General features: G+C 46.2%; 2 protein-coding genes, 2 long non-coding RNA genes and 2 other non-coding genes across 6 annotated transcripts; 1 reads left to right on the top strand and 5 right to left on the bottom strand.

The window, feature by feature from the left end:
- Positions 1 to 34,693: 34,693 nt before the first annotated feature.
- Positions 34,694 to 42,150, bottom strand: LOC137850089 (uncharacterized). The gene is made up of 3 exons (XR_011092252.1): positions 40,706 to 42,150; positions 40,000 to 40,147; positions 34,694 to 36,701 (listed from the first exon to the last, which is right to left on the bottom strand). It is a non-coding gene; the product is annotated as an uncharacterized lncRNA (long non-coding RNA).
- A 10,410-nt stretch (positions 42,151 to 52,560) lies between these two features.
- On the bottom strand, positions 52,561 to 54,350 carry RASL11A (RAS like family 11 member A). Its single transcript, XM_068672109.1, has 3 exons — positions 54,183 to 54,350; positions 53,932 to 54,068; positions 52,561 to 53,484 (listed from the first exon to the last, which is right to left on the bottom strand). Exons 1-3 carry the CDS (start codon positions 54,301 to 54,303, stop codon positions 53,032 to 53,034), a joined length of 711 nt encoding a protein of 236 aa, XP_068528210.1. The 5' UTR covers positions 54,304 to 54,350; the 3' UTR covers positions 52,561 to 53,031.
- A 4,308-nt stretch (positions 54,351 to 58,658) lies between these two features.
- RPL21 (ribosomal protein L21) lies at positions 58,659 to 63,289 on the bottom strand. Its single transcript, XM_068672121.1, has 6 exons — positions 63,148 to 63,289; positions 62,056 to 62,134; positions 61,410 to 61,471; positions 60,388 to 60,500; positions 59,587 to 59,737; positions 58,659 to 58,797 (listed from the first exon to the last, which is right to left on the bottom strand). Exons 2-6 carry the CDS (start codon positions 62,120 to 62,122, stop codon positions 58,708 to 58,710), a joined length of 483 nt encoding a protein of 160 aa, XP_068528222.1. The 5' UTR covers positions 62,123 to 62,134; positions 63,148 to 63,289; the 3' UTR covers positions 58,659 to 58,707.
- On the bottom strand, positions 60,195 to 60,328 carry LOC137850380 (small nucleolar RNA SNORA27). The gene has a single exon (XR_011092523.1). It is a non-coding gene; the product is annotated as a small nucleolar RNA SNORA27 (small nucleolar RNA).
- LOC137850365 (small nucleolar RNA SNORD102) lies at positions 60,714 to 60,789 on the bottom strand. Its single transcript, XR_011092510.1, has one exon. It is a non-coding gene; the product is annotated as a small nucleolar RNA SNORD102 (small nucleolar RNA).
- Positions 63,290 to 63,423: 134 nt separating the features above from the next.
- Positions 63,424 to 65,076, top strand: LOC137851208 (uncharacterized). The gene is made up of 2 exons (XR_011093059.1): positions 63,424 to 63,694; positions 63,785 to 65,076. It is a non-coding gene; the product is annotated as an uncharacterized lncRNA (long non-coding RNA).
- The last annotated feature ends 4,115 nt before the right edge of the window (positions 65,077 to 69,191 follow it).

The following is a 69,191-nucleotide window of genomic DNA, read 5'->3' as shown; positions in this document are numbered from 1 at the left end:
TGTCACCCACTGAGCCATGTCCCCAAGCACCACGTCCAACCTCTCCTTGAACACCCCCAGGGACGGTGACTCCACCACCTCCCTGGGCAACCCGTCCCAGTGCCTGACTGCTCTTTCTGAGCAGAAATGTCTCCTCATTGCCAACCTGAACCTCCCCTGGCACAACCTGAGTCCTATCACTAGTTGAGGGAAGCTGCTGGGCAGAGCAAACAGTCCCTGCCCAAATCCCCACGGCCCTGAGGGACTTCTCTGAGCCTGGTCACCTGCCGCAGGATTGAGCAGAGGGCTGAATCTAGCAGTCAGACCCTCACAAAGCAATGGCAAGAAATGCAGCTTAATTTCACCTTGTTTTTGGAAGGGAGGTTTGTCTGAAAACATCTCAGTTTTTAACAAGTACTAGCCCAAACACTCGGAAGTAAAAGCTGACACCTTTTTTTTTTTTTTTTTTTTTTTTTTTTGTCTCAGGTTTACAATGAAAAAATTGAAATCTAAAAAAAAGTTACAAACCTTCCTTTTTGAGACTTTGCCTGTTAAAACATGCTGTTACTTCAGTCTAACACACACGAAGAAATAGCATGCAAGGAAGAAAATGTCTACTTTGGAAAATGTCACTACTGGCTACACTGAAAGCAAATATTCGTCACGTTGTGGGTGGCTTTTTTGTTTGTTTGTTTGCTTTTGTTTGTTTGTTTTTGTTGTTGTTTTCCTATATAATACTTTACAGCATTTTGTGAGCAATACATATACATGTACATTAGGCTTTGAAACACAGACCTTGGCCAGCTCTTTCTGGGGGGGCTGGTCACCCCAGTTAGAGATTTCAGCAGAGTCCTCTGGGAATTTTCATCCACTTTTGGATATATGTAAAGAGAAAGACGCCAGTCCTGGGGGATTTTCACTGTGTTATGTTGTTTATGTTTTCTGAGGTGACTACACAGGGAGGATTTTGAAGAGTCCTTCAGAAGAGCTGGAAAGAGCAGTGGGTTCCCACTGAGTTTTGATGTCACGTGTCGGAGAGATCTTCTACAGTTCCCAGCTTTGGAGACTTCTAGTAGGTAAAAACGTGCAGTGGAGAAAAGAACATCTGAAGATGCAAATTTCCAACACGAGGACCACTTTCCCACTGATAAATGTTAATAATCTGCAAACTGAAAAGAGGCAAAACCAACCAAAGAAAGAAAAACAAACAGAATTGAGGTAGTTCTTCCCCTCAAGAAAAAAACATCACACAACTCCCCTTCCCACACACACACACATCCAGAGGGTAGTAATCCCTCAGACTGATTAAAACTATCCCTCTAAGCCATCGCAATCTAGCCAGAATTAAGCAGCAATCTCAGAAAGACTGCACGTGGGGCTGGGGATATATTTGTTTTCCTCCAAAGTGAAATGCCTTCAGAGTGAATGCCATTCTGCAGTAGTCAAAGTCATACTGACTTTATGTCTGACAAGAGTCACTTCTCTTTATGTTGAACCATTGAAGTCCAAAGATTTTATGTTTCTTTATGAAAATTGCACAGAAATTGTTTCACTGTGTATTAAAACGATAGATATTTTAAATGTGCTTGCAGAGTAGCTCTGGAATTGCAGGAATGATTCCCCCACATGAGGAAAAAAAAAAATATTTAAAAAAAAGGTTTTCTGCTTTCCAGGGTAAGTGGACAAATGGCATTGAGTAGCTCAACAAAGCTGGCAAAGCTGGCAGGAGACTTTCTTCAGGTTGTGGAGAAGTTTCTCAGTTACGCAGCGTGACCTGTATTTGCAGCTAATGGTGCTAGAAGTTCATGGAAAACCAGAAGAAATGTTTCCTCCTACATAATTGTTCAGCTCATCTACTGCGTATTGCAGGACAAGGTGTCACAGATAATTCATTACTTGGCTGCAAATGGAAGAAGTTTTCATTCGTTTTTCCTGATTAGCTACAAGGTTTCAGGACAATTCTCCTTTTTGGCAGTAGTGGTAATGCGTAGGAATGTTGAGGCACATGCCCTCAGGATGATTTCCAGAGTTTTCAGCTGAATGGACGTCAAAATTATCCAGATGTTGGTGCTCCTGGAAGACATTTAGTGTGAATGCCTTGAATGCCTTGTTGGAACTGTTGTGTCCTTCAAGGCTGACAGATGGGGAGGTGATGAAGAGACTTCCGATGAAGCCCTTCTCTTTACATCTTTCCCTCAGTGTGTTCATGAAGTCTGAACACAAAAGCAGATTTTGATTACTCAAAACACAAACAAAAGAAGACTAAAATGTTAAAAATGATCAAGAGAAAGCCCCTGAAAGCTGGTTGCTATCCCTCTTGGGGTGAACGTGGATGAGAAGAGCCAGGGGTTGTTCACATCGAGCAGCATCAGCCCGGCCACGCTGGAAGTGCCTCCTGCATCCACTATATTGCTTTAATCTTCTCTGTCCTTTTCCCCTGCTCCAGCCTATTTCTTCCTCACAACATCACTTTTATTCTCTCCCCCATCAGAGCCTGGGCTCTTCCTCTCTCCCTAAATTAAAGCTTATCCCACAGCTAAGGGAGAGCAGATGCAGTAGGTGTGAATTACGCAACCTGGATGCCAGAGGTAAAGTGCAGCTGGAATAATGTGCCCTTGATCTCCCTGTTTACAGAATTATAGCTGGCTTTTACTGGGGCTGATGTCCTCAGGAGCCCTTTCTGGGGATTTCTGGACGCCACAAAAACATGCTAGGAAGAGGATGGAGTTAATCAGCTGGGCTTTCCTGCTGCTATATTCAGCCTAGCAAGCTGACTCCGACAGATGTTTCTGCTTTTAGGCCATGAGGAACTTTATTGACTGTCTTTCCCTGTGCTCAAGAAGCATGTAAAGCTATCGAAGACTTGCTTTCTGTAAGAGCATTGTCTTGTCACTTGATGCTTTTCCTATTTCTGGCCCAGCAGATTTTAATGAATTTCTCAATGGACTGATCCCCCAGCAGAAGAAACAGAGGAAATCCTCATTGCCTGATTTTCTCTCCTGTCTGCAGAGGGCACAGGCTGCAGACGACAGCGAAGTTGCAGGGCAGAGCTGTGTGAAGCAGAGTTCGGAGCCCCCTGTTCCCAGCCAACCTCCCATCGGCTTCCCTTGATGATTTTATGTGGTGAGGAGTTGGACCTTGAACAAAATTTCTTGCACAGCCATTAGACAAGATCAGACACGGCCAGGTTAAACCAAAATGGACCAGATTTTCTTCTCTATTGAACTTCTGTGCTCCCCTGATGTGAGCAGAGTTGCTCCTGGACGACACCAAGAAGGAGCTGCCTGCCCAAAGGACATCTCAGGGGTATTGGTCTTTCCTGGCTCACAGCACGGCTGATTTTCAGAAGGGACACAATGCCCCAAATCACGCCTGTCCTCAAGATGCTACCTTTTTTTAATCAGTCACAATTATTTGTGCTCACAACGCAGGCCTCTCGAGGCATCAGGTTGCATGGGTCAATAAGGAAGGCGGTTATCTGCCCAACCAAAATTGCAGGTGCAAAATTACGCCTGCAGCTACCTGCAGCCATAAAAACCAGGCATCCTCCGAAGGCTGGTTACAACAGAAGTTGCCACACAGCAGCGGTGGGAGTCCTTCCTCCCCTGGCCGAGCCCTCGGGGCATTTCCCCGGCACGTAGTCTGTTTACTTGGAAGAAGAAGAAACTCAATTTCCCCCATCCTCTACGGGACGGCTATTTTAGTGGACCATAACGTTATTGTAATAATTGCTGCTTCACCAGACAGAATTATTAGTCTGCCGGGAACGTGTCACGCATCAACGCTCATCTCAAATGCCTGTTAATTATCTAAATAAGCAAATTTGCTTCCTTTCCCACCTTGGTCACTAGTTCCATGTATCGTTCGTGCAGCAGAGGCTGTGATCTTGCAAAGAGCCCTGCCAGCAGCTGTCATTACCAGGGCTGTCTCATCGAAGCTGCCGATGTGAGGAAGGACTCGTTCCCCAGGGCCTGATGGAAATCCTTTTGAAATCAGTAGAGAGTTGCTCGCAGTCTTTAACAGGTTTGGATTACATCCTCAGATAGTAACTTTTTCCGGGCAGGAATTTTGCTTCAAACATCTCTTGAATACACTTGAGAGATCTGTCAACTGATAAAATACCCAGCCTTAAGCCAATACAGCCCGTGGAGCCCCTGAATATGTTGTATTTTCTTTCAAGACATAGTTTTTTCTCCTTAGAAAAGCAATAATCTCATGTTACTTCTTGCCCAGAATTGGACTTGCAGTAGCTTTTTAGTTGCATGGAGACATCCAAATCCAAAAACACTTTTACTCTGAGTGTTTGAGGTTTCAGACATCCCCAGGGCTTCGGTGTGTGCCCTCTGCCTCTTGTACAGCAAAGGTTTGCCTTCCACCCGCCTCCCTGCACTCCCCCTGTGCACAAGCGTCCCCTCCACAAGCATCCTCTCCTCCCTCTCCTCCCATGCCAGTGGCACACAAGGAAGTCATGGTCCCACCAGCTGGAGTCACCTTGTCTTGTGCTGGGAGCTAGTCCACCTTTGCACAAAAGACAAAGAAAAGGCAGCTCCTGACTTTCCACCGGTCTGCACCTGAGTTAAACATCCACCAGACATCCAAATTCCCCCCCTTTTTGCTTCAAATCCACACAAGTCCAAGTGCTGCTGGAGGAAAACCCAGACCTTGTCCCCAGGAGGACTGTTTCATGCAAATCTCAAAATGAAATTTCTCACAAGTGCTCATTTTATTCGGGGACGTTAGCAGGAACACAATGAAAACTGTCATCCCAGCCCAGGTGAATTTTCCCACCCACTGGAGATTTGCCTTCCCATGGTGTGGCATGGGACCCCACAAGCGGCTGATTTGGGGATGGAAAAGGAAAACCGTGTGTGTTTAGTGAAAGCAGATAGAGCCATCTAGTGACAAGAGAAACGCATTCTTCATTTCACAGAGCGCAAAGCTTCCACAAGCCCCCAAAGGCCAATGTTCACCACCAGCAGGCCGGAGGGCCCCTTGCCCGTGGGTGCATCTCATGGGGTTCACGCAGACGGAGTTTTGTCTGGTTCCCAGCAGCCTGTGGACAGCAAAGGTTTGGGGAGCTGGGAGCAGGGATGGCAGTGCCAAGAAAAAAGGTTGCTCTGGGTCATCAACAAGGTTTGGGTTTGGGCCCAAGAGTGTGGGGTGCCAGGCTTGGCCAGAGCTTGGCCTCAGCTGCAGAGCATCCTGATGGGGCAGATGGGGCTCTTGTATTTCCTGGGAGAGTTTCCCCAAACTGATTTTGAGCTGCTTGAGCCACACAAGGAAAAAAACAGGACAGTGGAGATGCTGTTTTTATAAAATTTTATTAAATTTTTAAAAGGTTCTTTTCAGGCAAATATTTGAGATTGGACTGATCACTGCCTCTGATCAAAATAAAAAACAAAATGAAACACTTTCATAACTTTCTATCACTAACATATTGAAAAATTTGGGTTTCTTGACAGGGAAATTTTGCTTTTTTCTTCTTCCTTTTCCTTCTTTGTCCAGCAAAGTCCCCCCCTCCTCTGAAGCAGCCACACAACTCAGTTCATTTATCAGCCCAGCTAACTGCATTACTGCACTTCCCAGCCAATTAAGATCCAAAGCCTGATGTTTTACAGTAAACTCCCCAAACGATGGGATAATGAGGTTACTGAGGAGGTTTTGCTCCTCAGGTAGTGTCCATAGGCTTTGTGGTTTATAAAGGGGGAGATAAAGTAGCCAGCGTGGCTTTCATGTGAGCCTTCCCGAGCACCCTCCAGGCCTCGTATTGCTTCTGGGAAGGAAGGGATTCTCCTGGAGCATGGAGGTGAGACCGTTTGCCCTAGGGCAGAGAGGGACCAGAGTCAGCCCTGTCCCTATCTGTGCTGCCGAGACCATTCGGGGTCCTTAGGCTATATTCACGCTGCTCAGTGCAGCTGTGTCCCTATCACAGAGCCCTCAAGCCTCGGTCTCCTCCTCACCCCAAGAGGTTTCCCCATGGCCGAAGGACAGGACTGTGCAGGGGCGATGTTGTGGGGTTGGTGCCACCACATCAGGGCTGCAGTGAGCGGGCTGACCTGCCAGTCTGGGGCAGAAATTCCAGCTTCAAGGTTTGGTTTGTCTTGGGGTGGAACCAAACCCAAGGCTGTCTGCGTCACAAACCGCCCCAAAGCAAAACAATTTGTCTGGGGTCAAGCTTACATGTTTGGCTTTGCCTCTGCTTTCTGCTTTACTTCTGAAAATAAGAGGCCAAAAGGTTCCTTTTCTTGCTCCCACGGACAGGTTTTGTTTCTACCAGATGACACAGCTCTTTGAACATATTTAACCAGTTCTACCCACTAACTTGTTCATACCTGCAGTCTCAGCCAGGAACTCAGCACCAGCATCCCAGGCATTTTGCACATCCTTAATTAAGGCAAGGTGAAAGGAGTGTGTGTAATGAGCTGCTAGGGTGAAGGGTGTGGAAGGAGAATAAGGACAATGCAGCCATCAAAGGAACAAAAACGCTTTTAATTGAAAAGAAAAAATCCCTTCTGATGAAGGTGACTCCCTGCAACACTTACCTGGTTAGGGTTGAGACTCTCCCACGTAGCTTTGTTCATTTTGGTATTAATTCCTCTTTCCAAATCCTCTTGGCTCCATTTAGCCAGTTGTGGCTGAAAATGTGCCCCGTGTTTTGTGCCTGCTCATGAATCCACATGCTAAAATCTGGGGCAAGAGGCTGTGCTGTTTCTTGTAGGGTTTCTAGTCTTTTCCTGGACTGCTGTAAGTACAGCCCAAACATCTTAACGGTGCCCAGTTCTCGTTTACCCTCTCATCTGAAGGAGCTACTCTGGTCACGGTTAATTGGGGATGAACCTGGGAACAACATGTTGGTTAACTCAAGCAGCTTTAATCAGATTGGAGTCAGCTCCAAAACCCGCAGCTGGCTCACAGCGCTGGCCGGGACAGCACGTGGCGTGGCCAGATCCAGCCCTTAATTTAGAGGCCCGACTCCTAAAATGTGTTTGAACAGAAAGCTTCTGTGAAGACCTGCTCCACCAGACCCTCCGAGAGCTGGAAGCTGCCCAAGCATCCGCTGCGCTTTCTGCAAAGGACTCCAAGCAAAACACCTTCCTGGGCAGGACCTGGCGAGCTGCGTGCTGCCATCAGTCCAGGGACACGCTGTAGGCAGGAGAGATTGCAGCAATAAGCTAACAAAACTCAGGGAGCTCAGTTTGGGTGTGCTTCCTCCCCGTGTCCTTATGAATCAGCCGATTACGAATTGGTTTAGAGGATGACAACTGCACATTTGTCATCCTCTGAAAGCGCCGTGCCGCTGTGCTGTGCACACAGACGCGATGTGGCTGCTGACAATCACCCCCAAACCACCCGTCCATGGAGCTCGGGTTGTGCTGTTTCTGTATTTTGGGAAGCTGGCTCGCCAGCAGCTTCCAGCTCTACCTAGCACTTGGAGCAGTCTCTCTAAACAGACCTCCGGGCCTCTAATTAGGCAGATGAAAGAGCGAGGAGCCCAGCACAAACACCTTTGTTCAGGAGTTCTGCTGGCTGAGTCATCTGTTTTCAGGGGAGAAAATGATGATGAATTGATTCCTCAGCTCTGGCTCTCTGACCATCCCACAGAGCCCAGCAAAGTCCTACCAGGACAGGACAATTTAAGCAGCAGGAGCCCTGCAGGCTTTAACAGGGGACTCTCAACGCACACCCCTTCCCCCACACAACTTCTGAAGCTCCTAGGTGGTTTCACTGGGGTTTTATGACAACAACGAGGGAAAAACAGCTTTGGGAGCTAACATTGCCCAGCAAGACACAGCCTGCAGCATGTTTTTTATGGCCAAGGACTCACGGCGTTCCTGGCTTCATTTCCTAAATGCTTGCAGCAGTCCCCGTGGTGGCCGGGCTGTCCCCGCCGACGTGTGCTGCGGCGGCGGGACGGGGCTCAGACGTGACGAAGCAAATGGCTGTGGAAACAGAGAAGTTGAAGAGGAATTTGAAGAAATGACACGAGTTAAAGCAGGCATAAGATGGGTTAGGCAACAACTGAGGGCTTGTTCTTCCAACCAGCGTCATCGGGGCTCATCCACGGTGCCTGGGCAGGGCAGGGGTGGCTTTGAGCGGGTGGTGGCAAGGGGACCCCCGATGCACAGCTGGGAGCATAGGCAGGGGCAGAGAAAATCTGTGGCCTTATTGCTTCCAGCGTGCAAAAATCACCTTCTGTAGACGCATGGAAAGCTGCTGTAACTAATATCACCAGCGTCGAGTTTCCTGGGCTGGCAGTGAGGATTTTTTCCTTGTCAGCATGTGGTTTATAGTGTAACACTCCTGCTCACATCAAAAGAAGGAAATATATAAATGCATTCTCTAAGAAAGGGATTTGTTCATAAAAGTCAGTGAGATTGGTACAGGACCTAAGGTCAGGATCTAGCCTGCAGAGCGTGTGGTGGGAGTGATTTGATCATGAAAATGCAGTATTTTGGAGGGCAAGGTAAGTCCCTACAGTTTGGGGAATAATGCACAAACCTCAGAACCCAGAGACACGTTCCACAGCTTGCTTTCTCTTTTGTCCCCAGCCTTTGCTAAACTTGGCTGTTCCTCGGTCATTTTAGCCCAGATTTTCCTACCAAGTGAGGTTTGGTTTTTGAAGACATGCTGTGTAGCCCACGAGGTTTTCACCTTGCTGTATGAAAGCACAAGGCAAGCAGCAGCTTGTACTTTCATTAGTAATTATTTACCAGAGGAAAAAAAAGCTTCCTCATCGAGGAACATGTTATTTTCTTTGTGGACAGGAGATGATACCTCCAGGGCTGGGGACTCCACCACTTCCCTGGGCAGCCCGTTCCAAGGCTTGCCCACCCTGCCTGTGAAGAAATTATCCCCAATATCCAACCTGAACCTCCCCTGGTGCAACTTGAGGCCATTTCCTCACATCCTATATCTTGTCACCTGAGAAAAGAGCCCCACACCAGGATGAAACCCTCCCTATTCCACCACGCTGCACAACCACAGGCCAGAAATACTTGCCTTTGAGCTCAAAGAGAGGTGCAGAGGCTCCTTGGCTATCTCCTGCTGCCCATCTTTCCCTTTCCTTCTGTGTGGTAGGAACAGCAGCGTTTCCCCACAGGCATCACAGCAAAACAACTACTTTTTGCATAGTGTTTTTGGTGTCAGAGCTCTGGGAAATGGCCTTGCTTCTGTCACGGGAGCACAGAGGGCCCACAGTTGGTGGCTTCGTCTTGAGCTTTAGATGCTGTACAAAGCCACAATCCCATTTCATCAGTGGGGATACAAATTTCCTCCTGTACCTCTTGTCACAGCCCAGGAGCTAACAGGAGGGAGTGAAAACAGCCGTCCCTGGGCAGAGGCCTCACGGAGCCAAGCATCCTCTGGCTGCCACGAGCACAGCACGGAAATTTGCCATCTTCCTTCTCATCTCTTACCTGTAATTACACCAGCTTTGCTCCCTGGTCATCTGCTCTCTTCAGCCAGGAATCCAGCAGCCAATCTGGCCCTGCCACTTATTTGTTTGCACAGTCAGGAGCACTTTTTGTCTGCTCTTTTGGAAAGATGTAAACTGCAGGCAATAGAGGTGGTGACTTAACACTGATAATGTGCCTCGCTTGGGGAAAAAAAAGTATCTGTAGTTGCTTTAAGTGTTAAGCATATGGGAACGACAGTAAACATGCTCTGGAAGGCTCAGGGAACTCTAAAGGACACCGGTGTTGCCTGTGGGGAAGGCAGTAAGAGATTCCCCTCCACGTCGTACATTTAGAAATGCCCATCTCTAACATGTTTAAGAAGATATAAAGTTGTAGTGTCCTATATGGTCACTAAATTGTCTTCAGTAAGCGACTGTGTATTTGACTTTGGCACCTTTCTAGCGGTGTAAAAAGCGTTTGTAAGGAACCATAAAAAGTCATTACATATGCAGAACAATTGAACCTCCTCAGCATCTGTGGTAGGAAACACATCTGTCTTCTGTCCGCCTCTTCCCTAAATGCCTCCCTGAATCAACTTTTATGGGAGGGCCGTAAATATCCCCTTCTATTTGAATCCAGGAGTTAACAATACCCCCTGTGACCATAAACACAAGATGGTTCATTCAGGAAAGAGGTGCACTCAAGTAAGCAGAGATCTTTGTGACAGTTGCTGCCAGTATGGTCCACAGGCACCGCTAATCACATTAGCGCGAGAGCACGGAGGTGGCCAGCAGACAGCAAAATAAAGAGGGGGAGAAAAGCAAGACTAATCTCGTTAAAAGGGAAGCAAAGATAGACGCTACTCTTACACAGAAGCTTATAACGTCCCCGCTTTCCCAGGGCTGGCATCACCTGGATGCTCTCCGGGACGCGGTCTTCACCATCTCGCTGGTGTTTGCAGAGGGATGCTTTTTCTTACGGCCCTTTGCCACCACTGTTCTCTTGGTTTCTGCACAGGCGACCTCAAATCCTTCCTGAAGGAGGGGTTTGCTTGCCTCCAGATGACCTTAAAAGCAGTGGGAACGTTTTTAAGCCCCTGCACGTGATCCTTTCCCAACAGAGGAAGACCTACAATTGATTACAGATGAAACAAGCACCTAATGTACAACATCAATGTTCCCTCCAGGGAGGCAATATTTGATGTTTGAGTGTGCCTGCTCCCTAAATTAAGTTTTTCACTCTATGCTGTGTGAGGAAAATGCCCAGATCTCAGACAAGACACACATCTGTGGCACTTTTCTGACTTGGGGAGTGCCAAAGCACCCATAAAGCTGGGAGCTGATTAGCCAAGCAGTCACATCATGCACACTAGCAAACCCCACAGTGTCACCCCACAGTGACAGCCCTTTCCATGCCCTAGCCAGGATGCACAACCTCACCATCCTTTGCCTCAAGAAGGATTTGGGCAGTTTCCAAACCGGTGAGCTTCCAGTTCAGCTGGGTGAGATGTGATGTTGGGGGAAAAACTTTTGTCCGCTTCTGGGGGGAACTAGTTTTAGTGCCTCCCTTACCCCCCAGGGTTTAATGTTGGAAGGGGAAACAGTGCCTTGTTATCTGAAAGGAGCCTCAGCCTGGCTTTATGCCCACGGTTGTTTGATCAGTATCATCCTACGGTGAAGAGGATGGAAAAACAAAGCGCTTGCGTCAGTGGGTCAGCTGCCCGCCGCCGCGTATGCCGGGCAATTAATCAACCCAGGGCGAGGGAGGGAGGGAAGATCTGGCGGACAGGAGAAATCCCTGATGGAAAATGTCCCTCGGGGTTACATTAGGTAGCGGGGCCTGCGTAGGGAAAGTGAAGATGAATTCATTCTGCAGTGGTGGTTGGAAAGAGCACGGGAAAGGCGTGGATGGACCCAGCATTTCCGAGCTGCTGGGAGCTGCCTGCAGGACATGAACAAGGAGCTGCCAAAGCAAAAGGGATGGAGGGGAGAGGGGCCAAGGGAGGAAACACCTTGTTTTTATTCTCATGGATGTGTGTCTGGCCCTCGGTCACAATTCGCTCATCTCTTCGGCTAAGCCAACATATTGATCTTTCTCTCGGGCTCTGACCCTTCCATGCCTTCTCTGTTTGCAGAGTTATCGGCAGCATTCCTGCCTTCTCGCCGCTGCTCGGGGACAGCAAACAGTTCAGATAAAATTGATCCGGTGGATACAAGGCAAGACGTAATGAAGGAACCCAGGGCACGAGGCCATTCGCAGCCTCCCTGCCCTCACGTAAGCTGGCTGAGGGGGGTACAGCATTACCTGGCTCAGGAGGCAGGCTGTCCTAGTGGGCAACGCCAAATGGCTCTGAGCAACACTCACAAAATGCAAACTGGGATGTTAATATGGTCATCATCATCGTTGTTTTTATGTGCTGAACTGGAGAAACCCTAATGCCACCTCTCTCCACAAGTGTTACATACCTGGTAGGTTTTGAAGGGTGGAGAAATCATGCAGACCACCCAGTCTCACCTGTGTGGTACCAGCCAGAGCCTGGGAGCCACAGTTTCATCTTCAGGCCATGGTTTTGTGCAGGTGGACAAGTGTCTGAAAGAGGAACAAGAGTCTTCTTGGTGTTTGTCAAGACCTCCTGGTGTCAAGACCACCAGGTTTGCAAGGGCTACTCAGAACAAATGCCCTCTTTTGGGGAGATGCGCTGTACCTTCTCCATTTATAACCACAGATAGGGTCAAGCACACAGTGGTTATATGGAAGTAACTACTTGTAGGGCTACAAATCCCATACCCAAGGTGTGTGAGAGACGTGCTGTGCTCAGAGTGGGCAGTGGGGAGTTTAGGAGAGGGAGAAAAAAAAAAACAGTGCATCCCATGGATTGTAGGCAACATCCTCATCTCCTTACAAATGGCTGAACCTGTTAAAACAGGGAAACTTTACAAACTGACAAACACAAAATAATAATAATAATAATAATAATAATAATAACAACAACAATAATAATAATAATAATAATATAACAATAAAAAAGGCCCTTGAACTCATGTTTTGGCCATTCTTGGTGACAGTAGCTTCAAGCATCATTAAGTGAGAGCTCCATTTCCAGCAGCTGCAGACAACTACTTGCTCTCAGGGTCTGAATCAGCAAAGCCACTCGAGCAGCACGCAGCCTGGCAGGGCTGGCGGGGAAGCTGCTGGCTGGGATGAAGTCAGCTGGAGCAGCTCGAGGGCTCTTTGCTTGCTGGTTGGCCTGTGCAAGCTCATCTGGCTGACTTTCCCTGCTGAAAGGAATAAAATGCATCTAAAGAGGTTGGTTGTGTAGGAGTATTTGCTTCTCATTAATTCTCAGTGATTTCTCTATGCCTTCTTATTGTACAATGACTATTTTCTGCAGCAGCCTGCATGAGAGGAAGGCTGTTTTCTAAGGTGTTTCCCTGGGAGAGAAATTCTGCTGATGGCAGACTTCTAAGGGAAGGCCAGAGCAGTTTGAAAGGGGCTTGGTGGGTCCAAACGGACTTTGTGCACCCCACCCACAGCAACCTCCAGCAGTGGAGCATCTTTGGAGCCCTGCTGCTCAACATTTGGGAGCACCTTCACTGGGGGGAGTGGGGAGAGGCAAGGGCAGTGCTTCTGGCTGATGTGGGGATGGAAGCCACTGGATAGAGGAGCCAATGCTTCAGCAGTTCTGAGGACAAGGAAGAGTCAGGCAATTATGAAATGCAATTCTCTTGACCGACTTTAAAAAAACAAAACAAAACAATGACCAACCCAGGCACTGAGGTTCTTGGGGCAATGAGACCTGTGTTGGCGTTCCTTGTGCCAGGCACTTTCTCTAGCCAAAAATTTGTACTTCTCTCCCTTTTCATGCTTTTCTAGGGCTTCTGATATTTCTCTTTGCTTCTTTGGTTGTATCAGTATACACACCTCCAACGAAGTAAAAAATTCTGTGTATTTGCAATCAGAGCTAGTAAAAATCCTCTACTTACATAGCTTGGTTCCTGAGCAACTTCTCAATATATACATGTATATGCATGTTTCCAAAGGTGGCTCCTGCTGTTTCAGCTTGTCCTACTCTACCGTACTGAAAGAAAAAAAAAAAAAGTTTTGTATTTAGTGTCCTTATCAACAAGGCAGCTCAGAGCCAGGGCGGTTTGGATGGGCCACAGTGGCTGGTGGGCAGAAGAGATGCTGTGCTGCACCCCGGCACTAGCAAAGGCAACGCCACAGTTTCGTGGGGCAGTGAATCATGCAGGCTGTGCTGATTTCCTTCCTTGCATGACACACGGCGGTCTGCTTTTGGCATTGCAAATACATCTGAGAAAAAGAAAAAGGAAGGATCAATACATTTCACGAAACTGTTCCGCTCTGAATCATGTGGCATTTCCCAAATTGGCTATGGCACGTCGCTGAGTAATTTAGACTGTGATCTTCCTGCAGTCTTCCAAAACAGTAATCAAAATCTGAGGTTTAATTCACTACGTTTAATTTATTGCTGGTTTTGAGCCTATGTTTACCAATGCTAATTAGTTGTCTGAAAGCAAATTACTTGCATGAAAGACATGTTACTTTTCAGACCCTAGCATGCCTTGGGCAAGTGACTTGTGTTTTTATGGTCCTGCTGATGAATCATGCATCTGGCACAGTAAAGCAGGGACAAAGCCATAGCATTTCACCATGGGGCCAGCTCCTGGGGCTGCCTGGTGCCCTCACTCCCCACAGAAGCCCTCTGATGTTGTGTACAAGATGCTCTGACCATTTGGGAATGTCCTAATTCTGTAGTATCTAGAAGGAAGAGCCTAATTTCAAACTAAAGTGGAAATCTATGAGCTGGCATGCACTTGCATAGCTAGTAAAGATTCGAAAAACCTGTGCACATCGAGCACATCACTACCAAGGCTCAAGTAAAGGTGAGAAAAGCTAGAGTAAGGATAGTAGAAGGGTAAAGAGATACTTGAAGTGTTTTAAATCACAAAGAAAAGCATGATGAGGAAAAAAGGAGATTTATATCTTTCCAGTTAAGAGTGATTCAATGATGTGTGTGTGAGAAATGCAAGAAAATGAGGCTTTAAAAAACAGAGCAGCCTCTCCAGCATCCTCTTCGTGCTTTGGTACAGACTCCGACTGCCACCCACCACGTGTGAAGCCTCCCTTCCCCACCTTGCAGGGTCAGTTTTACACATTTTTACATGGTTTTACACACATGCAGGAGGTGAGGACCAAAGGTGGGTTCCCAGCACACTGGTTCCTAGCATGTGGGCACGTGTGGGAACAGTTGAGCAAGCATGTGGGAGGGGAACCACGCTACGCCTCAGTGGCTTCACGGCGCAGGGACTGACCCTGTGCAGCACAGACACTGCTAAATGCCAAGCACCCAGCCTGAGCTGTAATTTGAAATGGCACTGGAAGGCACCGTGTTTGATTCCCAGGTGCCTGATGGGTCTCCATGGAGGGAAATCAATGCCATTAGTAGTGGAGCACCGCTGTTTTCTCACTGCCTCTCAGCTCCGATCAATCATGACAGGCTGCTGCTGTCCCATTCACTGTCCAGATGGCAACATGCAGTGCCTACGTCTTATAAGCTCTTGTACAGAAGAGAAAAACTGGCTCTTTCCAGCTTTAAACAGCATATCTGCTTTGTAGACACCACACAGCAACCTTGTGCTCCTGCACTGGGAATGTGTGAGGGTGGAGCAGTTGCACAGAGCTGTTTTACTGCAGAGAGATTTAGGATCAGAGAATCCTAGAATCATTAAGGTTGGAAAAGACCTCCGAGATCACCTGGTCCTACCATCCCGTACCACCAATGTCACCCACTAAACCGTGTCCCTAAGCACCACGTCCAACCTCTCCTTGAACACCTCCAGGATCGGTGACTCCACCACCTCCCTGGGCAACCCATTTGATGTGCTTTGGTCTCTCATCCCTGAACAGACAACCATGGGCACTGTTTCATACTGTGCACCTACTCTGCAGGGCAGTAGGAGATGGGGTAAAGGCACCTCTCTAGCAGAATGCCTGAGGGAGGATATACACCCATCTGCCAGAAAAGAACCAGTTAATTCCCTCTCCTATGATGCATTCTCATAGACTATCTTCAGAGCATTACCCAAGCACTGCGTTATTTCTTCCATTACATGTGAAAATGTGCAGTTAAATACTAATAGACTCAGCCCTGAGTTTAGAAGGGTGTTTACGCCTCTTCTTGCATTGAGATTGGCGTTTTTCTCTTTAAAGCAGCAGATCTGAGGATGATGCAACTTGCTGTGTGGGTATATCAGGTTTGGAAGGAGGAAGGTGTTAAATGTTAAGTTTCATGATTTTTAACCTTAGTTGAGAGTCCTAAAACCCTCCTTTTGGTACCAACCATAAGATTTTGGGTAAGGCTGACCGTGGAAGCTTGAAAACTCAATCAGAAACATGGAGATGGGGCAGATCGAGGCATAGAAACTACAATTCTTCACCTACAAAAGGTCCAGGAAAGCTTTCTCCCTCCCCCCCAGCCCCTCTATCCCCCTCCTTTAGAAAACTACATAATCCGAACACAAGCACACTCACTCACTGAACCTGATTAACAGATTTTATCTGCTGCCCTCGTGATGTTTCTGAAACTTCCTTTGATAGCCATTGCCTGTGAATTACATTAATCATACAAATCAAGAAAAACAGTAAAAAATAGTAACTTTTCTGATACTCTGTGTCTTTACCTATTGTGATAGAAATTAGATGGCATTTCAGTAGTCATTAAAGGGATTTAGTGGCCTTAAATTTTCTGTGTTAGCATTTATAATCTGTAACTACCAAACTTCCTTTTATTATGAAGGAGGAAATCTTTTAAAAATCAATGTAAAAAATTCCTTTCCTTTCCATTACAGAGATAGGCCCCTATTATTTTAAAATTGAAAGCCCATGGTACGTTTTAATCTTTTTGCAGTTGTGCTGTAAGTTAACACCAATGTACAGTTTCCATATATTCTTTTGGATGCTGTTTGCGTCTTTGTGGATGACTAGCTTAAAATTTCACTGGTCACTTTTGTGAAGGGCTTCTTGCCTGAAGACATCACCTTCCATTCCTTTATTCTTGTGGTTATTAATACAAAGTTTTCATCAATGATATTTACGTGTCATTTTGCCAGGTGCTGTTCGGACACATAATAAGAGACATGCCCTGCCCATGTGCATTAGATAACCAAGATTACTCAGTAAATACAACTCTCCTAAAGACTGTGCAAACAGTTCGTGTTTCACGTTGCACTTTCCTAGTTCTTCATTCTCCTTTTCTGGATTCATCGGTTCCTTTTAAAGCCTTTCTTTGCTACTGTGCCTGTTGCCACGTTCAGCCAGCTTTCTTCACCGTTGACTATCGTGTCAAGCTGAATTGTCACATCCAAAGCAAATCCCAGCCTGATAAGAAGTGACAACATGGCAAACAGGTTTTGTGTCTCTTTCATAGGTTGCTTGATTGAGCTGATACTGCCTTAGATTATGATTGGCTCAGGTTCCCTTGGTTGGTCATCTGGTTATAATGCCCTTCTGGTGCTCAGTCAGCTTAACACACCTGAATAGTGAGAAGAGAGTGGTAGTAAAGACATACAGCTATTTCCCTTAATACCAAACTAAAACTTCCCTGAAAAGGCACCAACATGTGATGAAAAGCTCTCTACAAGCTAAATGTGATGAGAAGCTCTCTACAGATACCTTAAAGGAGGCTGTAGAGAGGTGGGGGTTGGCCTGTTCTCCCACGTGCCTGGTGACAGGACGAGGGGGAACGGGCTAAAGTTGCGCCAGGGGAGTTTTAGGTTAGATGTTAGGAAGAGCTTCTTTACTGAAAGGGTTGTGAGGCATTGGAACAGGCTGCCCAGGGAGGTGGTGGAGTCACCATCCCTGGAAGTCTTCAAAAGACGTTTAGATGTAGAGCTTAGGGATATGGTTTAGTGGGGACTGTTAGCGTTAGGTTAGAGGTTGGACTCGATGATCTTGAGGTCTCTTCCAACCTAGAAATTCAGTGATTCTGTGATTCTGTGAAAATGAGGCTACACCTATTGGGATGCTTTACCCATTGCACAGAAACATAATCCCTGGAAACGCACAAAGTCAGAGCTTTCCAGCTGAGATAACCCCTCTCAGTAGATCAAGAAATGCCACACGACATTTATGCAACCTCAGCACGCTGCTCCTAAAACACCCCTTGTTGACAGAGTTAGGAATGTGAAGCAGAATAAGTCCTTGCTATCATTCTCCAGCCCCGAGGGGGTCCCAGGTGGGTTGGAGCTACAAGCTGCAAGCCTCTACAGGCAGTCAGCCCGTGCTGAGAGCTGGACAGATCACCTATGAGAACCAGCTGTGATGGCAGACAGTTGTCTAAAGGGAACTAACTGTATTGAAGACACTCTGCCTTCATCAGACAGCAAAAATTAGCCCTCTTTACTGACCCAAGTTGCTCTAACCTCTTAGTGTTCAGTGAGAAATTATTCTGGATTGCAGCTCTGGCCCCATTCAACCTACCTAGCTCAGCCACTCCATTTAGTGGAAGGTCAAATCACTGTGGTTTCTTCCTGGCATTGGGTGATCAGTGGAGAAGAAAGGCTTTTATCATTCTACCATCAACAATTTGTACTCTGGGGCTCAGCCTGACTCCTAGCATAGCTCCAATGACCTGAGAGCACCCTGCACCCAGGGCTGTACCCAGGGCTAAATCCTCATCTCTCAAGGGACCATGGTCAAAGGAGGCCTCCGAGATAACCTTGGCTGGTTCAAACTACCCAGATCGGTACTCTTGGACCTGGAAATGACTGTGGAGTTATCTGAGGGCATGAATTGCTGCTGTAATAGCTTTGTATGTGACTGCTGTCAAGGAGATGGGAATGTGTCCCCTGCCCAAGATAGGCCAGAGACAACAGCTCAAACCATTGGGGATGAAGCCAACGACCATTACTGCACTGCCTTTTTGTGTGTGGTGGATGTATAACATTCTTTACTCGTGTAATGTCTGCTTGAATGGCTTCAGATAGTATCTAGCCAACGCACAGGGTGGGGTCGCTGTGGGCACTTTCCAGGAAGAGAACCATGTCTTCTGGCCTTCACACCCTCTGAAGCTTAAAAGCACCTATGGCCAACCCTCTCTAGCTAAAAGGCAGTGGAGATCTGTGACAGGAATCTCAGAGCAAGGAAAATAACGAGTTCTGAGAAGAGACAACGGGCACTGACCGTATGGGATGACTGATCTGCCACGTCTCCCTGGAGGCTGGGCCTGCCCATGGTCACCTTCCTCAAGCACTGCTCCGCCAGGGGGATCTCTGTGCTCTCTGGGGAGTCTGGGGCCAGCTGGATTAGTTGCAACAGGCACAAAGCAGCTTTATCCTGGACACCGTAATAACCTGCATTCTTATTTCAGGCAACAACTTGGCGGTGATGGACTCCAACTTCTTTTATACAGAGAAATGCTGTGGGCTGAACTGAACACCTGCCAGCTCTGTTTGGGTCAGAGGAAGGTGTGTGTTTGTAGGTGTACCTGCCTCTGAGGGTAAATGTGGTGGTAAATGTGAACCCCCTCAGGAGCAGGAACACAACCAGATCCCCTGCCATGGCCTACTGGGGCAGGCTGACCAAAGTCAGGCTGAGTCGCCCAGCATCTAACCTCGTCTCTCAGCCAGTTTCACTCACAGAGCCCAGTCATCAGATACAACTGTCTGTGAGGAATGATGGCCTTCAGTCACTGGCTCTACTCCAGATTCTCTCTGACACTTTGGGCAGGTCCTTTGCAGCTGCATTTATGACATATTCTTGTGTGTGGATGCACGACAGCACCCACACCTGCTCTGGCTTATCCAGCTACTCTGCAGAGCTTTAAGACTCCCCAGAATGAGCATAGGGAGAAAGATGTAATGGCATCTTTAGTAAGCCAGCTGAAGAATCTGATCGAATTAGGTTCTGGATGGGTTAAATGCATCTAATTTAGGCATCTTCACAAAGAAGTCTGGAGAAACCTTAACTTCTTTCCATGGGTGGTGATCAATGCTCTTATTAACCCCTTTAAGAGCCACCTCCTCGCCAGGCTTTGTGGGAAGGAGGTTTTCTGAACTTGGGTTTAATGGGATGCCCACAGTAGGCGCCATGAAGCTCCATTTGGTGTTCCTTCTTTGTCCATCTCAAAACCAAGATATTCTGTGGCATGTCAGCATTTCAACACCTCCCACAGGACACCGACACATCCACACCAATCTTCCATGCTAGAAGCAGCTTCTCCTGGACACCTGCCTGCAAAATGGACACCACAACTCCAGTGTTTTTCACAGGTCATGATTCCACTATGCACGCAGTAAATGCCACCTTCCACATGGGGACCCATGGGGGAGATGTTTTCTCTTGGGTACCGACTGGGGAGCTGGTGACCTTCGTGTTTATGCTGCTGGGGATAGGTAGCAGCTGTCAGAATGGTGTGATCGAAGAGCTTTCACCCAAGGCAAAATTAATAACGTCTGCTGCTTTCTTTCACACTTCTGTAAGGCTCGCAATTGAGTCTTGATTGATGGCCATGATTGATGGCATGAGCAAATCCTTGTTGGCGCCGTCTCGAAGGCAGGTGCCTATAAATGAAACAAAAAAGACAAGGAGGAAGGTGTCTTGCAGGGCTCACAACTCCCCTATCAGTGCTGGAAAGTTGACGTGAGTGGCTTGTTTAGGGGGGTATATTTGCTGACAAAAGTCTGTGCAAACAAAGACCTTGCGAGAACGTACAGGGAACAGCTGCTCTGTATCTGGGAAAGGTAAATGCAGTTTGCAGAACAAACTCGCTCTAATTCAGGCAAATACTGTTACAAGCACTGTAGCTGAAAAGAAAACATGTTTACTGGGATGTTAACATGGCTCATATCCAGTGCAAGGAAACGGGGAAAATGCCTGTGTCTGTAAGCTTGCTGCCTGAAGCAAGTCATTCCTGCCCAGAATACTCTTTTGCATGAAGTGTCTAGCCCTGACCAAACAGCCCTGGTGCCTGGGATGGAAAGGTGCTCAGCACCTGCCAGAATCTGGCTCCACACACCCAGGCCAAGCACCAGCCTTGTGTTTGTATTTGTGAAAAGCGCTTTTTACTCCAGTTGCTCATTCTGAGTTGCTCCAAGGGCTGTGCTGGGGAGGCTTGGGGCGCTAAGCACCTTCTGGAAATCAGCGCCTGTGAGGCATCCCCAAACTGAGCTTCCTGAGAAAGTCAGAATTTGGTCTGTTGTTTCTCTAAGTCTAATGAAGTCCAATTCATTATAGTACAGGTATCCAGCTCTTGCATTTCTGCAGACCCAGAGAAGCCCTTTTCTGCCCTCAGCAGCAGCCCAGGACAGGGCGGTCACCTGCAGCCCTGTGCCTGGCCCGTGTCCCCTTGCCACAGCAGAGGCTGACACACTCTTCTATTTCCTAGACCTGTGACCATGCTGGGACGTGGCTATTGAGCAGGTTTCTAATTTACGGACAGCTGGTTGAAGGCCAGGCCACACATTTAAGGAAAGAGCAATTAGGTGTCCTTTTATGTGATTAATTTGGGCAGCAATAGGAAGGCATCAGCCAGGGCAGAGCTGTGCTGTGAAGACCGACGGATTTCCCTGCAGTTGGCTCAGCTGCTGCAGGAGCACTGGTTCGGGAAACAAGAGGGATACAGCCCAGGAGAGGCTGCAAACCAGCTTTGAAGCCAGGTACTTGCTGGAAACACAGGTGAGAGGGCTGTGTGTTTGGGGAATGAAGTCTAGGTCTGCTATATGGGGCAGAAAATAAAAACCCTAAACCTATATGGGGCAGAAAAGAAGTCTTTCTTTTTATAAACCCTATTTTTCTTTCTAAAAACAAACAAAACGCAGAATTTTCAGTGACAGTTGTATCTGACATGTAACTTACAGACATACAACAGTGGCAGCTACCTGGAAGGGGGTTTAGCTAGAGTCTGCGTGGGAAGAAATTTCCTTTCTATTTGGTTGACACAACAACAACAAACTAGAAACATCGGTGATGTTGATCAGTGCATCTGCTATAACCGGGGATGACCACATCCATTTTGCTTACCACAGCAAAATTCACCCCCAGCACCAGACGTGGGAGTCTGGTGCTGGGGGTGATGCAGGAGGTGCTCAGCCAAAGCAGCCGTCCTCTGCCCCACCAGAGCAGCAGCAAATTCAGCAAAGCACAAGTATCCTCATGATGAACAGAGCAGAGCATGGGAGGGGCTGTTTCTGAACCTCTTGCAGTGAAGCCGAGGGGCTGAGCAGCATTTTTATCTTTGGGATTCATTGTAGGCACTCCGGAGTGGGGCTTGGGGAGGATTTTTGTGTTTTATGGAGAGACTGAACAACCACCAGTTCATAGAATCATAGAATCACAAATCATTAAGATTGGACAAGCCCTCCAAGATCACCTGGTCCAACCATCCCCTACCACCAATGTCACCACTAAGCCATGTCCCCAAGCACCACGTCCAACCTCTCCTTGAACACCCCCAGGGACAGTGACTCCACCACCTCCCTGGGCAACCCGTCCCAGTGCCTGACTGCTCTTTCTGAGCAGAAATGTCTCCTCATTGCCAACCTGACCTCCCCTGGCACAGCTTGAGGCCATTCCCTCTAGTCCTATCACTAAACAGCGCTTATTAATAATTAAGCTGGGTAGCAGCAAGATGTTTTCAATTGATTTTTAGAAGAGGAGAAAAAAAAAAAAAAAAAAAAAAAAAAAAAGGGAAATTTCATTTCCTTAAGAAACGAGGAGCGAGGAGGTGCTGGCGGTCTCAAGCCATCGGATGCAGAAGGAGCCAAGCCCAGCGGGGGTGCAGAGGAGGGATTTTTGCTGGGATGTCCCCAGCCCTGCCCTGATCCCAAATCATCAGCGGGGCCAGGAAACCCTTGGGGTTCCCGTGCCAGGACCGTGCCTTCGGTGCGTGGGTGACATCTACCGGGGTGACACCGAGCAGTGTCCGGCTTCCTGGCTTCTTCTGGAAAACAGCTCGAGAAGGGACATTTTCAAGGCTTTTTGTGGACTGCGTCACCCCCAACCGGTGGCTTTGCGGTACAGCGCCCAGTTCTGCCCAGCCCCAGCAGGTATCTTCAGCTCCATCAGGCGCTTTTATGGCTGCAAATAAAACCCTGCCCATAAAGCGATACTTGAGCTTGCGGGCTGTTGTAACTGCTTGTTTACCTGTCCCAAGGTGAAAGCCGATAATTTTTTTCTTTATAACTGTATAAAGGCTGCGTGTGCCGTGTCAGGAGCGCGCTCCTGGATTTCTGACAGCCAGCCAAGAGCGGGTGTGCGACTGCAGCGGTGAGACTGCAGGAAATCTTTGAATGGGAATAGGGATTTGTTCCTCTGTAATTACAATCAGAGCTCGGAGCTGCTGCTTGGATTGAAAATTCGGAACCAGTCTGGAGCTACTGAATGGGTTTTCTGCCATTGGTCTTCGGATTTCTTTAAAAATGACAAAATAATGGTTGTTTCTCTCAAGTTCCTTTGCTTATTTGTTTATTTATTTTACCTTTTGAAGGGTGGAAAGTAAAATTAACAAAAAATAAGTGCTTAACTTCAAAAAAAAAGGCAAAACAAACAAACAAACAAACAAAAACATTAAAATAATTAATCTGAGAAGCAATAAGCAAAATAGAAATACCCGTGTCCTTTCAGAAAGCAAGCAGGTCCAGGCTGGTGGCTCCTGCTGCCATGCAGTAACATCGTCCTGGAGTTAACGGAGCCATCCTCACCGAATTGCCCTGGCTGGATGCAGCCTGCTGAGGGCACGGATGCTGCACCGAGCTGCTAGATGCCTGCAGCTGGAGCAGTGCTGCAGCAAAGTCTCTTGCAGGAGGCTGTGAAGCTCTGCTCGGTTACAAGCTCTTAATCCATGCAGCTGCAAACAAACAAAAGTAAATAAATACAGTACTTAAGGGCTCATATTCCAAGTTGAATATAAAGCAAACAACATTCATTCTTTAAAATGTTGTGATTTTAAAGCCTTTTATTATTTTGGCACCTGCCCTACAGTTTGTGAGTGTTTAGGTAAGGTGAGGCTGCCGTAGAGGCTGTGCAAGCAGCGCTTTGGCATTCACACAGAATAATACCACTCACAGCCACTGCAATATTTGCAGTGCCATAAACATTGATCCAGCTCGTCCTCTCTTCATGTGTTATCTCCCCACAGGTACAGTCGGTTCCTACAGCACAAGGCTGGGGCAGGAGGAGTCCTACTGGGATACCAGCAAGATTCATGTGCCTACCTGTGATGGGGACTAAAAAGCGAGCTGTTGGTGGGAGAGCTGGCTCAGGCTGGGCAAAGGCAGCCCTGAACGTGATTCAGGATCAGCCCTGAATGTGGGTGTAGGTGGATTCTGCGATACCATGTCTTTTCCAGTGTTGGCCATCCCCCAAAGATGGGCACTCTTAATTTCTCTGAATTTCTTATTGCCTCTTCCCAAGGGAACGATGATCCTCCTGTGTGCTGACTGTGCATCTGCAGGTACCATCCCAAGCAGGTAGGACCTGTTTTATACCTTGAACACCAAGGAAATTCTGTCTGAAATCAGTCCTTGTGGAACAGTGTAGGTAATCTGCTGCTGTCCCTAAACTCACCTTACACACACCACGTTGGAGCCCATTTTCAATGATTTTCCTGAAAATTTCTCATAGACCGTCCCATGAGATGCTTTTCAGATGTCCACAGAGATTAGATATTGCTTTTCCCCTATAAAAAGATGGCAAGTTAATCTGGCATGACCATGTTTTTTTGTAGATCCATGTTCTTTTATATAAATATATCCATTTTACATCCACTTCCTTGGCTTTCACTATTTAGCCCTTCATGATTTCATCTGAGGTCTTGTGTGCTCGCAGGTGCAACCCAATGGGCCCATCGTTTCTCTAGTTTCCCTTACTCCTTCTTAGTACTTTCATCTCAGCCCTTCTTCATTATATCTTCTGCAGATTTTGGGGTCTCTATTGCTGCTGCTAAACCCAGTTGATTTGCCTTTATAAGTCCTGTTGTATTCTTTTCTAACCTAATATCTACAGAGTGCTTCCATCTGACCTCCAGGAAAGCTTCCCTATGCTCCAAAGCAGAGCGTTAGTTCATCTATTAATCACTACTCCCCCAGAGTTAGCAGTCAGAGCTATAAATCAGAGCACCATAAGAAAGCACAGAGTATGTTACATGTGATACAGATGAGTAATGTTATGCCTCATCTTGTGAAATGTAAAATAAACTCCTTCAGGATATACAGGAATGGCAACCGTGCAGAAAATGATTTTTTTCAGACTGTCAACCATGCGGAAGAGGAGTGTTTAGTGGCTTTAATGTCTGATCTCAGACACTAGACTTGACGAATTTAAATGCAGATTATTTTGTGGCACTCTTCTGCATAAGATCCTATAAGGAAAAGCCTTGCCTTTTAAGATCCTGTGCTATTTTTTTACAATAAGGTTTAGCTTATATGTCCTTTGGCAAGACTCTCACTTCTCCCATTAGATGTTCTGCTCACCTACGCCCAGCTGACATCTTCCTGCCCAGAGACAATTTAATGGTAAATTTAATAATTTACAATTATTGCTTTTAAAGTCCTTTGGAATTTACAGCTGTATAAATGTCTGTGGTATTCTGTAAAAGTTATGTGAAAATCTTGGAAATCTGCCCGGCCTTGATATTACCAGGAATTTGGATAAAAATGTGGTGTGACTGGCTTGGGCAGGGAAGAGATTACGAAAAGTTATTTTGATTGATAGTTCCTAATGATCATGAGCTGAACGACAGAATAGTTTGCTCTGCTTTTGCCTTGTCCAGTCCTTTTGAGCATTTTTTTTCTTCTGCAAAGAAAGAAAATCATTGTACTCTGCTGAGTGAGGCGACAACATTATATGGGAACAGAGCATTTGCCTTTGGTCCTGCCTGCTTTGGGATAACCACTAGCTCAGATACCGCAAGGTGGAGCCAGCAGGCAGGAGAAACGAGGGCAGGACGGGACGGGGAGATGGAGCTGAGTGCGAGAAGAGTGAGGTTATTTAAACACGGTTGGTCCTCTGTGCTTTCCGAGGTCTTCTTCAAGGCTGGCTGGCACCCGACCAGACCTCTTTTCTCTGATTGTAGCAAGTTTTTCTAATTAAAAACTCTTCTAACTGCTCTTATTTTTTTTAATTCATGTTTCTGCACTGTACTTAATAACTTCTTTTAGGATCCAGACAAGGATGCTGTGTAGCAGTTGGCATTCCCTCAAAAATTTGGCTTTTATAAAAAGACGAGCACTCCTGTTGTTTCCTCTATTTCCTAACAACTGTTTAAAATCAAGTGACGTGGAAAATGTAATGATCTCTATGTCTTAATCCCTCATGCTTCATTTCTTTTGGATTAATGTTTGGCCAAGACTATTTTTGTTCCTTTGTCATTGTAAAATCAAAGCACAATCCAATGTTCCTTTTCAGAAATCAGTTGTTCTGCCTTCTGCATTTTCATCACAGGAAAAGGAAGGCATTTTTTTCCCAAAGAAAAATGTTGGGACCCTCCTGGCAAGGTGGAGCACAGTCTTTCTGCTCAGCAGGTGTTGAGCTCACATCCCACTAAATTGTTGTTGAGATATTTTCCATCTTTGAGATGGGAGAATAAAGTCCTGCTCGTACTTAAATATTAAAATTCAGCTGCACTTTTGTTGGGAAGCTTGGGATGGGGTTGTAGGGCTGCTGTCACCAGGGGCTGGAAATAGGGCCAAGTCTTTGAGGCAGGTAACACCCTGTAATTGATCACTCCATAGAAGATGGACTCACAGACTGTTCCAGTGATAACTGAACAGCTAAAGTTAGTTGATACAAACCCAGTGCAAGGTCAGTCCCTAAAGGTCATGAAGGAACCTGCACTACATGGATTAGAAGCTTAAGTTTCTTGAGAATTGATCTAATACTTGAAGAACTGACTTGTTGTTGGCCAGCCAACTTGGTCTTGGTTTTAAGCTTTCCCCAGTAAATGAACAGTTTGCCAGGCCTTTGCCATTGGTTTCCACTCATGCAAAAGTTGACCTATATATGAGCTTTCTTCATGGGTTATTCATCCAATGTAAGCCCACCATATCCTCTCCAGCTTCTTTCAGGTGACGCAATCATCATTTCAACAGCAATGTTTGCATTTATCCAAAGAGACCAAGTCTTTTAAAGCCCACAGTTGTGTCAGACTTTAAAAAAAACAGACTCTGTAGACCAATAGCATCCCATAGGGTCATGTGTAGTGCTGGAAATGACATGGGTGTGCTCAGCAGTTTCTGCCCTGTGATTTTCATTTGGGTGCCCTGCTGATTGATGCTGTGCTGCTGAGGTAGCCACAGAAGCTGATATTTCCTGCTCCCTGGGCTCGGTCCCTGTTCCTTGGTCAGGTAAGGATGTAATCACACTTGTTGTCAAAGTTGGAAGCTGAAGATGCTTGGCAGTGCAGGAAATCAGGCCTCCTGTGCAAGTCTATAAATACAGCTATAGATGCCAAGCTAGTAAAGAAAATTGATAGAGCTGTCTCTGACATAGCTGTTATCTTATAGGCTCCTTACAGACCATTAACACAGCTCTTGTTGTCCGTGATGGTGCCCATCGTAGAAGATAAGCACCCTGCCATCTTCCTGACTATATCTGCAAGCCACAGGAAGGGACGATAAAGATTTTACATACATTTTTTTTGTCTCAAAGACACAAAACACGCAGTGAGACTTTCACTTGCCTCAGCGAAGCTGGTATTCTCTAAAGTTTAAGCAGTTAAAAAGCTGCTTGCATGACGTAGCCACCTCAAGAAGATTTCAAAATTTTAATATAAAGAAATTATACTTTTATTTTTCATTATTATTTTATTCTGCTTAGTTTGCTGTCCCTGCACCAATGGGGTAATGTCAGAGAGAAGTGTGACATTTGGGAACAAACATTTAAGAGCTACTGCAAGCTATATTTGATAACAGAGGAGGTGCCTGGCAGTCTGTGACCTTTAGTGTAATAAAAGAGTGGGATAACAAGGATCAAAATCTAAATCCCAAGACTCCACAGGGAGCACGGCCGGTGCTGGGCCTTGGCGGAGGGGCACTCCTGGAGCTGTCTGTCACAGCTGGATGTGCCGTATTAGCATCTTTGCTGTGCTGTCCCCACTGAAATGTCACAGCCTGGTTCTTCCAGCCGAAGCACCCAGCAGCAGCACGATGTGCTCGTGGCATAAGCCTGCACCAGCTCCAAAAGATTTCCCATCACTTGGCCTAAAGGCAGAAGATAAATATGGGTGCTCTCTGCCTCGCAGCTCAGCGTAACCACTTGTTTGTGTACTTACATGTGTCAGTGTTTATCTGTAAGCAGCATTTCCCAACGTGCTTGCCTTCAGAGAAGATGAGGGAAGACGCATGCTCCAGATGCATGGCTGAGCACAGTGCTCTGTGGGGTTCAGTGCAACTGCATGAGTGTTGGTGTAAAAACCCATGCAGAATAGAGCAAAGCTTTTCCAACTCTTACATTAGCTTAATTTTTTTGAAAAAGGAAAGAGAAAAAAGAAAAGAGAAAAAAAAAAAAAAAAGAGGAAACAAGAAAAGAGAAAAAAAAAGAAAAAAGAAAGAAGAAAGAAGAAAAGGGAAAAAAAAAAAAGAAGAGAAAAAGAAAAGAAAAAAAAAAGGAAAGAAAAAAAAGAAGAGAAAAAGAGAAAAGAGAATAAAAAAAGAGAAAAGAGAAAAAAAAAACAGGAAAGAGAAAAGAGAAAAAAGAAAAGAGAAAAGAGAAAAGAGGAAAAAGAGAAAAGAAAGAGAAGAAAAAAAAAAAGAAAAAAAAAAAAGAAAAAAAGAGGTGCTTTAGAAGCATCCATAAACACCCATAAACCAGAGGCCATGTTATGTCTATAAACCTTGGTCTACAGTTTTCAATACAAGGCAATAAAACCTCCAGGGAAACGGGAGCTCAATGTCCTGAAAAAAAAAAAAAAAAAAAAAAAAAAAGGGAAAAGAAAAACCTCCCTGAATTATTTCTGAGTTATTTTAGAAATCTGAATAGCACTGCACATAAATATATTTTCCTCCTCCAAAAGGCAGGTCACAGCAGCCTTAATTATCAGGGGCCGGAATGGAAACAACATAAAAATAAATCCTTTTAAAGTTTGCTCTCATTACCGCATTTGGCATATTTAAACACAAACACCATCTGTGTTTATCGGGAAACGCGGCGATAGCTGCCGTCCGATCTCGCGGAGACACCAGTGTTTATGGAGCGTTACAGTAAGGGGCACATGCGATGCTTCCTCGGAAACTGAGCTCCCCCGAAATTATTTGCTCAGCCGCCAGCTGCCAGTGTAGATGGGAGGCGCTTTTGCCAAGGGAAGGATTGCCATGGAAGAAAAACAAAGCCTCCGACCTTGCTCTCATGGCAGCTTCTTCTAGCAACCCCGAGGAGGCAAATAGCAGGGAAAGCTTGCAGCAATGAATCAAGCTATAAAAAAATAAAATAAAATAAAATGCCTGGTGGTTTTAATGCCAAAGAGAGGAGGAGGAGAAGTGCCTGCAGAGCACTGGGATCACCCTGCTGGTCTGTGCCCAGTCCTGACATGGTGTCCTTGTGCATGGGCTGCTTCTGGGGAGAAACAGGAGAATTAGGAGACAGCAATGGGAGCAGAACCAGGATATGTCCAAAACGCAACGCTGCCAAGGGATGCTAGCTTCATCACCAGCTTTTCTAGACACCATTATGCTTTTGGAGCCCTCCCACTGGGGCCAAATTTGTCCCGTGGATCTGGATCCAGGGGATGAACCGGCAACACGTCCTCTGTGAAGGCAGAGCTACCAGAAACCCAACACCCGTGGAGCAGAGGGGGGCCCACCTTCACCCCGGGCTGCGGCACTGGGACCAGGATCTGGCTCTCCCGTGACGACGTACAAGATTTCGGCAGACTGCTCATATTAACGTCCCAGTGTGTGGTTTGCTTCACCACGCGAAAGAGCTGTTTGAATAATTTTGTAAAATGTCAAGTATTTTTAGACGTTAGAAGTAATTATGTAAAGATATAACAAGCTCTTTGACAGTGGAAGACTTCAAAAAAAAAAAAAAAAGAAAAAAGAAAACACAAAAACCACACATGTAGACATCCAAAATGTGTTACATCACCTAAATCTGAACAACCTGGAATGGTCTCTGGTGCCCACTGCTCTCACTTCCCTTGCCCCAGACCAGTGAGGGCGGTGAAGACGGATGCTGGCGTCATCCGAAGCAGAATTTGGCTCATTATTTCCCTTCTCACAGAGACAGCATCAAGTGGCCTGATGTGTAACTGAAATACATTGGACCGTGCAAGGACATTTGGATTAAAATTAGAACAGAAGCAAAAGCCCCAGAATTAATGTTAATTTGCTCAATTCCAGACTGATGAGTTTATGAGAAGCGGAAGTGCAAAAGTTAGCAAAACTGCAGACGGCAGTTTCACAGGATAAACTCCCTCATCAATAATATGCTCCCAGAGCTTAATTTGAATTTTCCTTTTCTTAATTTCCTCTCATTTACCCTAATTATGTTGCCAGTGTGTTTGCCTAAGCAATTTTTCTCTATCAGTGGTGTTTACTCTCCTCAGATATCTACAGACTGTTTTCACTTCTGCCCACACACTGCGTTATGTCTTCGACAAACCCTATTTATCTCCATGATTTCCCCGATAAGTCAGTCCCTCTGGTTTTCTCCCAGCTTTGTTGCTTTACTCTGGGCTCTGTCATCCCACCAAGACAGTGGTGTCGGACCCCAGAGCAGCCAAGCAGAAGCTCTGAAGGCACCGAGGACAACCCGCCTGGGGAGCCCACAGCCAGGGCAGCAATTTTCAGCCTGTGCTTAACTCTAAGCACATGAGTAATCCAACTTGCTTTACTCAGATTACACATGCCCTTAAAATAAAACCTTGCTCAGCTGCAGAGCTGGAGTGGGACCAGAGTGTTCTGCCTATTCTGCATCGAGACCATTTCAAAATTTTTTTTTTTTTTTTTTTTTCACCATTTTTTCCATAATGCATCATGTGAGTGGCGTTCCGAGTGTGTTTCCTTGCAGACATTTGTCTGATTTGCTGCCCACTGTCACTCCCATGTCTGCAGGTGTGTTCCCATATCTCTGCTTCTCCGTCCTACAGACATTCGGGGTTTATGTGGATTCCCAGAACTTGCTGACATTCTTCCAAGCCAAGCAGCATTTTTGTCATCTTCCAGCCATTTAAAAAAGAGCAATTGGAAAAGTGTGGGGAGGTGCAGACAGCTTTGGCAGTGAGATTTCTCTGACAAAGCATGATTTAGGGTAGGAACATTGGTGAAGAGCTCCCAGCAGCTAGTAGGAAGCTGGGAAGTGTGGGGCTGGTCTCACAAGGCAGTCCTGCAGTGTCACTGGGATATTTTGCGCGGTCTCCATGACTTTTTCCAGCTGCTGAGGAAGCCCTCATGTCTTTCCCCCACACAGCTTCTCCACAGCTTCTCCGGTGTCTATGCAGACATGAGTCCTCTCCTGTTTATCCCACAGAGACATTCACAGGACCTCTTTTTCTCCTATTCTTAGACATTTGTTGTTGTAAAGCTTGTAAAAATCAAGCTCTGGCACAACATCAATCACAGTTCAATGGCACAGTGATAATGAGGAAGGCCTGCACACATGCCTGCCTACCTGAGCCACGGTCCTGTAGAAACCTCATTTCCTTAGCAAACTGGGCTGAAAAGAGACACGTTTGGGGAAACAAGGAGCTACCCAAGATAACTGATGAGCTGTAGAGCTCTACCATGCTAATCACATTCAGGTTCATTTCAGCTAAAGAGCTCTGAAAAAATCAGGGAGATCTGAGGTACTAAGTGCCATAAGGACTGATCTGCTCTCTTTAGATGTCCAAGCATGGACTGAAGGAGTGTGACATTAGTTCTTCAGATTTATGGCTTATGGCTTAGATTTATGGCTGCAACAAAGAGCTAAGACTCTCCACTTCTGGTGGTACAGCACTGGTAAGGCAGACAGATTTTGGCACCAAGTGTGAGGGGAGTGAAGAAGGATGGGCTCCATTGATGCAATTTATGTGTGAACAGAACGTGTCCAGGGCATCTCCTCTTCAGGGCAAGAGGCACAGCACAGTTTGCATCTGCTTGGCTAACCTCAATTCACCTACAACTAAGTTATGGATCTGTCATCTGTTGGGTCTATACATCCACTGGGTCTACTGGGAGTCCTTGGTCTATGTTGTCCGTGGTTGTTGGTCCTTGGTCTACGCTGTCCTGGTTCCTTGGTCTGTGGTCTATGCTGTCCCTGGACTGTACCTAGGCATTTGCTGTGTAGACGGGTTGCTGCCAAGGTCCAAAACCACACAAGGAATGTGCTGATGCTGCATCTCATCAGGACAGCTGCAGGCCAGTGGTCAAAGCTCATCTGTCCCTGGCTAGTTTACTTCCATAGATGTATCTGGAGACCAAAAGGATGCCCAGAAGGAGATGGGCTGTACTGGGAACAGTGTATGGTGGAGGTGAGAGAGGTAGAGCCAAGCCATAGTTGGAGTCACAAGTCCAGACACCATCCCATGCATTTCATTTGAGCTGCTGACCTTTGAAGAGTGATCAGGAGGCACCAGGCTGGGAGGAGCAGGCAGGGTGGAGGAGGGATGACTATACTCAGTAGGGCCGGATGGAGCTGCCATGCACATGGGGACTGTAAGGGCAATTTATTTAAGAAAAGCCATCCTCGTGCTCAGAGCCCAAACTCTCAAATTTCATCTTAAGCAAGCCACCCCCACAGCACTGTACATACCTTACATATTTTTTTCCCTCAAGGAAGTGTTTTGTGATGATTAATGAATGATGAAGGTCAGCTTCTGGGTCTTCAGCTTGCACTGGACTCCAAAGAAAACAAAATCTGGAAGAGTTCCAACTAAAAGTGTCATAACAAATGCATCCAGTTTACTTTATTTGTGATGATGTTCACAATGGACTTACAAAGTCCATTCTTTAAATAAACAGAACTTGAGACTGTTTGTGAAACGCTGGGATTTTCTGTCTTAAAACATCTGCTGCCTATTTCTTAAGGGCCATTTAGATGAAGCTAGAGCACGTCCAGATCTGTATCGATTTCCTGAAAATTGCTTAAACATCCTTCAAAAATGCAGAAATCTGCGCCTTTACCACCTGAGGAAAACCTAAGGCTGAACCAAATGAGACTGGGTAGCCTCTAGCTGGGAGAAATTCAATAAATCTACCCTGCACATGAACTGTGTTGGTATGTGAGGCTGGAAAGCTCGCTGGCAGGAGACAGAGAAGTTGATGGTAAACCTACATAAGTCCAACGAATAGTGCTTGTTGTTGCATAAAGCACCACGGCTATTTCAGCAGCGTGTGTTTAATAATGACGTGCCCATTGAATAAACAACTGGGCTCTATCTTCCTCCTCAACTGTGTTGCTCTGGACAGGAATTTCCTGGTAATAGTCTGCCCCATTAGGTGGGCAATAATTGATATCCTTCAAGAATCTTCTTTGTCATGCCATGTATGAAGAAGCACTAGTAACATCTGCAGAATAACTTATCCACGAGATGTGATCCTTGTCAAATACCTCCGTGAAGTTTGATGTCTCACTCCAGTTTGCTTTAGGTACACCATAGTGACTTGAAGGATGAAGCTAACGTCATGAGAACCTCCACTGAACCTTCAGTAAGCTGCTGTCGTGTGGGATATAGATCTCCCATCCCATTTATTTATACTATTACATTTCCAGAAGGAAACAAAGGTCCAGTGGCTCCAAGTACGTGCTGGAAACATGGCTAGACTTCATGAGTACCCGCCTTTAGCACCTGTTAGAGATACCATGATATAACCTGTGTCTCTTTTGCTGATTTTTGCTTTTTTTTTTTCACAACATGGAAAGAGCCCATAAAAGGTTGTGAGTCTTGGATTAAAGCTGCCCTAGACTACCATTTCCCTCTCGCAGAACTAGCACACCTCATTGGAGACTAATATCGCTGCAGACCTGGGGAAAAGAAGAGAAGAAACAAGCACCAGAGTTATAAAGTCTGGCTTGCAAGAGAGGCTTGAGAAACACACTTAAGGACTTTAATAAGGCCACAATTGGGAAAAGCCTTCCCAACCACTCTTTTGTGGCCTTAAATGATAACCACATGATCCCAACAGTGAATAACCACCCAGGTGGTGAGTCTTTAGGATGTGTGACTTTAAACAGCCTCCAGAGTCCACAGAGCCTCATAGCTGCTCACATCTGTGCCCACCACACGCAACGTGTTATGTACATGACATGTGTGCAGGGGGTAAACTGATACCCAGATTGTTTTATATTTAGCTGGAGAAATAGCTGAACATTATCACAGCCCCTTAAGGATCATCTTAATTATTGCAAACACACAGATTCGGAGCACCTGGAATCTAAAGTGCAGTTTCTGTGGCGTTATCCTGCACTTAGCCACTTAATTGAGACACTTCAGACTTCTTCCTTGCAATGTCGAAAGAAACAGCTGTATGCCAAACTCTGTTATTCCTGCAGATGAATAGGATTTGTCTCTTGATCAGCCAGCTAGCCTCATATATAAGACAGTGACATCTGGTTTTATGCTGGCGACTGACAGCACATGCCTTTCTTCCTAACTAGCGTTGTCTCCATAGTCACCAAACTGGCAAAAGGTGCACACTGCAGGCCCTCACTGCTGCTGAGCTGTGCCAGAGTGTAGGTACCTTGACCTCAGGGCATCACTCCAAACACTTCATATCCTGGAAACAGCTGCAGTAACTTGCACATGCGTCTTGAAAGAGCATCAGGCTGTATCCTTCATTGTCTGGGTTTGTTACTAATGAAAACGCACTGATTCTACTGGAGTTTCGTTTCTCTGGTTCTTGTGTGGCTGACAGGGAAGCTGAATCTGGGCTACAAATCATGACAGCATGCTTGATTGTTTGTATTAAATAACTACATGAAGCTGCAGAAGGGGAGGTTCAGGCTGGATATTCAGGAAAGGTTCTGCACTCAGAGGGTGGACGCTCACTGGGACAGGCTCCCCCGGGGCAGTGGTCATGGCCTCAAGCCTGCTGGAGTTCAAGAAGTGTTTGGACAACTCTCTCAGACACATGGTTTGGTTTTTGGGTGGCCCTGTGTGGAGCCAGGAGTTGGACTCCACAATCCTTATGGGTCCCTTCCAACTCAGGATATTCTCTGATTCTGTGATGCCTCTGAGCCCTGATGGATGTTTCCTTCTGCTGTTCAGGAAGGTTACTGAATTCTTCTCCAAAACATCTGACTATTCTTAATTCTAGGAAAAGGGCCTCTGCCTCATGTAGGCACAAACTAGCAATTCCCATTCTCCTCTTTACAGAGTGCATGGCAGGAGGAAGGGGAAATTTGGCAGAATCAGATCTCTTGCAGAGAGCTAAAAGTTGCTGTGATCCAAAATATGCCACCTGGAGAAAACCTTCCTTGTCAGAGCCTCAGAAAGAGAGGCAAGGGTTCTTACCTGGATTAATCTCATTTTAGCATAAATTAGAGGGGCCCTAAAGCAACTTGTGTGTGAGCTGCCGGTTACCAGGTAAGAGGGATTGCTGTGTCACCCAGGGGTCACTGGAAAAGAGAAAAATCCTTTGTCTGAGGGACTTCATCAGGCTGCTGGCTGGGAGCCTCGTGTCTTCCTGGCAGCAGCAACTGATGGTTGATGTGACTTCTGCCTCACCTGCAAAAAGAAAATAGTAGTCCTGTTTTGGATTTTTTGTTTTCTTTTTCTTCTGTGTCAGAAGCTGTGGTGAAGAGCAGAACCAAAGTCAGGAAACCTGAGTCCTTCCATCTCCCAGATGCAAAGCGATGGCTCTTCTTCTACTGTGTGGACCAATGCAGGGTGGGCGATCCTGGGTAGGGTTGAGGCTCGTGGCCTCAGTCCCTGGCTGACATCGCACAACCACATCTGTGACAAAGTGCACAACACTGTTACGGATAGCTAAAAAGGTGAGAAAACAGGCTGGGCACAAGAGCTGACCTTGCAAAAAAAAAGATCCTCAAAAAAATAGATAAAAAATCTCAAAAGAAAATTAAATGTAATGTCTTGATAACAAAATCAAGGCTTTTATCAGCTCATCTGGATTTATGGGGTAGGAAGCATTTGCTCTGCTCTGATTCAGTTAAATAATGATCTGTACCAGCTGCCGCAAACTGGGTGAGTTCACCTCTTTGATTCAGTTTTGCCCACGCAATCTGCAGCCAGCATCCTTCTGCACAGGGCGATCTTCAGCAAGGTCCTTACCCCCGTGGGGGAGCTCACTTGGACACAATATCTCTATTGAAGATTTCTGTCCTGCTCCATTCATCCCAGTCGCACAGCTGATGGATGGCCACCTCTTTCAGGAGCGACACGTACTTCCCCGAGGCATCTTTCACCCATGGAGATGTTCCATCACGTGTAGGCAACGCTCCTCCTTGCTCCTGCAGAGAAAACCCCTTAGAGGAAGGTCTGTACTGGCAGATACCGAGTGCCCTGGACGCAGAGGAGGCAGAGCAGCCACAGGCAGAGGTCATTTCAATTTGCTAGGTAGGCGCAGCCATCCAGGCAGGACAATGGCATTACTGCCGTCACGACCTGTCTATTTCAGGCCTTTGTGCCCAGGTCCCTGTGACATGTACCATGAGTAAATGTTGTACTTTGGAGACATTCCTGCCAAATTTCCTGACACCGAAGTGTTTGGAAGGGTCACTGGTGATTTCTTACCGTGTTTTCTGCTTAGGACTTGGGATGTCTTTCGTAAACCTTCAGAGAGAAGAAACATAGCAGTAAATAGCTTCAGGTTCTGGCCTCCTTTTGTTCTTGATTTTAACAGCTTCTGTCCTAATTATAATCATTTGCCATGTGATTTTAAAGCAATTATGAATTGACTGTAATGCATGCAGATTACCAATCTCTTTGTCATGCACAAAATTCATTCACTCTGCCAGCAATTTCAGACACTGAACTTCAGCTTGTGACTCACAGCTTTGCGTAAATGATTCTACAGTAAAACCTGTGAAGTAGTAAAGCTTCGATAAACATTTTTCTTTAACAGATTCTTCAGTGTTATTACTCCTTATAAGGACTCTTTGCCAGCAGAAAAGAAAACACTCCCACACAAACATGGGCAATTTAACTGGAAACCTTTTATGAGGTAGGTGATTGTTTTATACCTGAGCAGATATTTATTGCAAATTACTCTTAGCTACAGCAAAAAATTCTTGTAGGCAGAGAGGCAACAGGGAGCTGAGAGCAAAACCTTGCCAGGTTCTTTGTCCAGGAGTCACTGGGTCGCCTCCTTAGGTGTTGCGTGCGAATCGATGCAGGTCTAGGAGCAGTGGCTGGAGGATGCAGCCCAGGAGAAGAGGCTGTCAAACACAGAACATTCCTTAAAAATTAGAGGGCCCTCCAAAAACCACAGGCTGTTAATGAACCCAGCCAAGTCATCTAAAACAATCAACGGTTTTACTTTGCAAGCAGATTTGTCTGATGAAACAACGGAAAGCTTCGTGGAAATCTGGATGTCATTCCCCAAAGTAGGTCAGCTTGACAAGATCACTCAAAACAATTGCTGACAAGATTTGTACCATCTCCTGTTAGCCTGTTCAATATACCAGCACTGGTACAATCACCCTCCAACGTCACGGAAGCACCAGATCCAACATCTACCTAAAAATGTCGTTCATCCGGAATTTAGGGACATCCAGGAGCCTGATCAATGCCCAACTCAGTGGCCATCCATCCAAACCAAGAGGAGCTGATAGATTGGTGAAATGAATATTACAGCTGCTGGCACTACCAGGATTGGGAAATAACCCCCAAGCTATTGTTTGCCTTTAAAGTTATGCCATGCACTTCAAGTGGCAGCATTAGACCGGGAACTTGGGCAGGCTTTGTCACTGCCTACCCAATACTGCTTTCAGCACAGTTATGGTGACAGATTTACCACAGTTTCAGAAAACATCGGGAATGAGCACTTGTTCATGAGCCATATTATGGCTCTTCCGCAGCAGAAACTGGCTTCTAGCAAGCGTGTGCTAATTAAAACAATCACTTCAATGCAGCCCATGGATGCAAACACCCTCAGTGATTCATGTGGACAAACTAGAATGCAAGCAGAAAAGGAGCTTCACCAAGACCAGCCCCACTGACCAGAGCACCTAATACCCAGCCCTAAACAAACTGTGTTTCCGTGTATTCTATACTTTTGAAAGCTGGGCTGCTTTTTATTTGTTTGCTTTTTTGTTTTGCCTTTGTTGATATCAGCCTCAGCATCTGAGGCTTAATTCACATCAAAGCGGAGTCCTACTGGCTCCAGAGAGGGCCGAGCCAGGTCCACACTTGATGGGAACTCTTTATTTTATAGAGTGAGCGTGCAGCTGCCTCACAGACTCTGGAGTTGTTAGCAAACAATGAATTAGTTCTATTTTAGCTCCCCATAACAAATGCCTCACTGCAGTGCAGAAAGGGAAAGGAAACACAAGAGTCACTTGGGAGGGAAGAACGGCACTGCAGAGAGAATGAAGCCTTCATTGCACAGAGGTCCAACAAAAACAGGACTCCAGGGCTGCTGTAAAGGAACAGAAGCTCGGTAGCGTGCAGCCCTACAGTTGTATCTTTGGGTAATTATATAAGCTAAGACACCACAGGCTCCAACATGATTAATTGAAGGGGACCATTATGGGGACAAAGCGTAGGGTGACCCTTGCTTTACAGATTTTGACCACGTAGGTCAAAAGATCCTTGCCTCTTCTTCTGCCAGGGGGCAGCCAGGGCAAGGGCTCAGTGGGGGACGTGGCCGAGTGCCTGAGCCTAAAGGCAAGGATGAAGAAGACCCAAGGGTGCTTCTCACAGCTCCTCTCACAGCGGGCTTCACCAAGGGTGCACGGCTGCACTGTGCCCCAGCTCGCCCTGAGCACAGACATGGGGCATGAGGAGGTGGCACTCTGGGACTTCTCTTGTCCTCTGACTTCCCCACATTTCCTGTGCATGACAGACAGAAGTCAAACCCCAGTGGTACTTTCACTGAGGTGTGAGTGACTGCCCACCTCCAGTCTGGATTTTCTCAATGAGCACTTTTCAAGAGAAACCTTCTGGAAGAGCTAGAAGGACCAGCCCTGAGCACTGTGGTCACCCAAAGCAGCTTGGCAGTGAGGCTTGGGTTCCATCTCCTGAAATTTAACCTCCTGAAATATTAACTTTCCACAGTATTTATCAATATGGACAAAGCCAGGAAGATTTGGGATATTCAGTGCACAGACAGCTGGTCTATTCTCAAGCCACTGTATCCTTGGAAAACCAAAAGGGGGTTCATGATCACACATCCACTCATGATCCTGGAAACAGGACAGGGTTGAAAGCTGACAAATGAGTCAAGAAGTGCAAATGGGGGTGAGATTCTGAGCATAAAAGTTTGAGAACCAGTGATTCAGTCCTAAATAGGACTTAGCATGTTTCCTGGGCTGAAAGCAAACACAGTGCTCTGTAAGGAGATGTGTATAGCATTTCCCATCCCTAACCCAGGAATATATTTTTATTAAGCTAAAGGCAACGTGAGTTTGTTCTTTCTCCATTGGGAAGGAAAAGCAAGATGGGAATCATTTGGTGGCAACTCTTTCTCTAAAATATCTGGATGGAGCTTATGTAACGCTCATATAACATTTTATTCTGTTTAAGGGAAATTTTCCAGCAGTAGATTTAGTCATGCTCCACTGCCCAAAATGTGGAGCTGAAGATGACAAACCCAATTCAAACCCTGATTTCACCTTTAGAGCCTCAGACAGTACCTTGAGTGTGCTCCCCGGGAACCAGGAGTTGGAGAATTTTTGGAAAGCTGAGCTGCCAGGAGCCAGTAAGACCAGGATGAACATCTCTTCTGTGTGGAAAAAGCCTTCTTGCTTCTTTTTGTCTGCTTAGTTTTTTTTTTTTTTTCTTTCTTTCTTTCTTTTTTTTTTTTTTTTTTTTTGTTTTAATTCCATCCTTATAGTTATTAAAAGGAATGTAGGATGCTTTGCCCACCTCTGTGGCATACTTTGGATGACTAAGAAGCAGTCTGTAATTTTATGGCTTAAAAGATGAACAGGGAAGGGCAGAACTACTGTACTTAAAGCCGTAATTGTGTGTGAGTACTTGTAAATATCAAGGCCACCTTCGGGAACAACTGTGTAATGGCTCTTCTTGCTCTATTCCATTTGTCCAGTACAATATAATGGCTAAATCGATGTAAAGTGTCATGTATTTCTTTTTTCTACTCTCCCTGGGGCTATTCTTTTCAGTTATGTATGTTCAGCTTTGATCCCCAGAAAAATCAATAAAGATTCAGTTGTTCTCAAAAAAATCAAACCGAACCAAAATAACAACAACAAAAACCCACCAAGCTAAGCATTTAAAGCATTTTCTGTCATCTTGGTGTGGATTAAGTAATCCTTCTCTCCCTCAGGTTGCCACAGAGAGTGCCCCTACTCAGCAAACTTTTGTAAAATGAGCAATAGCATGAAAACAGGCTTATACTTAAAGGTTTTTCTTGGTCTCATTCATAACCATAATCAGTGGTGTTTGTACTTGCGTTCTCATAAAAGAATCGTAAAGACTTTGCTGTTTCAGAAACACAAAGGCTGTTTTCATGCACGCACACACACAAATAAAAATAAATAAATAAATAAGTACCATGCTCTGACACCCTCTTTGTGCCAAACTCTGACTTTTCTGTTCACTTCTACGCACGGCTGTGAATACAGCAGAGGTGTTCATGATGCAGTCAGCCCCTGACTGCAAGACGACACAGCACACCTATCCGAGTGCACGTGGGAGTAATCTGAAAATAATAAAAAATGAGCAATAACTTTAAGCACAAACTGAAATTTATCTATGTCTATACAAAAATAAATCTTTGCAGAATACAAAAATATATTTGCAATAAAGCCTTCATTTTGGAACACGGGTCTTCATGGTGGCTTTTTCTCCTGTGCAACCTTCTGTGCTTTCTAAAGGTCAGATAGCACAGCTTGGTAAAATGATGCCTCACTTCTCAAGCAGCCTTAAGAAGTGGCAAGGTTTCATGCTCTGAGATATAATTCTGGTCTTATTACAGAGAGCAATTTTGGGAAATGATGAAATACCATCAGAACGCATCTCTGCGAAGCATATCATGGCCTCCAGGATTAAAGGCGTTGCACCCAGAAGGTTCAGCACTGCAGCCCAGGGGCCAGCTGCTCAGCTAAGCAACCGAAGCAATTCCCTACCATTTTGGAATGTACTTGGGTCTGATTTAAGCAACTCAAATCTCGAAGTTGACTGGATGTTGGAAAGGAAAAGCATCCACTTAGGAACATCAGCGGCTCAACAGATAGAAAGTAAAAGCTGTGAACAGTACCTTCCCCAGGGCCCCTTGATCCACTCCTTTAATTATTCTTCCCATGGGTTGTTTGGAGGCTTGGGAGGTTTTTCTTGGAAACAACATCAGACTGGGGCAGGTTGGACGATCCAGTTCTTCCAGTTACTTGAACTTCTTACAAGGAGGGAGGAAAGAAGCCAAATGTGGGTGTATCATCACACCGGCTGTGTTATTATGTATGCTATTTCCCAGGACATCTGCGATGGCACTGATCACACCCTCCATGCCCCAGCACCCTTGGCTCCCAGGGCATCGAATGCTGTGCTGGTGTGGGGTACACCTGGGTCTGCTGGGAGGAAAAGAAAGTGTAGCACTGTTTCTGGAAGGAAAAAAAAAAAAAAAAGTTGTGTTTATCTGCAGCTGCTTGACAAATAATGTCATCAAGAGTCTGTTCTCTTGCTTTAAGTGGAAAATGTTTGTGTCAAGCATCTTCCCCAACGCATGTGTAAGGATGCAGCACTGGGGGTGGAGAATGCCAGGAACTGGTACACCCCCATGGCTGTGGTCACTGGTGCCATCATCAGCACTTGCTCTTGGCAGCAACTGAGTCAGCAGAGGACAGCAGAGAAGAGCTCCCGAACTGAAGAAGTTTTTCAGTGAACCACTCATCACCTGTGATGTCCTTGCAGGGCTTCTGCAGTGGGCAGATGAGTGAAGAAATGAGGTGGGAGGTTAAGTGGTGTTTGCCTCTGCAGGGAAGCGATGGTGAAACAGCCCACGGCATCATTTCCCAACTTATCCCACTCTCTCTCCCAGCTTCACCGTCTCAGTTGCGCAGCTGAGCATCAGCAGCCATGCTGCCAAAATCTTGTAGCACTTAAAAGCCACCACAATCCAGCTGCAACTTGAGTGGTGCCTACAAAGTAATCCACGGGAAGCTGGAAGTTAAACAAGCAAGTTACTCACATTCCCTCCTCATCTGACCAGCAGAAGTTTCTGGAGGGCAAAGCAAAGCAAACCAGGTGCTACTAACAGAAAGAGGAAAGTCTGGGCTCCAGGACATGCAACACAGCCCTGCCAAAACCAAGAAGCAGCTGTGTTTATCAGAGATGGCTCTGGAGGAGGGGGTCAAGTACACATGAGCTGGAGAAACAGTGTTTAAGTCTGCCTAATGCTCCTGAAGAAAAAAATAAACATCAGCCAGCACTTCAAGACTGTACTGGGAGGTGTGTGGGACCGGAGCAAGAAGGTCCAAGTGAAGCTGGCAATCCCCAAACCTCAGTGTCCCCAGCAGGTGTGATCATGTGGAGGATGGTGTAATCATTTCTCCCTTCCAGAAGGCTGCTGGATGCTGCACCTCCAGACACTTTCACTTGGAAAGGGTGAGAAAGGGGTGACCTGAGGACAGAAGCACTGCCTTCCTATGTGGCTGGGTCATCCATCACATGTGTGGGCTGCTGCAGCAGAGACAATCACAATTGCCTGCTGACCCAGCAGCTCCAGACAGAAAAAAAGCATCAGGCTCCACAGAAAGCAACAAAAACACCACCCCAGTAGCTCACCGGGGAAGGACAGGAGGAGAGGGCGATGTCCTGCACCCCACCACAGGGACCAGGAGTTAGCTCTTGGCAGGCCTGGAGCCAATGTCTCTGCTTGGTGAGGAGCTCAAGAGAAATCCTTGTGCATACGCAGACATTTAACAGAGCAATATTACACACTAAGAAATACAGTATAGTGACGCACTGCCAACATAATGCTTACAAGATGAGAATATTTATTCCTTACATGCTGGAAAAGAGAAAAACAAACAAACAAACACAAACAGCCTGCATTTTTCAGAAGACCTTGCATCTTTCTCCTGTGCTCTTATGAGCTCAGCCTGATTCCCCACGTGCTTTGTGACTTCTGTGCTGAGTGTTAGCCTGGCACAGGCAAATAAGGCTCAGAAAGGCTTTACCATTACAAATTTCTGGTGGGGATGGACCCTGCAGGCCATGGCGTAAGAGTTTCCCATGTTGTTCCCATGCCATTGATCACTGTGGTGCTCCTTGAGCTGGTTTTAGGAGACAGGAGTAATGCCCACCTTCCACCAAGCTAAGGTTCATGGCCACAAGGTTTCTGCTTCCTGCAGGTTTCCTTCCTCGGCTGCCTGTTCTGGCTGAGCACAATCCTCTGCCAGGTTTTGATTGATAGTGACAAGGGCCTAGTTCAAATTATGGATGTTGCTAGTAACAGCTTGCTCAAGCTTCCATGAACAACCCCAGGAAGATTGAACAAAGCTGTCCAAATCCCCAGTGAGCAACATTTCCTCTGAGCATAAGGGATGAATCAAGCATCTCAGTAATCCCGGAGGAGGAAAAGTCCAACAGGAAAACAAGCTGGATGATGAACAGTAACCAGCCGGTCCTTTCCCTGAGCACAGCAGCAGAGCAGGCTGAGGGGAGGCCTCATGGCGGCCTGCAGCTCCCTCACGAGGGGAGCGGAGGGGCAGGCGCTGAGCTCTGCTCTCTGGGGACAGCGACAGGACCCGAGGGAACGGCATGGAGCTGGGATAGGGGAGGGTCAGGATGGGGGTTAGGGAAAGGGTCTGCACCCAGAGGGTGCTCGGGCACTGGGACAGGCTCCCCAGGGCAGTGGTCACGGCACCGAGCCTGCTGGAGTTTATAAAGTGTTTGGACAACACTCTCAGACAAATGGTTTTGGGGTGGTACTGCGTGGTGCCTGGAGTTGGACTTGATAATCCTTGTGGGTCCCTTCTAGCTCAGGACACCTGATGATTTTGTGATTTTCAACTGCTGCTCTCTTCCTTGTGAACAAAGGTGCAGGGTGGCTGACCAGGATTCTAACTTCATGCAGCAGTTGCTTTTTTTTTTTTTTTTTTTTTTTTTTTTTTACTTTAAAATATAGCTATTTTTAAACAGAAAGACCTCCTAATACAATACAACATAAACTGGACATACTTCAGTTCCACCCAGTGGTGTCTTCCATGCAGTTCCTGCTCCCCACCAAATATCCCAGGTCACTCTGCCTCCAGCCTCTGCTTGGAGCTCCCAGGAGGGTCCTCTCAGGAGCCTCAATCCCCAGGACTTTGTGAGCCAAAGACTTCTTCTTCCTACATTTTCCCCATGGATTGGCCATTTTCTTCAAATGCAGAAAAGCTGCAGAAGGGATAAATCACCATGAGCCATTCTCCCTCCTTTTGAATTCTGTCTTCACATCGGCAGGATAATTTAAAAATCATATGATATGAAAAATATGATTTGGAGCTCAAGGGTGCCTTTTCATTCTCTGGACCTTGAGGTCACATTAGATCATAGCCCATCACTTTTCTTTTCAAGCTTGAAGGCTAGAAATGTTCTGTGAATGGCAGCAGAGATTCAGCTCTAGCAGCCAAGGTTTTTAAGTCAAAGTCATGCCAAGGGACTTACTCTGTGAACACAAAAATGCATAACATTTAGAAATAATGTAGAAAAAATGAATAAGAAAAGAAGTCTAGCTTGCCTTTGTGAAGAGTTTGTGTTGAGGAAAGCTGCATTTTCTCAAGGGCAGGCAGCAATAGCTACACAAATCTATTTTTGTTATTTAGGCAGGAGAAACACTGTGAGTGTCTGTCTGCCAGCAATAAATCTTCTCTCAGTCTACCTGCTGGTAGATAGATTGTACAGATCTAACGGTCAGAGGCAGAAAGTAAAAAACATAAGCCTTCCACATTTCTTTTCACGTCAGGTAATCTTTCCATATGTTTCTGCATGTCCTGAAGTTTACCAGTTTCAAATGTTGTTTAAGTGCTGTACACTATTACAGCAGTTGTGTAGCAGGTCCCTAACTTCCCTGCTTGAGTGCATGCTGTTATATATACAGTATTCACCCTATAAAAGAAACATCATCTTTCCTTTCCCTCACCATTTGTAGTGTGCAGAACACCATCCCAAAATGAGATCCCACCTTGCGTGCAGTTTTTTAGCAAATCTGGAGTATTCACTGGGAAATAAAATCAAACAAGGAACACCTAGAGATTAATACTTCTATAAACTACTTTAGAAGATCTGTGGAGCTGCAGGTTGCAGAAACTCACCAACAAATACATTGGTCTTGATAAGAGATATGGAGGGTTCATTTTGCTTTTATCACCTCTGCCCTGAGTTAACTAGGGCAGATGCTATTGGCACGTGTGTGACTCAAGGTGGCAGAGAGCATCTAGATCCTCGGCTGCTAAACCTAAACTGCAGGAGGGCTCAGAAAAGGCAGTAGTGCTGTGTTCATGCCAGCTTGTTTATAGTTCTCCACGAGCACTTCAGACCTGGGCTGCTCTTGTAAATCTGATTAGATGTCACTGTTTTTCCCGGAGGAGCATCAGCTGAAGTGAAGAGCTGCTGAGTGCTGCTGCTTTCCGGGAAGAGAAGGATGGAAGTGCTCCTGCCCCTGTGGGGTGGCAGCCCTAGAAGGCACAAGGAGGCCCAAGGGCAGCTCTGTGCATCAGGGTGGCTCACCCCGGAGCAGCTGCCCCCACAGTCTGGGGAAGGGTGCTGGAAAATGGGAGAGTTGGGAAGGACTTGGCCATGGAGAAAGGAGCTGAAAAGAGCAGAGACTCCCAGATGAACGAAGGAGGCAGCACACAGAAGTCATAGAAAAACAGGCTTAGCAGGGCTCAGAAACTTGTCCAACTTTCTTTGCCACCAGCCTCAGAACAGCTACCCTTGCTGCCTTTTTTGTTATTATTATATTGGTATATATCTCTAGACTATTCTTAAAATTCTGAAGGGTGAGGTTTTATCTACTTCCTGGGCTCCTTTTCCATTGCCAAGTGTCCAGACTCTTAGGAAGTATTTTCAATTTCAGACTAAACCCCTGTGCTGCAGCTTAAATCCATTGCTCCTTGTCTTCTCTACAGCTTCTTCTACACGAGAAGAAGAGAAGACAAGTCCCACGGGGAGAAGCTGAACTGGGGAAATGCCTGAGGGCAGGATCTCAGATCTTAGATCCTCAGATCTAAGCCTGTGGCTCTCAAAAATTAGGTAGGATTTAGGCTGGCAGCTAAGCCCAGCTGAAGGTGTGGGAGGTTACCCAATAAAAACCATGGCATGGGGCAAGGTGTGTGTGTGAAAATGAGAGCTCAGGAGTAAACTATCCACTCGTGCAGAAAGACCAGGAGTGTGCTTGTTGATACTAAGCAAGTGTCTTCTCAGCAAAATGAAATGCAAAACAAGAGCTTACAGCATGTGGAAGCATGGGAAAGCAACAAAAAAAGGAGCATGCAAGCATTGTTTATTCATCCTGGGATGAAATCAGAAGGCCAAAGCCCAGCTGGAGCTAACCCTGGCTGAGGACAAAGAGAAACATGAAGGGTTTCTTGCAGAAAGAAGCAATTTGGAGAAACTGTGGGTCTACTAACGAAAGGATGACTCAACGCACTGACAGACAATAAGCAAAAGACTAAAATATTCAATGCCTTTTTTGCATACGTTTGCATACGTTTTCCTTGGCAAAGCCTACTCCTAGACCTTCACTTGTCCACAATGACTTGTGAAGGAGAGGGACAAACACCAAGAGGGGCAACAGATGACGGTCTACCTAGAGAAGCTGTAAGTATTCAGATCCAGGTGACCAGATGGGATTCACCAGAGGGTGCTGATGTGACTGTACAGCTGCAGTCCATCACCAGAAAGTCACAGGGACAGCTCTGACAACTGGAAAGTCTCCCACTTTACAAAAACTGAGCAAATACGGGTTGGATGAATAAACTGTTAGATGGACTGAAAATTAGCTGGATCATTAGGTCAAAGAACAGTAATCAATGTTGTGATGGGCCATCTGGCAGACAGTAATGAACAGAGGACCCCAGAGAAGGACACGGGAGCTGATATTGTTCAATATTTTCATCAGTCACCAAGCCGATGACACAAAGGACACTTTCATCCCATTTGCAGATGATAGATTAGAAGAGACAACTTCTGTCTCCATTTGGCAGAGCTGGTAGAGCTTCCGACCAGAGGGACTTTGAGAAACTTGGGGTCTGGGTCAACAGAAAGTTGACCAATGGAGGTCAACATGAGCAGGGCAAAGTTCTGCAGTGGAGGCAGAGCAACGGATGGAAACGACCTGGAATTTAATAGGAGACTTTGGTGGGCTTTTACTGAGAGTCAGGGAAAACATATACTGGGTCTGCACAAGCACCAGTGTGGCTGGCAGACAGAAGGTAGCTATTACTCCCACTCTATCTCATGTCAGTGGAGATGCCCCAGGATTAGCGTCCCGTGTTGGCAACCCCACTTCAACAAGTCATTGAGAAACTGGAGAAGGTCTGCTGGGGTGCTGACAAGACTGGAACAGGCTGCCCAGGGAGGTGGTGGAGTCACCATCCCTGGAAGTCTTTAAAAGACGTTTAGATGTAGAGCTTAGGTATGTGTTTTAGTGGGGACTGTTAGTGTTAGGTCAGAGGTTGGACTCGATGATCTTGAGGTCTCTTCCAACCTAGAAATTCTGTGATTCTGTTATTCTGTGAAGACAGTCAGGACCTAAAGATCCTGGGTGATGGGTTTGGTCAGTCTGGCAAAAAAGAAGCCTAGGAGAGGCCTAATGGCGGCCTTCAGAAGTCGACAAAATGGAGCCACGCTCTCCAAATCAATGGTAAGCTGTACAGCAAGACCTTGGTCTTCACTGGAATGATCAGGTTTGTCTATTTAGGGACCGAAGGAGGGTCATGGAGTGGACCTCTGTGGTGGACCTCTGACCACGCACTCCAGCTGACAGCTCTACCTTGGTTGGCCCCAACCATCTCCCTCCAAGCTAACACTGAGGCACTTCTCTGGGAACAGCTCAATCCCACAAGTTGTCCCCAAAGGGCAGCATGAAGAAGATGATGTTAGGTTCCTCCTACATGAAGTTTAACAGGACACCATCAAACTTTGCACTCTGAAACACCTCCACACGCCTCATACCACACCTCCTGGCATGCATTGCTGAGGACTCTTCCAGCTGGCAGCATAGGCACAGCCTCAGGGATTTAGGAAGGATGCCCAGGGCAAACTGGTGGCTGAGTCAGCAGGATGGTGAAGACCAGGGAGGGCACAAATAGTGAAAGATGGAGCATGGTGTTACCTGCATGGGAGCTGCTTTCCTAAGAAGCTTTCATAATTATTGGTTTCCTTTGCAGAAAGGTGGAGGGCAGCTTGGAAGCACTTATCTGTGCAGCACAGTGTGGGTCCAGGTGGCAGAGAGCAGAAATGACCACATTTACATCTCCTCTGCTGTATCTACATGGAGGTGGACACATGGAGGTGCTAGTTTCCTCCGGTGTTTTCTCCTTATCATGCAAGAGGATGATGCAGGCAGCAAGACAGCTCATTGCCCAGGATAAAATGACTCAGTTCTGCTTCAGATCTTGCTTATATTTTACCAGCTTTGTATCCGAACATCTCATTAACAAAAGCAAATGGACTATAACATCTTCTAAGCAAGCTTGCTCAGAAATCCCTGAAACAATCAAAAGATGGGGAAAACAATTCATTGCATCTTATGCATGGATTCTTGGAATTTTAGATATATTAGGCAAAACCCCTCTTTATTCACTCAAATTAGTCTAATTGCATGCATATTTATTGTCCACTGTTCCTTAGTATCCAAGCAAATCAAAGTAGGTTGCTTCACTACTGAGACAGCAATTTTGCATAAGAAATATGGACAGTTTTGCATCAGACTAATAATGCTGTTCCATTATTCAGAACCAGAGCTAAAATTAGCAAGCACCTCAACAACCAGATGCATATTTCATCTTCAAGGTACAAGCCTGAATTAGCACTGGCCTCTGCCTCCTACCAGTAGCCCTTAATTCCCAAGGGGCTCTTCTACGCCAAGATTATTGACATGAGATAGACTCAGACTACCTTGTGTATTTGTATCCCTATTTAAATACCAAAGGGACTCCAGAAGTCAGGCCCCATTTGCTGTGTGCCAGAAAGCTACGTAAAACTCCAAATCTGACTTTTTATATAGCTTTTTAAGGAGAAATCAGCCCTGTTTAAAGGAAAAGGCAGCCAAACCCACCCACAGAACTGCACCTGCTCACACCAGAAGCACCAGTCCTTTCTCAGAGCCACCCTTAAAATGATGCAGCCTCTTTCTCCCCAGGCTGGCCAAGTGATGAGGAGCCCCTAGCACAGAGCAGGTGCAGTTTCTCAACCTTACACTCTAAATAAAAGCCAAAGCTTTTCGTTTTGTTGTGCAAAACCTAAAAAACAGCCCTTTCAGAGCTCTTTTAATGCACTATGGACAGATGGAAAAATTCCCTCTTGACCAATGCTGTGTTTTAAGCACCCTTAATCTGCAGGGACATTGCCACTTGTATGGGAGACTGGGCACTTTGACGGATGCAATATACCCAAATGAAACTCTTTTCTTTTTTTTTTAGCCTCTGTACACTGGGGTGAGAGAAAGGGTAAAAAAGTCACAGTTCTGGAATAAAATCCTCCAATGTCCCTTCTGCCTGTGCTTCAGGTCTAAACCCCAGACCAGCTTTCAGAAACCTTTGCCCCTGCCACAGACTTGCCTCTTCATGGACAGGATACCAGGGGTGTCTGCACAAAACATGGGTTGGGTGGGGAAAAATATTCACCCTGTTATCGACGAAGCTTGCCCAGAGGCTGTTATCAACCCCTGGGTGCTGGGCAGGACCCAGGGCTGACTCCAAAGGGCTGGCAGCCTGGCCTTTTCCTCCCTGCAGCTGAGTGCAGCCCCCCTACTTTTACCCCATCCAGCATCTTCGCATCTGTACGGACCATTTGCAACACCTCCTCAGCTGCTTTGGGTCCTAGGGGGCTGCTGATATGCTGCTGCTGCTGCTGTTGCTGTGACTTCTCCATCATCTTTGTACTCCTTGGGCTCTTGCCAGTTTGCCTCCTAAGTGAAGTCTGCTTGCTGAGCATGGTTCAGATCAACCCATGCTCCTAAAGCTCCTGGAAGGTTTGGGGGCTGAGAGCAGCATTTTGCTTCTGGGATTTGTTTGCAGGAGGAGGAGGTGGTCTCAGCTGCAGGAAGGGTGCTCGTGTGGGGCTCAGTCCCCCCTTCCCAGAGCTGCACTCAGAAACACTATTTACTGATATTAGCTTACCATCCCAAGGAGGGGGGAGGAATTACTATGAAATGTTTACGAGGACCGACTGAAACCTGAGAGGAGGATGTTTTTAGTAATGGGAAAAGAGCCAAATACCTTGGAAGAGAGATATCCCAGCTTTAAGAATTAATTACCGCTTCCCAGTAATGCAGGCTGAACTATTAAATAACCTTGCGCAATTTCCTGGGCAGATGCATTTTAATGGGAGTTTTGTGCACAGATCAACAGCGAAATAGGGTTCACCAAGCCCGGGCACATGGGCAGAGCCCTTCAGCCCCGTGCTTACCCACCAAAGGGCAGAGGATGCTGTGGGGTCTGAAGCAGAGGCTGAATCACAGCATCTCACAGCTTGAGGGCCTCTGGGTGAGGATTTCTCTTGTGGATGGTCATTGTCAGTCCAGGAAGGAAAACACGGATAGCAAACCAAGGGTGATCCTATAAACACCACAGCTGTAACATCTCTGGGGCTCCGTAATTATTGTGCAAACTTTGCTACGTTGCCTTTCAGTTGTAAATGAAGTCAGTGAAATGGGTGCTTTCTATATCCCAAGTTTTCCTTTGGAAGAAATAGGGTGTAAATGGTTGTGCCACACAACGTACACTGGCCTAGCAAGTGTAGGTTATGTATTTAAACATCTGATCCTGCTTCTTTTAGTCAAGAGCATCAAGCAATGAATGGATTAGGAAAGCCTCATAAACCAGTTATCTCCTTTTTTTCAATAAAAATGAATTGATTTCTTGATTTCTCCTTATCTTAGATATGTGGAAACAGAACTGTTGACGAGCAAGGCTGAGAACCAGAGGGGTTTTTCTGGGAAGTCTGAATTGTCACAAATCACCCAAAACTGAAGCTGAGCTGCTGTTTTGTGAGCCATGCTCCAACTCATAACAAGCTTTTGGGGGCTGTCACTGTGGAGGTTTCTCCGTCAGACGGCTCTTTGGAGGGTTGTGTGGCACCTCGGGGCTCTGAGACAGCATCACCCCTGGTGATAGTACATCCTGAACCTGCTCAGACCTTCCTAAATAACCAACAAAAAAGCTACTGAAGTCCACCAGGACTAACGTTGTGTTATCGGAGGTCCGGGCACAGGATATGGATTTATTTCTCGTTGTTCCTCCACCCAGGATTAGTCAACCACAGCCAAAAGAGAGGAGGACATCCACGAAACCTCCTGAAGAAGATATTCCTAGCTCTGCCTAGGGACCTGTGGCTCCTGAACAGAATCGCACGGAGCTGGTTGATGGCAGCAGCTATTGTAAAATTCATGAAGTCTTAAGGCATCGCTGGGTGATTTCATTTCTGGGAGATAACCAGACAAAATAGCCCAGCGGGGGGGGAGATGCTGATGTAGGAGCAGCCATAATAGTGTGTGATGCCACAACGCGTTCCCGCTCCCGAAAACCCACTCATCCTTCTTGTCAGGGGAAATTGCTCTGATTCTGTTCCACAGCGGAGGTGGTGGGAGGAAGGAGGCAGATTCATACTTCCCTCTGATCATGGAGAAAAGGCCAAGCTGAGCCCTGCCATGCTCCTGAAGGGGCCACCCCCTGCCCAAGCTGCCCCCAGCGCCATCCCCAGCTCCAGCTTCACTAGGACAGCAGGCACCAGGGCTCAATGCTGGGTGTATTTTCTGTACCTCTATGAGCTGAACACCTTCAGCAGCTTGCTCAGTGAAACCCTGTACTGGGTGCTCAAGGGGGAACCAAACTTCATCATTTCCAGCCACGGTTTCAAAAGTAACCAACACCCTAGCACTGTGGGTTTTTTTGTTTGTTTGTTTGTTTGTTTTTCCTGGAAAACAGTTTGTTTTCCCCATCTTCAGGACAGTGAAATGCTGCCTAAATACCCCAGTTGTGATTTTTTAAATTCCCCTTCAAATTTCCCCATGAATTTGTGTCCCCTGAAGTTGGTTTCGAGCTCACTATGAAGGCATCTGTCCCCATTAACCAAGTGCCCCCACTCCTCTCAAGCCCCCAGGCCAGAGTCGTGGACCTGGCAGAGCACTTCTCAGGCTGAAGAAAAATATTTTCAGTGCATTTCAACCACTAACATCCCTTATCCAGGCTGTCACCGTGCTTTGGCACTTCCAGTAATTAACTCAAGAGGTTTGAGCCCAATTCGCAGCCCTGCTTTGGGTCTGCCCGTGTAGATCTTGGGCTGCATCCCTCCTGCACTGTGTAGTGGAGTCAGGTTGGAGCGGGGACAGCAAACCATTACTCCACTTCCACGTTTTCTGCTCAGCGTGGAGCAGAGCTTTATTTTTACCAGCACAACGCACGCACTTCAGAGGCAGATCTGAAGTGCAAAACCCACGTTCTGTGCTTAGACAGCCAGCAAACGTTAATAAAAAAAAAATATATAAAAATAAATAAATACATAAAAATCACTCGGGTAGGGTGGGAGAGCTGACGTAAATGAGGAGGAAAAAGTCTGACCCGCTTCCAACTGGCTACAGAATCACCTTGGGGAAGAGGGAGATGTGATTCCTCATAAATGCAGCTATTTTCTCTAAGGGAACCCACGCATCAGTCCCTCCTAGCACACGGCTCCGCAGAAAGCAGCAGCAATCCCCCACGCAGCTCAGCCGCGGATTGCTCAGCACTTTGTCCCACGGTGATGTGCAGCCGAGGCTCAGCCCTCCCGTTAGGGACAGAACTCTAGAAATCCGAAATCAGAGCTCATTGCTAACAGCTCCTCAGCTTTCGGGTGGGGACAGGTGCAAGCAAAGCAGCAGTCACTGAAGGAGGAAAGAGATCCTATTATAAGCAGTACTCTTACAGGCAATTCTCTCTTTTCACATTTAATAAGGCTATTTTTTCTTTTTTTCTTTTTTTTTTTTTTTTCCCTTCCATATAAAGCTTTCCAACAAGGGCTTTCCAAGCATTTTATAAAGGCAGGTTACATCATCATCATCATCATCATTTTACAAGCAGGAAGCTGACGCCCAAAAAAAAGTCATTTCAGCAGAATAAAACAGCAAATCCCAGCCCAAAACAGAAGAAAAAAAAATAAAAAATCAAAACCTGCTGGCAAAAATCCCCTTCTCCAAACACATCTACCCAGTTGCTATGCAGCATTTTTTTTTTTTTTGAAAAATAAACAAACGAGACCAAACAAAAGGGAACAACATGGAAACTGCAAGCTTCGACACACTTACTTCCATACTTTTGGCATTGGTACAAAAATAAAGATTTGTGGTTTTATTCGTTCACTAGTTTACAAAAATAAAGAGTCTATGGGGTCGCCCCGGAGGCTTTACTTGACTTTGGAAGACAAAGCCTGTTTGAAACGTCTCTTTAGGTCCTGCATGTTGGGGGATCGGGGCCGGGGGATGATGGATGCCCGCCGCCTGTCCGCGCCGCCGGCGTGCTGCAGCTTGCTGACCTCCTTGCAGAGGTACTGGAACACGTCGCAGACCCCCTGGGAGTTCTCGCTGGTGGAGATCTCCAAAAACAAGCTGCCCAGGTCGCTGGCCAGCTGCAGTCCCTCCTTGGCCTGCACTTGCCGGGCGTGGAGGAGGTCGGCTTTGTTCCCCACCACGATGATGGGGGTCCTGGCGTCCGGGTGGAGCTGGCGGATGTGCTGATGGAGGGCTCGGACCGCCTGGTAGCTGCCGTAGTCCGTGATGGAGTAGACCACGAGGAAGCCCTCTGCCCACTTCACGCACCTCGACAGCGAGTCCAGCACCTGCACGCGGTCCCCCTGCACCTGCGGCACGACAGAGCCAAGGCTTTGACATCGTCCCGAGAGGTCTGAGCTCCGTCCTAGGGGACCGAGCCTGGCTGATTCCCTTTTAGGAAACACGGGCTCCAAAGCTGAGCCCTCAAGTGGCAGAGAAATGATCTAATTTAAGGAAGCGAGGCAGCACTCGGGGCATCCCATGCTCAGCTGGGCGGCAGCGTGCCCAGCTCCCCAACCAAGGGCTTTTTGTTTTTTAGGAAAAAGGGCTGAAAGCTAACCCCACCACAACCACGAGCTCATGCCCCTGCAGAACTCACAGTTTTTGACCCAAATCTTATTTTGAAGCGAAACCCGCCTCCCGTTTAGCTACCCGCTGCCGCCAGGATTTGGGGCGGCTCCGGAGCGAGCCGCCGAGATTTTTTTCCCCCCTCTCCGGTTCCCAGGGTTTTGGGGCGGGGGGCGGCGGGGCCGTACCTGCAGGCAACCCGGCGTGTCCTGGATCTGCACGGCGACGTGCTCGCCATCCAGGCGCACCAGGCGGGAGTAGAGGCTGCCGGTGTTGGGCTCGTAGTCCCCGATGAAGCGCTTGGTCAGGAAGCGCACGATGAGAGCTGGAAGAGAGGGGCTCGTTAGGACGGACGGAGGGACAAAAGGGGATAAAGGGGGACAGGGAAAGGACAGGAGGGGACATCCCGGAGCGGAGCAGCCCCGGAGAGAGCACTCACCGCTCTTGCCGACGCCTCGGGCGCCCAGCACTGCCAGCCGCACCTCGCCGCCCGGCGGCCCCGGGGCGCACTCGGCGATGGGCGCCAGCAAGAAGGGCTGCGACATGCTCGGCAGGCGCATGGAGGGGCTCGGCTGGGCTCGGCTCGGCTCAGCCCGGCTCGGCTCGGCCTCAGCCACCGCCTTTTAAAGGCTCCGGCGGCGGCTCCGTGCGCGGCACCGCCCCGGCTGCAGCGCCCGGCCCCCGGCAGCCGCTCCGCGCCTCCCCCGTCCCTCCGGGCCCCTTCCCCAAAGGCTCCCCGCTCTCTGGGACAAGCTGGGGGACCCCACGGCACCGCCCCGGGCAGGTTTAGGGGGTTGTGGTTAGGTTTGGGGTGCAGCATCACCCCGCGGGATGGGTTATCCCTGCGGCCGGGGATGGAGAGGGGAAAGAAGGGGAATGATTTGGGGTTGGATTCCGGGTCTGCAGCTGGGTGCATGAAAGAAGGGGAATGATTTGGGGTTGGATCTCATGGCTGCAGCTGGATATATCCCTCTACAGCCAGTGTAGAAAGCCAAGTTTACAGGTCAAGCCCCAGCCAGCCCTGAAACCAAAGTGCTCCATCAGCCCCCAGTGTGTGGATTAAGCCCTTCGCTTTTTAGGAGTGGAGGCAACTTGAAAAGCGAAAGGATCGCACAGCCTGGCAGGAATATTAGCCCCAAGCCTGCTAAAGGCTGGGTGCACGTTCACATCTCTGTGCAACCCGTTGCCTTGGCTCCTGCGGAATTGCTCATGCGGTGTGCTGCATCTCCAGCACGTGAGTGTTTACAAGTGAAATAATTCATTTAGGGGATGCTTTGGTTTTATTATTATCCGGGAGGTAACACGAGGCAGCAGGAAACAACATGGAGGTGGCAGCAAGGGAGCAGGCTGGTGCCAAGGGAGGTGCTGGAGGCTCCCCATTTTTCACAGGTGCCCTTTGTACGCTGGGCACTGCAGATTTCCATCCGCTTTCACAGAATCACGCAGGATATTAGGGATTGGAAGGGACCTTGAAAAATCACCTAGTCCAGTCCCTTTCCAGCGGGGCACAGCCCTCAGCTGTATGGGATGACAAAAGGTCACGTTTTTCTTTACTTTCTCTTGCCCTCCCTCCTGCTTTCTCCCCACGTCCAGGCAAAACCCAGGAACCGTGCCTGCTAAGCACTTCTTGGGAAACCTCCGGTGACACAAAACATCAGGAGGAGGGCACTAGAACATCACCAGCTCTGCTCTACCACAGCAAAAGCGTCCCCAGGGTAAGAAACCCTGGCACCACGGACCACAAGGATGGGTGGAACAGCACCCACTTCCCAGGGGCACGGCCCCACAGCGGGCAGGGGACCGCCCGCCCCCCAAAGTTGTGCCCCACCTGAGTTCTCCCCCTTGTGCCCCATAAATCCCGGACTTTTTCTACCTGATGGAGATGCCACATGGCTCTTTAGCCGGCCGCACATGATTCACAGCAGTTAACACCCTCAGCTAAGGCTGTGGAGGAAGCGCTGTGCATTATTTGTGTTACTGCGGTGCCCAAGAGCCCCTACAGGAACATCGAGGCAATTTTTCCCCTCAGAAGCTGATTGCCTCTAAAATCTCTACACCAACACTCCCTGTCATGCCGCTTTTCCTTTTGTAAACAAGATTTTCTTCCATCGCTAAAAGCTTTTGGTTTCCAAAGGTTCACGCTATTGTCATCCGCTCCCATTGTCATGCGCCGCTCGTCCCTGGCCTTGTGCACAAACAGGGGCTATTTTTAAACGTTTCTTTATAAAAGAGCTATCAGAGCACATTCAGCGCGCCCTTGAGAGAGCAGCATGAAAACGAGTCCAGGCAGATGACTGCCAGGTGCTGGGAGCTGTGAAAGCAGCGAGCATTGAAACCACCCCAAAAAAAACTTCCCCTAACAAGGGAAGTTTGCGTCCCCTGCACCCCTGAATCATGAGAATCTGTACAAACGAGCCCAGTTTAGTAGCGTCCTTTCTCCCCACACCAAAAATTTTGGGAACCACTGCACCTTGTGGTCTCTTGGCATCCTCTGGGCCAGCTGGGACACAGGAGGCAGCTCAGCCCTCACCTCTGAATTAGGCTCCCTGAACGGAGATGAAGCACTGCGTGGAAGTGCCTACAAGCACTTCACTCTCACGTTGTGCAGGGGCGATGTGGCCACCAGCTCATGGCTCTGATGTGTAACACCCACCTAGAGTAAGCTGAAGGGGAGATCTTGCAACTCCAGACACAAGCAGAATTGCCTCACCCTCCCGGAGAGGCACGCTGAACTCAGAGGTCGCTCCCCTCCCTAGCAGTTTGCAGTTTGTGTGCACACCGAGAATGATTTTCTTGGATCACGGAGGCACTTCAGTTCAGGAGCTGGTTTCATGACAGCCAGTTTTCACCAGCTGCTCAACTCGCAGATCTCCCTCTTTTGTCAGGACCGTGCAAAAACAGGGCAGCTAAACACAACGAGAAGCAACTCCAACAGCAGATAGGGGTCTGCGAGTACCCGAGCTGTGCTTCTCCAAACCTGAGATCATCGGAAAACCACCGCCGCACTGACAGCAACTAGAAGGCAGCACCTATCAACCAAGGAAGGTTAAACCTTTGACAGTTTGTGCTTCTTCCAAAGATTGGAGTAAGAGTCTCATAAAGAGACTCTTGCTACACAAACCCAACCTCATTTTCAGTCAGTTCTGGGAACCCAGACCGAGGAAATCATCCCCTCCCTCCCCTCCCAGCCCACGCGGATTCCAAACACGCACTTAGAGCATCTCCCACCCGCCGAGTGACCTTGGAAGGACAGGGGCTAAGTGGAAACCTCGCAATGCACAGGGTCTGCAGAAGCACAGCTCTCAAACAAGACCTCTGCATGCTGCCTGTTCCTGTTAGCCCAAATTGCTGAGGAAGTTCCAGAAGTTGAAAGCTACCCACTGCTTAATTCGTGCTTGTTAAACTCTTCATCGCGGTGCTAGTTGATCCACTTGCGTCTTGACAGGGAAGCACAAAACAAACGCAGAGCCAAGGTAACTTAGACAAGCATGCATAAGAGAAATGGATGGAAATTGATGAAAAGGTCAGCACCGAAGATCACACCCACTAAAGCCTCCCACTTATCTCCTTCAGATGCAAAGCCTAATGGAAAGTGCTTATCCTGCTAGACAAATATTTATTTTAAATTGCTGTTCACAAGCCAAGTAAGCTGATAAAGATCTAAGGTTAGAATATACCTCAAACTGCTCCACGAAAAACGCAGATGATTGTAAGAACTGAGTGCATGAATCAGTAAAAGTTAGGACAGATTCATCAGCCCTGTTTCGGGTGATGGTGGCGCACTCCATGCCTAACCCACCGTGTCAAAACAGCAAAACACCCTTCATCAATCTGCTAAGAGGTAGGTGTTTCACCTCCTGCAAGGCACCTAAGTGTTAGGCTAAACATGCATCAATCCCAATTTCTAAGCAGCCTGCATGCAGCTTGAAACGCCTCAGAAGAGAAAAATAAACCTCATCTCTCCATTTATTACTCCCCCTCAAAAAATAGTTGTCCTACAAGTGACTGTTCAGTCATTTTCAGTGATTGACACCTACAAAGTGCTTGAGATCACCAGCTTGTCTGGTATTTCACCTCTACACATTAGTTTTACATCATTTACTTGAGGTAGCTACGCAGTGCCTTACATCAGACTTCGGAAGGTAAAAGATAATCCAGAACTATCACGAAGCTATGTTTGAGTTCATGCATTTTCAAAGCTAAGCACCTTGCCTTCAGCAGATTCTTCAGCAAGCTTTGAACAGAACTTACAAAACCAGCCTTGGTTAGCACACAGTTGGCTGTTCTTCTGCTCAAACACTGGGCAACTAGCACCAAGGTTTTGTGAAGCATTACTGAAGTTAATTGGATGAGAGAAATGCGTTAGGACATCCAGACAGATGCTTAGATCCAACAGATAGGTAATAAACATACGAAATCCAAGTGCTGAACTACGTCAGCCCATTAAATAAAGAACAAGTGACAAAGGCGCGGTTTTGACATAAAAGCGTTGTTACTAAACTACTCTTTTCTAAGAATGCTTATTGGCCTGGGAATGCTCTAAGAATCCCTTTACACATTACAGTGATGAAACAAAAAGGCCTGCCCACGGCCTTATTTTTTTCCAAGTTATTTCAAAAACCATTTTCTTCAAGTGACACTTGGCTCTTGATATATGCTCTCAGTTTGCCAGTGAAATATTTGATGTCCTCTCTTAGTACTCCACTAGGTAATCAAAGGATGATCACCACTGAGAATTAGCAAGTTTCAGCACCCCTAAAATGTATGGTCTGTCAGTAACCAAAATGACCAGCAAAAGCTGCCAGTCATTTAAATGACCAATTATCACGTAAAGCAAGCTAAATAAACTTAATTAAGAGAAGCTTTTCTAAAGAATCTGTTCAAAAAATACTTAAATGAATCAGCCACAATCGCATACACTTGTCCAAAAACAGATCTTTAATTTAATCTTTTCAAAATGTTCATTATGCCATGAATTCATAGGGAATTGGCTCCAGCAGCTCTGGATCTTTCCCGTTAGTTCTCACGAAGTGCGCTTCCCTTGGTGGAGCAGGCTGTAAATGAAAAGAGAAAGAACTTGTAACACAAACTCAGATGTAGCCTTACACAAAATTAATTGTGACACTTAATGCATTGCTATATATACATCACATCAATTTTATCATTCCTTGTCTCTTTAAAAATTGTTTCAAAGATTAGCTGTAAAAAAAAAAAAAGGTCTGCTAGAAAATTTACTTGGCTTCCACTGCTGAATGAATAAAACTACACTTCATCCTCTGCAATTTACTAACCTAAGTTAATGAGAAGTGATGCAGCCTGGGGTTCTAGAAGAAACAGCTGTTACTTTCTCTAGAAGTCATTCTTAAAGGGTTTTAACAGAAACTGCAGCAGCTGAATTCCACTAAATTGGAGACATCACTCCTAGAAATCAGCCAAAGCTTCTGCTCCAGATTAGCAACCCTCTACAGTGCTCTCTGAACAGGAAGCATCTGGCCCTTTGTTCACAGCCAAGGACATCATTTTCATCCAGGAACAGTGCATGTCTGTTCAGGCACCAAATCTTACAGCTGAGATGCAGACGCACTGCATGCTGTCACTCTACCCTAAATGAAGAAAAAGAAGGAACCTCCTACAAAAAGAACACAAACTAAGTGAGGCTGGTAGCACACACCTCCAACACAATCTGCAACAGACCTGGATTTTTCAGAGTACTGTAAGCAGCTTCATTAATGTTTTTTTTAACAAATAAATTCAGTTTGCAGCATAATGTTTTGTTGTTTTGGAAGAGAATAACGTTTTAGTCAACTGAATCAACAGTGCATCAACTACAGTAAGAATATTACCTGGCGTTTCAGTTGAACCCAAATGCCTTTTTCCTTTGCTTCCTTTTTCTTCTTCTCATTCTCCTTCACCCGCTGCAGGAAGCTGTCTCTGCTCTTGGAATGCTTAATATGCTCAATACGCACATTAATTCTCTTGGCAAGAATCTTACCCCTAAGAAAAGAAATCAGGTTTTAATCTCCTGCACTTGCAAAAAGGCCATTTGAAGGCCAGCGTTATGGCATTTCCACACGTAACTCCATGAGCTCAATTAGAGATCAGTTTTCTTTAAGTGGCAATCACTCAGAATACACTGCTGCAGATGTAAATCTGCGTTAATTTACGTAACTGAAAGCTTATTAATATATAACAATATGCTGATAATCCAGCCTTAAATTGCTGGAGAATAAATTATTTTAACCTTAACCTTGGAGCATGCAGACAAGTAACTACCACCACTGTACTTCAGTCTAATTTCTGGAAAAAAAGAATTATCTTTTTCTAACTAAATTGTACAAAAAGATGAATAAAGCTGAAAAATAGTACTTTAAAAAGCCTTCAATATAAATGTGCAAGTCAGCTGAAAATCCCCATTAGGTAATGTCACCACGTGCTGCTGAGAAGAATAACGAACTGTTTCCTCTGACAGGATCCAAGCCAAACGACCATCATTTGCTTGGGTTTTTAAAAGGAAACGTACTTTACCCACCTTGAATGACCAATCAAGACAAAATAACGTCTAACTGGCAAAGTGAAAGGAGGGTGCCACCGCAGATCAACTTCCCCCAGCACAAAGTTTAGATGCTCGGAATTTCATTACTTACTTCACCTTCTTGTTAACAATAACGCCCACAGCGTGCTGCGTGACATTATATACCCTTCCAGTCTTGCCATGGTAACACTTGTGGGGCATACCTTGTTGAACAGTACCCATACCCTGTTAAAGAGGTAAAATAAGAATCAAGCCTCAACTTTAGCTTTAAAACATTCAAGCAACGTCGAGGGCTTTCTGTTCAGAAGTTAATTCAAGCACAAATACCACATTACTCGAGATGGATTTAAAAACACTCCTGTTTTGTTCATACCTTAGAATTTCTAACCACACATTTTGTATCTGAAGACTTACTAAATTCTTCTATGACCATTCTGTTGCTTTCAGCGTCGGTGAAATAATTCGATCACTTTGTCTTTAGCAAGCAATCACAGGAGACAATCATCATCAAGCTCCAGAATGTCAAGAAGTGATAATTCCTGAATGCTACAGTTCTCCAGGAGTTTAAAAAAAAATAAAAAAATTACACTTCAACCTCTGAGTTATGAAAACTCAGCACTTCAAATTGAAATTAAAGGATTCAACAGAATAGGAGTTCTTAGTGAAATGCTCAAATTTAATACAATTTCATGTTGAAAGTACGGATGATTTCAAATGACAAGTCCTAGAAAAAAATGATTTATGGGAAATGATGCTGCATAAACCATGCAGCACGAACTATGGCTCCTCTGAGTAGCAGGTGCAGATCAGGCGAAACAGCATCTACTAGAATGACACATGGGGTTCCTGTGAGCTAGCAGGCACAACGCAGCAACCCAAGTATTAGATATTGCGTGCCTCACTCACTTTTTTCCAGCTGAGCACACAGTAACAGAGCACAGCCTAATGTAAATCACTCAGCAGCATTGTTATTCCAGTACTGCTCCAACAGAAGCCGCTGCTTGTGTTGACACATGAGTAACAGAAAGACTACCACAGAAAACAGAAATGGAAGTGATAACACTGCTTCAGGTATTTGTGCTTTTTGTGTTTGTTTTGTTTTTGCTGTTAATTACACTGCTTTGTAGAAAGTACCTTGATATCAACTATGTCGCCCTTCTTGTAGATGCGCATGTATGTAGCCAGAGGAACAACTCCTGTTGGGAGACACAAATATGGACACTATGAAGCTCCCAATTTCACACATATAAAAAGGTGGGGCGGGAGGACAGGAGACACAGACCACACATTTTGTAACACCTGATTTAAAAACTTAAATTCAAAATTAATTAAATAACAAAAAAAACATTTTTAAAGTAATTACCTCTTCACTTTCCAAATTAAAGAAAAAAGTGAAGAAAACTACAATTTTAATCTCATTCCTAATGCAGAAGCTGAAAAAGCATTACAACTATTTACGATCTCACTGTGAATACAGCTGCTATCACTTATCACTTAGAGGCAAGAAACCATACATTTTAACTAAGTATGACTTTTGATGTATCTTCTTCACTTTCAAGCAATGCAGAAATAGTACCGTCACCATCGTCCAGCACTCAAAAGAGTAATAAATAACCTCTAAGACTACAAGTTTACTTGTGGATCTTTCTGTGGGTTTTGGCCCAAGTTGCCAGATACCCATCCTTTGATGTAAGCTGGTGTATCCATACTACCTTGGGGCTGCTGACATCCAGCAGGTCAGTAGCTTAGTGCAGTTTTTCTCCCCACAGCACGTACTTACCATGTTTACGGAACGGCCTCGAGAACATATAACGTGTTCCCCTCCTCTTTCCCTTTGTGTTCGTCATTTTGGATGATTACTGCAAAAATGAATGAAAACTGTTCAGAACTACTGGTTCACTGAAAAAAAAATGACTAATGACGTTTTCATGTGTTTCAGGAAAAGAAAGCCTTCAAGCCTTCACAATGATGCCATTTCCAAAAGGCAGGCTCAGACCAAACAAGGTTATTAGACACTAACAGGAAACAAATACAGTATTTATATAGAGCAATCACACAGCTGGGGTAACGTGGGATGACAGCAAATCACCACCTGCACCTTCTCTCTCCTCAAAGTGATGTCTGCTATGAGAGAGGGCCAAGTGGCTCAGGGCTTTGCCTGCTCAGGTGCTGAAACCCTTCAAGGATGGAGGCAGGCTGATGAACAGCCAGTTTGGAGGCCTGACACCTCGCCACACAGAAGTTTTTCCTTGTACCTAGTTATAAACTCTCATTTGGCCTTATGACATACATCTTTCCTGTCATGTGCCCCTAATTAGGCACCAGGCCCCATCTTCTTGGTAACAGCTGTTAAGTGCCCCCCCAAAACAGCTTCTTGGCCCTGAATGCTGAAGCCCAGTTCTATCAGCCTCTCCTCACAGGGCTTGCCAAAAAACAAGACCTCTACTACCAAAATTCTGAAGTAATTGCAGATACTGCTCTTAAATATGATAAATTCAACCCCTCTATTGCTTCTTCTCTGATTTCAGTAATGCTTTTTAACTTCATCTCGACCAGCTCACCACCACAGACGCCCCTCAGCCCCGGCCCTTCACACTATGCACTCAACACCCACATTACCGCACCCCATGTCCTGCTGGACGAGACCTACACTGTAAAACTACCCCAAACCCTCCTTCTTTTATTCCTTTATTATTTCTTTCCCTCAGCAGCCTCCCGGCGCGGCGCGGCCTACCCCTCCACCCACCACCCCACGCCGCAGCCTCCAACCCACGGCCCCCCCACTCTCCCCCTCAACCCCCAACCCCTTCAAGTCCCTTCCTACAGCCCCCCAGCCCTCTAAAGGAGCCCCCCGGCCGCTCCCCGGCGGCACCTGACGGGCGCTGTGGGCCCGGCGCCGCTCCCCGTGTGCCCACAAAATGGCGGCGCGGCCCGAAAGGAAGGAGGCCGGCGCCGCGGCCGCGCTTAAATAGGGGGCCTCGCTGGGGCTGCCCGCGGCGCGCCTGACGGAAAGAGACAGGCGGGAAAATGGCCACCCTCCCGTTTGCCTGCCCGCCCGCCTGAGGGAGGAAAATGGCGGCCGGGGGGGGGCCTGAGGGAAAGGGGGGCGGGAGGGGGCTGAGGGGAATGGCGGCGGGGGGGGCTCTGAGGTGGACGGGGAGGGTGTGGGGGGCGTGTTCTGAGCGCCCCGGGTAGGGCTTTTGTTAGCTTGAAATACAGCTCCTTAACGAATAGCTTCTCTTAATTTGGAATATAGTGGTCAAAAGTTGTTTCACGGTGTTAAATAAAGTGTTTTGCGTTGGTTTCCAGCACTGCAAGCCTTCTGGTACTGTGTGTCAGCCGCAGGTGCCAGAATCAAGGTCCTGGGCAAGAAGATCCAGTGTGAGGAACAAACCAGCAGGATTCTTCAGCCATCAGAAGTAAAGAGGCTGCTCAGGCTCGTTTATATGTACATATTATTAAATGCTATAACGCCTAATTTCTGTGATTTATTTTTTTTTCCCACACAGATAACGTGTGAATCCTGAACAAAGAGCCTCTGTACGGCCACAGGTTGCATCAGCAGTGTGGTGCCCGCAAATGAAGCGGGCTGGTGGGCAGCTTCCCGAGCTGGCAGCGTGACTCATGGTGTTTGTGCAGCGTGGATGTCGGAGCAGACGGGAATTACAATGGGAAGCGGGCTGTAGGCAGGAGTGAGTCAAAAGAGAGCCTCCCTCCCTTGGTCCAAACACGCAGGGACAGTTCAAAACTTGTTTCAGCTATAAGTCTGCCCCACTGCAGGAATTCTTGTTTCGAATGAAAGAAGCACTTATTTAATTTGGGGGAGGGATGATTACTTAAAGCGATACATAAAAACATATTTGATCCTCTGACTAACTTCACAGTTACTCTAATGTTGTCTTGCAAGGCTTAGGCCCAAGTCCTTTCTGTCACCAGTTTAAAGCTAGCTTAATATTTATGGATCATAAGAATGGATTTGGGGGATTAAATATGCTATCAGGTTCTGCCTGCAAAACTAGCTGGCTGACATGTTTTGACAGATAAAGGCCTTGTCTATACACAAAATCTCTTACATTGTTATATTTAGAAAAAAATGTATTCCGGTTCTGTACCATGACAAAACTAGAATTCACAGCACCTGGTATCTATGTAGTGGAAATCTGTATTGTTTAATATACCTTCAGCCTAGGTGCTATGGATCTTTTCCAAGCTTGAGGGTAGTTATGAGCCTGAACAGCTCCTAATTGGAGAAGCACATTGGCAAGAGAGACAGAGATTTCAGGAAAGACATCAAGCAAAGTGAAGACAGGAAGCCGAATCCTAAAAGATACTATTAAATAAATGAAGATAGATATTTTCAGTGAGCTGAACTCTCTACTCTTGGCAATGATAAAGGGTAAATTACATAAAGGGTAATTTTTTTCTCCACATCAAGCAGGAAAGAATGGGGAAGAAAATCCACATGTTGAAACTTATTTCAACATACAGGGCAGGTAAATATAATTCAAAAGGGAGCACTAACTGCGAACTTAATTGAACTCTGCTTACTTTGGGGCCAAGTAAGACATTCAAGATTTGCTACATTTTTTTTCCGAATAAATTGCACAATAGGTTTATTTGAAATTTCACTGATGTTCTCATTTGTAAAATTCAGCTTGGTGAACACATTCCCAGGATTCTTAATTAACTCAATATTTCAAAAAAACCACTGTGTTTCAGAATTTATCATAGCATCATTCACTGGCCATGCTGTCTGGGTTTGATCCAGAAGTCTGTCGTATCTACCAACACTCTACACGCACTTTCACAAAACTGTTGCCTACTGAGCACTCAGACTGCAGAGCATTTATAAGCACCTCACAAAATAATAAATAATAAATAATAAATAATAAATAATAAATAATAATGTTTGTCTCCAGCAAATAAAGCTGCACAAGGTGTTTGGTGAGTCCTGGTCTGGAAACCAGAGCTAGCAGGCAAGCAGATGTAGGGGAGATACAGCTCTGTATTCCACACTGCAGGTGCTCCCCTTACTGCCGTGCTTCATCCCCTCAAAACTCAGGCTAAACTGCTCTTCCTTGGTCAAAATGCAATTGTAGGATTCTGATTCCGATTTCTCCTACACCCAGCTTAGCATGAAGTTCTAAAATCCCATGAAGAACTAAACCCAGTCCCAGGCTGGTGCTCCACCCATTAATGTACCCTGGAAATATTTCTACACTGTGGTAGACCCAATTTCCATGCTAGTCTTTCTGGCTTGGAGGTGGAACAAATCTGAAAGTTGCTAGGGAGAGCATGTTGAAAAGCAGGGCCCATTGGAAGTGAGAGGAGTGGGGACTAGATAAACATCACTTTGTTTTTTTAGTGTTGAAAACATACCAGAAAAACATTTCCAGTCATTGAGTTCCCATAGTCAGGATTCTGATACCTTCTTTGGGAGAGTCCCATTTTGTTTCTGACACTTCTCTGCAGCATCTGTCTGGACAACAGCTCTCTCTACAGAATAAATGATCTATGATGATTCTGCACATGGGGTTGTCAGGAATTCTTCACTGAGTTTCTAATGCGCAGTGGGATCTGTCTTGTTCTGAAGCTCAGAGGACCAAATGATATACACAAGGATGTGGAGTGTGACATTCCATTTATGTTAGGTTATTCAGCAGGGGTGCGGAAGGAATTTAAATTAATGAGAGTTTGTAAATTGCTTTGAGGTGAAAAGAAATACATTCCCCTTCAGTAGGGTGTAGGTTTTCCCCTGTGTCTCACATTCATTACACGTTCATTATGTGGGGGGAAAAAAACAAGCAAAAAAACACCACTGACTATGATGAGCAAAATTTTAACAGAAATAACTGAGACTAGGTGTCGAATAAAGAGGATTGAAATTTGCAGTTCCTCTCGTGATAGCGTTGCAATACCGAGAGTCTAAATGGGAAAAATTACAAGATTATGAAGTTGACTGGTTACCCCATAGCAGGCTTCCATCCATACTGCATTTACCCTGTGCCATTGATCAAAAAGTTACTATCCAAAGTTATGTGCCACCACTGAAGCTGATCGTGTTGTTCCATTGTTCGCTCTTTCTAAAATGATCCTCTTACATTGCAAAGTCATACTTCTGTCCCCTTTTCACAGGTCTCTATCTTCCCAATGATTCTGCTTCTACCAGCCTGGTTATTTCTGGTAGCTGGTCCAACTCCTCATCCACAAAACCCACCCTGTAAATATGAAAAGTCAGAGCTTTAAGTGAGTAAAATTTGCATCAGAGCAAGCAATCGCTTTGCAGGAAGATGACTACAGACAAACTCCTTGAGTGGGCTCACCGTGGAATTGCTTAAGTGCCAGTGCAGGTGCGGTAACCGAGCTGCATCACCAGGAAGGCATTTCATGGAGAGGGGAATGCAGAATAGTGACAATATGCTCCTAGAACATTGGAAAGGCAAAAACAAAAAAATATGCAGAACAAAAATAATGATGGGGTCAGCGCATCACACATCGGTGAAAGTTTTCTGTATGCTGCTGCTATTTGTGCATTAATTGCTGCTTCAAAATGTTACTAGATACAGCTAGACTGATACTGAAGCCAAGCAAATGCCCTTTTTCCACCATTATCTCTTGATTGCCACATAAAATCTGAAATACTGAACAAATTCTGTCATTCAGCTGCTTATTTGAATAACATGGCATTCTGCTTGTATATGCGAGTAGCGCATTATTGGCCATTAGGAATCATTAGGAACGTACAAAGAGCCTGTCGTGTAACTGAGACCAGCTTCTCACGGGCACCAAACAATACAATCCATTCGTCAAACTTCCCATTTATGAAACATCATTTCAAAAGCAATTAGCGTCCTTTCCTCCCTCACTAATGGAGTGGCTTCTCAGGAAACTGGTTTCATTAATACTTTTTTTTTTTTTTTCCTCAGACTTCTTGTAAGTGCCACTAATTTTTTTGAGGTCACCTGTCTCTGTGTAACCTCCTCTGAGTCCAACCCATCTAACCTGGAACAAACAATTCCTCATATGGTTAGCATCAGATTTGCTATATATATTTATTTTTTGGAGTAAAGGTGTTTAGCCACTCATTAGCTAGCAGAGCTGATAATTACAGATCCTTTTAACTCCTCTGTTGTAGAGGAACTGAGCTGCTGTGAGCAGCAAATCTGCATAATGTGGGGGTTTCTGTTGGCATCCTGTTTTGATAATGTATATATAATATATATATATATTTAAATCTCATTTTTCACAGTCCCCCTTAAGCCCTTCCCTATCTTTCTGGGGAGTTACAGTTTAAGAAGTAAGGGGCTTGATGGTTAGGATCATACTGTTATTTTCTGTTCATTTGTTTACAGCTGAACTTTTGTGTACTTTTAGCTGGAAGATCAATTATGTTTGCTCTGTTTCTTTTTCTGTAATTATTTACACAGAAGAGTGATACCCACTTTACACCTTTGTTTTACTAAGCCTCATAATCCAGGCTCTTGGGGCTTCCAAACAGCAAGAGCTATATATTTGCTCCTGTTCCTACACATTGCTCTTGTGTATCAGTGATCAGAGCTGTACACAACAGTCCCAGTGACCTTATTTATAGTACGCTGATTAGGTCTGAGACATTTCTTCTTATTACAGAATATGATCACAATTCATGAAATACGAAGGTCAGGGGGTTGATTTTTTTTTCCCTGGCAATAAATGTTTCAGTGTCCTTAACTTGCTAGCTGGGAGCTAGGGGACACTTTTTTAATCTAACCCTCAAGCAGTAGCAGGCCTCTTGGTGGTCTCAGTGGCACAAAGTCAGTTCTTAAGTAGTGATGATTTTTCTCAGACAAAACTCTTGGTGTCTTTAAAGAATTTTTGTCTATAAGGAATAAACAGACATGGGCAGAATTGGCCATTAATCGCTTTAAAATAGATTGGCCAAAATAAGTACAATAGGAAAAATTGCAGGCTGGCGTGGGCCAGACTTAGTTTACCTTTTGCTTATCTGATTTCTAGCATGTGACTATTTTATTCACTGTAAAGTATAATTTTAACAGAAGCTCAGCCTGAGCTCTACGCCAGGTTGGCCATGCCAATTACTTTTTTTCAAGGCAAACTAACATTTGGAGGGCAAAGAGATTTAGCTTTACATAGATCTGAATATGAGCTTTGTTGCTGAAATGTTGGAGGTTGGAGACCACCTGATGGAACTGAACAGGTACAAGTCTGTGGGGCCCGATGCCGTGCATCCCAGGGTCCTGAGGGAACTGGCTGATGTAGCTGCCAAGCCTCTCTCCATCCTGTTTGAAAAGCCCTGGCAGTCAGGTGAAGTCCCTGGTGACTGGAAAAAGGGAAACAGCACTCCCAGTTTTAAAAAGCTTTTTTAAAAGATCCTGATGGACAATAGCAATGTGCCCTTATTGCAACTACATCCAGGGCACTAGTTGGCCAGCATGGCAAGGATTTATTTCTCACGGTTTTAGCACTTGTTAGAGCACATCTGGAGGACTGTTTTTAGTTCTGGGCTCCCCAGAACACAACGTAGACTTACAGAGCAAGCCCAGCGAAGAGCCACTGAGATGTTCATGGGGCTGAAGCACATAAGAGAAGAAGGTGAGAGAGCTGGGTTTGGCAGCTGTCAGAGGAGGAGGCAAAGGGAGGATTTTCTCTCTGTTTTCCACTTCATCTGTAGAGAAGATGGAGCCAGAGAAGGATATGAGGCAATGGACACAAGTTAGAACATGGGAAAATTCCAACTCAAAATAATGAAAACATTTCTAATGTAAGGATGGTCAAAAACTCAACCAGGCTGCTCAGAGAGATGGTGGAATTTATGTCCTTGGAGCTATTTAAAACTCAACTGGACATGGTCTTGAGCAAACTGAGCTGGAGCAGATCTTAGCAGAGGATTGAATTAAAGACCTCTGTAGGTACCAG

This window comes from Anas acuta, chromosome 1, assembly GCF_963932015.1.
Source record: "Anas acuta chromosome 1, bAnaAcu1.1, whole genome shotgun sequence".
NCBI classification, from domain to species: Eukaryota; Metazoa; Chordata; class Aves; order Anseriformes; family Anatidae; genus Anas; species Anas acuta.
The sequence above is the reverse complement of the archived record's forward strand: the minus strand, read 5'-3'. Positions and strand labels throughout refer to the sequence as shown.

Coding starts and splice junctions, on each gene's coding strand:
- RASL11A (XM_068672109.1), bottom strand. CDS start 54,303: ATGCGCCTGCCGAGCATGTCGCAGCCCTTCTTGCTGGCGCCCATCGCC. Junction 54,069..54,182: donor CCGAGGCGTCGGCAAGAGCG/GTGAGTGCTCTC, acceptor CCTCTCTTCCAG/CTCTCATCGTGCGCTTCCTG. Junction 53,485..53,931: donor ACACGCCGGGTTGCCTGCAG/GTACGGCCCCGC, acceptor GTCGTGCCGCAG/GTGCAGGGGGACCGCGTGCA.
- RPL21 (XM_068672121.1), bottom strand. CDS start 62,122: ATGACGAACACAAAGGGAAAGAGGAGGGGAACACGTTATATGTTCTCG. Junction 60,501..61,409: donor GCGACATAGTTGATATCAAG/GTACTTTCTACA, acceptor CCTCTTTAACAG/GGTATGGGTACTGTTCAACA. Junction 59,738..60,387: donor ATTGTTAACAAGAAGGTGAA/GTAAGTAATGAA, acceptor TTCTTTTCTTAG/GGGTAAGATTCTTGCCAAGA.